This window comes from Rutidosis leptorrhynchoides, chromosome 4 (assembly GCF_046630445.1).
Source record: "Rutidosis leptorrhynchoides isolate AG116_Rl617_1_P2 chromosome 4, CSIRO_AGI_Rlap_v1, whole genome shotgun sequence".
In the NCBI taxonomy this organism is placed as follows: Eukaryota; Viridiplantae; Streptophyta; class Magnoliopsida; order Asterales; family Asteraceae; genus Rutidosis; species Rutidosis leptorrhynchoides.
The window spans coordinates 93,651,493-93,712,440 of record NC_092336.1 but is presented as its reverse complement, the minus strand read 5'-3'; the positions used below and the strand labels follow the sequence as shown (position 1 = coordinate 93,712,440).

The 60,948-nt window shown below is 33.7% G+C and overlaps 3 protein-coding genes across 4 annotated transcripts; all 3 read right to left on the bottom strand.

The window, feature by feature from the left end:
* Window positions 1-1,095: 1,095 nt before the first annotated feature.
* On the bottom strand, window positions 1,096-3,666 carry LOC139839942 (uncharacterized). Of its 2 annotated transcripts, XR_011757163.1 has the most exons (7): window positions 3,515-3,666; window positions 3,337-3,429; window positions 2,770-3,019; window positions 2,280-2,376; window positions 2,063-2,128; window positions 1,344-1,624; window positions 1,096-1,307 (listed from the first exon to the last, which is right to left on the bottom strand). XR_011757163.1 is itself a non-coding variant. In XM_071830157.1 (6 exons), exons 1-6 carry the CDS (start codon window positions 3,663-3,665, stop codon window positions 1,424-1,426), a joined length of 858 nt encoding a protein of 285 aa, XP_071686258.1. In that variant the 5' UTR covers window position 3,666; the 3' UTR covers window positions 1,339-1,423. The 2 variants fall into 2 exon arrangements, 1 of the variants encoding a protein (XP_071686258.1); XM_071830157.1 differs by lacking the exon at window positions 1,096-1,307 and having other exon boundaries at window positions 1,339-1,624.
* Window positions 3,667-7,206: 3,540 nt separating this feature from the next.
* LOC139839943 (uncharacterized) lies at window positions 7,207-10,355 on the bottom strand. Its single transcript, XM_071830158.1, has 6 exons — window positions 10,208-10,355; window positions 10,030-10,122; window positions 9,348-9,597; window positions 8,765-8,861; window positions 8,587-8,652; window positions 7,207-7,407 (listed from the first exon to the last, which is right to left on the bottom strand). The coding sequence occupies exons 1-6, from the start codon at window positions 10,353-10,355 to the stop codon at window positions 7,207-7,209; spliced, it is 855 nt and encodes a 284-aa protein (XP_071686259.1).
* A 1,301-nt stretch (window positions 10,356-11,656) lies between these two features.
* Window positions 11,657-15,049, bottom strand: LOC139839941 (peptide methionine sulfoxide reductase-like). The gene is made up of 2 exons (XM_071830156.1): window positions 14,486-15,049; window positions 11,657-11,923 (listed from the first exon to the last, which is right to left on the bottom strand). The coding sequence occupies exons 1-2, from the start codon at window positions 15,011-15,013 to the stop codon at window positions 11,672-11,674; spliced, it is 780 nt and encodes a 259-aa protein (XP_071686257.1). The 5' UTR covers window positions 15,014-15,049; the 3' UTR covers window positions 11,657-11,671.
* Window positions 15,050-60,948: the final 45,899 nt, after the last annotated feature.

The window sequence follows — 60,948 nt, the reverse complement described above, 5'->3', positions numbered from 1 at the left end:
GAATCAACACACCATAAAAATACATTACTTGAATTATTCGTATGACACGTAGATTTAATATACTCCGTAATATTCAGGGAAAATTTCTTAGAAACCATAAATACGAAGTTTGATAGTAATAATTTAGTAATACTTAACAATCAGTTTTGCAGCAAGGCTTGCTGTGGAACTGGTGCTGTAATGTAGGGAGCGGTTATTTTTCTCAATAAAAGCAGAGTAATTTTTCAATACGAAGCAGAGCGGTTATTTTTAAACCCGTTTACTTCATGATGGAAATTTGTGTTTTAGCCCTAACTGGTCGAGTAATAAATAGCTAAAAGAATTATTTATTGACCAGGAATATATTTTTATATACTTTTCGGTGTATATTTACTCATATAACCTCCTAAATCACTAATAGATTTATTTATGTTGTAATGCAGTGAAATGACCCGTGGACCACGGGTTTGTTTAAACGAAACCATTTAATTATATATTTTAGGTATTAAATGAACGCAAATGCTAAAGTTATTTAGTTTAATGACCCGTGGAATCACAGAGTCCGACTAAGAAACTCGTCAGCTGAACATTTCATCAAACACCTAAAATGCATATTAAACAATCCACATCCAATCATAAGAGATAATATTGGTTGTCATTTTATTTTAAAAGCGTAAATTAAAATATAAATTTAGAATTGGTTTCCTTGTGCTTAGCTTTTATACCTTCTTATACTCAATTCAAAATAATTAATTAAAATAATTCAAAATTATTTAATTTTAATAATTAAAATAATTATTAATAAGATTTAATAATAATAATTAATTAATAAGATTTAATTTTAATTCAAAATTATTTAGATTAATTACATCACCCACAATGCTTAGATTTTTTTCTTTTTCTTTTTTATTATTTCTTATCAAAGGAATTAACCTAATAATGACATCATCATTATAGGATTTTAATATTAACTATAGATATCGTTTTTGTAACCATAAAACTATTGCAATAAATATTTAACGAAAATAAGAAAAACTGGATATAGGATGATCAAATGAACTGAATATACTACCACTAGTAAATGCGAACTTTCATGATAGAGATCAAATTTAGCTTAAAATAAAGCGGAAAATGGTTGTTCTTCATGTTAATCTATACATCAATGAAATGGATAACCCTAATAACTCTTCCTAACTCCTAAGAGGTATCAGGTGGGTACATTCCCAAAAGTACCTACTAAATATATCCATCATTATATAAAAAATGCATCAAATACTATATGCAACAAAACCTAATAAATCTCATTGTCGAAATATAATATATATATATATATATATATATATATATATATATATATAGATATAGATGCTAATGTTACATGGAGGAGAAATTTTTTTTAAAACTGCACATGGTTCTCAAGATATGTGCATTATAAGTTAAGTGTTCATTGTCCTGGAGATCCACATATATTATAAGTTTTATTGCCAATTTTACATACGATGTTACCGAATCTGCAGGTAAACATACTTCTGGTTGACGATCCTCCAACATTAACATATTTCTTCATTTCTCCTTCAACTACTCTCTTTAAAGATTGGCTGATGTCACCTACTGCCCAGGCTATAGATATATGAGGTCGAGGATCCTGTTACATAATTTCTTTTATTTATAAATAAACTAGGAAACACAATAATGAATTATAAGGTCAAACTTATTCACAGTAGAATTAATCCATCTTTAAGCTAGAAACTAATCGCTTTGACATTAACAAATAGAGGTGGCAAAATGGGTGAGTCGAGTAACATGCCATTTTATATGCACTGAAATGAGCCGGGTAAATTGGGTTGACCCATAATTATCATTCTACCATTTTTAGTTTATTTGAAAAAATAGTTAACGCAATAATTATGTGGCTCTGCAGTTTGAGATAACAAACAACCCAAATTAATGCATGTATAGGAGAAATGGGTCAAAAATACCACCTGTTGAAAATATTAATGTTATGTTTCTGACACATGGAATAAGTAAGAAACTTAACAAGCATTCAGCTAGCATCAAACCACGATTCTCTAGGAACACTAACCTTGTAGAATTCAGGAAGATTGTGCAACTTATAAACATCATTGACTGATTGAATCTGTTTCGTTATCTGAATACAACAGTGCATTGCGAGTAAGGGTCACATCTTCTTACTACAGCAGTTAGGTTCTAGTGTAGATAATAGTATCAAACAATGACAAAAAAAAAAAAAAAAAAAAAAAAAAAAGAAGAAGAAGAAGAAGAAGAAGGAAACAGCATACCTCAACTAAGCCTACTGTTAAATTTTCGATTGAAAGAAATGTGCGTGTCAGATCATCATTCACAAAAACCTCCCATTTATTAAAATCAATCAGAAACCTGTATCCATCAGCATCAAATACAAATTCGAAAGATTGGGTGATGAACAAAATCCAAATCAGAGGGTTAAAGAAGATCAAATGCAGAGGAGGCATTTTTAAGTAAAGTCTTAAACTCTATTTAAAACTAATACAACCTCCTAAATACACCGACAGTCTACTTAAAACTAATAGAACCTCCTAAATACATCTCATTGCAGTAAGAAGCATTGGTTTTGTTATTCTGATTAACACATAAATTTAAAATAGGAAAATCAAATATTTGTGGGTCAACCCGACCACGCCAAGAGCATTTAAATTTTGACTCGTATGAACTGTTAGCTAACCTGCCCATATTACCAACTCAAGTTAACATTGCTTTGTATGAAACAGTTAATAAAGGGTATGTTCAAACCGTTTCTGAAACTGAAGCCTCTGACGTAGCATCGCAACCACCGAGTCTATTTGATGCACACGTATGGGTACAGTTCTTCCAAGACTCATGTGAAATTCCCTCCCGAGTGCAGCTTGTATTAGCTTCTCTTCATCTTTTACCAGCACGTGTAATGGAACATCGATATCCACAACATGAAGACCTGGTACAAGGGACGTAGCTTTTTTCAAAAACTGAGCCAGCTCCTTCTTTCTTTCAGATGGTATAATGACTGTCACATCCACAGAATAATTATTTAAATTAAAAAACCAAAATGTGATACTCTAACAGATTATCAAACAGTTAAATTTTTTAACTTAAAATCTAGAAACAAACTGAGTTCAATTTAGCATTTAAAGTGACACCATATAATAGTTAAAAGACACATTCAAAAGCAATGTAGTCCTATATGTTTTAAAAGTATCAGTTATCAAATTACGCATTTCAAACAATGCAAAATTAGTACCAAGAAATGTATGAGCACAAACAAAAGAAGCAAATGAAAAATATTGCAAGCAGAAAACAGAGATAAACAAATAGAAATTAAACCTGGAATGTAAACATGTAAAGCGTAATTGCCATGAATATGAGGGAAGCTTCGAATTCTACTAGCTGTATTACACTCCAAGTAATCAACTGTTGCTGTGTAGATTAATAAAATATCAATTACTAAATGTGTATCTATGTATGAAAGTATGTTACTTGTTAGGGTTTATATGGGAGTTACCGAGTGAATTGGGAGGATTGAGAAGATCGATCGGCGGTGGAGGAAGAACGGCTGCCGGAAATGATTGGACGTTGTCGTTGCTAACCGGCTGTTGAGAATCTGATTCCGAATCGGAGGAAGTATCACCGTACGACGCCATTAGTGCATCCATTCTCCACTGTTTTCAAGGCTCGTTTGGGTGCTTTTCCTTTGTAGTTTTAGAAAGTTTTAGAAATGGTGAATTTTTTTAACAGCGGTTAGGGTTTTTTCACGAACCAAACCACGCACGTGTTTATTCCGTCAGGTGCATAAATAAACTGCTCCTAACTGTTGTCCGTAAGGAAACCCGATCCAATTCGAGAGTATGGTCAGTAAAACCTTCTGCCCGGAAGGAAACTCAGTCTAATTCAAAGGTATGACAAGTAAAACCTTCTACCCACTGCCTCCGCCAAGCGATGTGCAGAATTTGGCGGAATTTGGCGATGGATCTGCTAACGTGTTATCTTATAAGATTGAGAATCGATCCGGGAAAAACTCGTTGAAAGAGACGGTCAATGGAAAATTGAAAAAGGCGGGTCCTCGAGGTTGATTGTTATGGTCTGTCTTTGTGTTTCTTCGGTGGGTTTTGTTCCGTGTATTTTTCGTCTATGTTTCGGTTTTTGTTTAGTTAACATGTTTGTAATGTTTGTTCGAGATGTTAGGGAGAGGCGCGCTTTTAGATAGTTTGTTTGTTTAGTTGGTTACTTTTTAGGCACACACGAGCCCTCTTGTTTTACCCGAGTCCTTTTGTATTCTCCTGTTGAAAAAGTTTTACTTTGGAAAACGACCTCGTTTTATATATGAGTATTCGTTTTTTCGTCAAAAAAAAAAAATAAAATAAAATAAAAAATAAAAAAATTTACTAAGACATCAAATAACTGATAGTAACTATGCTACTGTACTAAACCAAACTACACGAATGAAAAGTAAATACATGATGTGAACATGGAGTGATGCATACGTGCCGCAATTAGGATCATGGGTGGCATGCTAAGACACGAACATTTCATATTTATTATTATTGCAACTACTACTAGCTAATTAATTTGATAACTAAAATGGTTAACTGTTTGTGGGACGTGTGCATGAACTCTTCAAACTCAAACCGTATCATACGTAGATTTAATATACTCTTAGAAACCATATATACGAAGTTCGATAATAATGAGTAATACTTGACAATCAGTTTTGCAGCAAGGCTTGCTGTGGAACTGGTGCTATAATTAAAGGAGCTGTGATTTTCTCAATTAAAGCAGAGTAATTTTTTCAAGGTGAAGGTAGAGGAGACAATTTTAACCCCGTTCAGTGGCGGATCCAGGATTTCACATCACTGGGGGCAAATTCTTTTAAGAAAAACGACAATAAAATAGCAGATTTATAGCAATTCTTAACTATTTACATAAATATAATGGTTGTTCAAGTATTCAAAATAATCGGTTAACTTCAAGCCTATTCAAGTATTTAAAGAACGGTTCGATTAAACATGTATCAATGAACAAACAATTAAACATAATCTTATTCAAATATAAACAATTATAAATTATAGGTAACATAAAGTCTCTTCAAATTTATATAAAATTACAAATACAAGATTAAACACATATGTTGATTCAAATGTAAAGGCGTATAGAACAAGCCTAAAAAGTAAAAGAAGTGAAGATCCACTTTTAACTTTTAAAGCACGTAGTATTTAAGTGATTGATTTTGGACTGGGGGCAACCAATATAATTTTGGGCTTATATTAGAAAAATAATAATAAATTGCTAGCTGGGCTTGAATTTGGACTGGGGTCATCTGATACCCCATTTGCATCACTTTGGCTCCGCCCGTGACCCCGTTACTTCATGATGGAACTATGTGTTTTATCGATAACTGGTCAAGTAAAAAACAGTAAAAAATAGCTAAAAGAATTTACTATTGACCAGGAATATATTTTTGACTTAATTACACGAATGATCACTGTGGTTTGTCAAATCTTGCAAGTTTAGTCACTATGATTTTTTTCTTGCACAAATAGTCACCATGGTTTCAAAATTTTACACTTTTAGTCACCCATGCTGACAGACGTTAGTTTAATCCGTTTGAATTGGTCATGTGCTGCTCACTTGATGGGTAATTTCGTCATTTTATCTTCTTCTTCACCACCATCTACATACTTTTTTTTTCTTCACCTACTTCTTTTTTACAAAACCTTTCTTTTTTACTTCATAAACAAAAATTGGAAGATAATATCTCAAACTTATTCAAATCCACTCAAAACTTAACATCACTCCCACGTAATTCTTTATAGCTCATATATGACATTTGTATACAGATCCATAGAACTTTAATCTTACATTCACCATAGAAACTTCTTCGTCTCTTTTAACCCGTAAAATATTTCAAAACCCTCGAATTTTCAGATCCAAAATCCTAGGATTTCGATTTCAGATCTTGTACGTAGCAGTTCGGTTAACAATATCTGGAAGAGGAGTTACCAACATAGATGTTTTAGCCTTAGTCGCTACCTTCTTTTATCTCCGCACAACCGCATTTGCCGCCGCCGTTGCCGTGAGTCTGAATCGCACAACCACCCTCGTCGCTACCTTGTTTATTCGTCAATGCTAGGGTTAATTGTTGATGTTTTTTAATTTGATTTTGGTTTTTAAGGTTTAAGTATGTTTTGATATTGGGAAGATGAAATAGCCAAATAGGTGTTTATCAGAAGAGAGAAGAGGGAGAACTAGTAAATCTGCAATTTGCATATGTGTTTTTTTTTTCTCTTTTTTTTTTGGGTGTTTTTGAGTTTAGATCCAAACCCACCAATATGATTTTGAGAATATAGATGGTGAAAAACCCATTGATAATAAACAAGACCCAAAGATAAGTCCATCGTTGATACACTAACTGTGTTGTTGTGGTGATGGCAACTAACACAAAAATTTGATTAAACTAGAAAGGGTAAAATGAATAAGTTAAAGGACCAAAATACCCTCACATGCTGCCCACGTGATTGCAATTTAACGAACTAAACTAACGTCTGTTAGCATTAGTGACTAAACGTGTAAGAATTTGAAACTACAGTGACTATTTTTGCAAGAAAAAAATTATAGTGACTAAAGTTGCAAGATTTGACAATCCACAGTGACCATCCGTGTAATTAAGTCTATATTTTTATATACTTTTCAGTGTATATTTACTCATATAACCTCCTAAATCACTAATAGATTTATGTGGTAATGGAACTAATATTGTTTTTGTAACCATAACTAAACTATTGCAATAAATATTTAACGAAAATAAGAAAAACTGGATATAGGATGATCAAATGAACTGAATACTACCACTGGTAAATGCGAACTTTCATGATAGAGATCAAATTTAGCTTAAAATTAAGTGAAAAATGGTTGTTCTTGATGTTAATCTATACATCAATGAAATGGATAACCCTAATAACTCTTCCTAACTCCTAAGAGGTATCAGGTGGGTAGATTCCCAATAGTACCTACTAAATATATCCATCATTATCAAAAAATGCATCAAATACTATATGCTGCAAAACCAAATAAATCTCATTGTCGAAATATAATACATTTATATAGATATATATAGATAGATGCTAATATTACATGGAGGAGAAATTTTTTTTACCACTCCACTTGGTTCTCAAGTTATGTGCATTATAATTTAAGTGTTCATTGTCCTGGAGATCCACATATATTATAAGTTTTATTGCCAATTTTACATACGATGTTACCGAATCTGCAGGTAAACATACTTCTGGTTGACGATCCTCCAACATTAACATATTTCTTCATTTCTCCTCCAACTGCTCTCTTTAAAGATTGGTTGATGTCACCTACCGCCCAGGCTATAGATATATGAGGTCGTGGATCCTGTTACATAATTTCCTTTTTATTGATAAATAACGTGCGAAAGACTGTATGAGAAGCAGATTTCATTTACCTCTAAAAGTGAAACAAAAATAAATTATAAATTCAAACTTATTCAAAGTAGAATTAATCAAGTTAGAAGCTAGAACTAGTTGCTTTGACATTAAGCATTAGAAGTGGTAATTGTGTATCCTATTGTTTACACGAATAAAATCATCATTTATATACGAAGGAAACACTTAAAACATAGGAAAATATTATTAAGATCATTTTTAATATTTATCCGCTTAGCGTTTTCCGTCAAGAATAACAAATAAGTCATACAACAGGCCGCCCAACGTTTTGTGTAAGCCCTGAAGCCAACTTTCTATGCTTAAGCCCTAAAATGAGCACGTGAGCAGCACACATGCCACGTCATTAATTAGCATAAAGTCGGTTAAGCAATCTTCGCATAAAATTAATCAATAGCAACATAACACGTGTCTCCGAATATTAGGGAGCACTCATGCCTATAAATAGGCCGCTTGGGACATCACTTTAAAAACAACTGGACTTGTGAAAGAGAACACACTTTCTCTCTCACATAGTTCTTTCTCTCTCTAGAACGTCAATACTTAGCCGCAGAGCGCTAGACGGACCAACTCGTAGTTTGGCTCCACGAGATTGATAAAGCCACCCCACAGCATTCTGGCCGTGAACCGGGTCTGCAGGGATCCGTCCCCAAGGTAAATATCAATTGGCAATCCACCCCATCACGATAAGTAGTTCTAGTGTTGTACTGGTACTCGTTTGCCGCTAGACGGAAATAGGTACCAAGTAGTGGCAAGAAGGGTGAGTCGACTAACAGACCATTTTATATGCACTGAAATGAGACGGGTCGGTTGGGTTGACCCGTAATTATCTTTTGAACATTTTTATTTTATTCGAAAAAATAGTTAAAGCGATGATTATCATTACGGATGAATTATATATACACAAAAATAATCTAAATCTTTTAATAATTAATAATTTGGAGGTTATGCGGTTCTGAAGTTTTAATTAACAAACAACCCAAATCGATGCATTTATCTTGGAAATTAGTTAAAATTACCACCTGTTGTATGAATTAATGTTACGTTTCTGACGCGGGGAATAAGTAAGAAGCTTAACAAGCATACAGCTAGCATCAAACTGAACACTAACCTTGTAGAATTCAGGAAGATTGTGCAGCTTATAAACATCATTGACTGATTGAATCTGTTTCGTTATCTGAATACAACAGTGCATTGCGAGTAAGGGTCACATCTTCTTACTACACCAGTTAGGTTCTAGTGTAGATAATAGTATCAAACAATGACAAAAAAAGAAGGAAACAACATACCTCAACTAAGCCTCCCGTTAAATTTTCGATTGAAAGAAATGTGCGTGTCTGATCATCATTCACAAAAACCTCCCACTTATTAAAGTCGATCAGAAACCTGTTTCCATCGATATCAAATACGAAATTGAAAGATGGAGTGATGAACAAAATCCAAAACAGAGGTTTAAAGAAGATCAAATGTATAGGAGGCAATTTTAACTCACTTATGAATGTGTCTGTATAGGTTATGTCTTATTTCATGCGTGAACTTTTTTTTTAATAAAAACTAGCATAATGTCAAATGGGTCCTAACGGGTTGAAAGCCACCTAAAGTCCCAAACTCTATTAAATCTATTTATAACTAATACAACCTATTAAAATCATCGTCATTGCAGTAAGAAACATTGGTTTTGTTTAAGTTATTAACATATTAATTTACAAAAGGAAAACCAAATGTTTGTGGGTCAACCTGACCACGCGAAGACAATTTTAATTTTGACCCATAATAACTATTATGAACTGTTAGCTAACATGCCCATCTAAGTTAAATGATCTAACTACCTCAAGTTAATATTGTTTTGTATGATAAGGGGTATGTTCAAACCGTTTCTGAAATTGAAGCCTCTGACGTAGCATTGCAACCACCGAGTCTATTTGATGCACACGTATGGGTACAGTTCTTCCAAGACTTATGTGAAATTCCCTACCGAGTGCAGCTTGTATTAGCTTCTCTTCATCTTTTACCAGTGCATGTAACGGAACATCGATATCCACAACATGAAGACCTGGTACAAGCGCCGTGGCTTTTTTCAAAAACTGAGCCAGCTCCTTCTTTCTTTCAGATGGTATAATGACTGTCACATCCACAAATTAAGATTACTGAAACAATCAGTTCTATCAAAATTACAGATATAAAATCTGAAACAAGCAAAAACAACACAAATAGTGTAGCAATACAACACATATAGTGTGGCAAAAAAAAAAAAAAAAAAAAAAAAAATAGCGTAGCAAACAAGTAATATCCCACTGGCGAAAATACATTCAGACAGCCACCTATCAAACAGTTGAATTATTCAACTTAAAGGTTAGAAACAAAACTGAGTTCAATTAAAAGACAGATTCAAAAGTAATGTAGTCTTATATATTTTATAATGATCAGTTATCACATTACACATTTCAAACAACGCAGAATTAGTACCAAAAAATGTAAGAGCACGAACAAATGAAGCAAATGAAAAATAGTGCAAGCAGATAACAGAGATAAAAAATATATATACGAATTAAACCTGGAATGTAAACATGTAAAGCGTAATTGCCATGAATATGAGGGAAGCTTCGAATTCTACTAGCTGTATTACACTCCAAGTAATCAACTGTTGCTGTGTAGATTAATAAAATATCAATTACTAAATGTGTATCTATGTATGAAAGTATGTTACTTGTTAGGGTTTATATGGGAGTTACCGAGTGAATTGGGAGGATTGAGAAGATCGATCGGCGGTGGAGGAAGAACGGCTGCCGGAAATGATTGGACGTTGTCGCTAACCGGCTGTTGAGAATCTGATTCCGAATCGGAGGAAGTATCACCGTATGAAGCCATTAGTGCATCCATTCTCCACTGTTTTCAAGGCTCGTTTAAGTGCTTTTCCTTTTCAGTAAATGATGTTTTCTTTTAACAGCAGTTTGATTTTCTCATGAACTAAATCCCTCACACGTTGATCTTCGACAATTGCATAAATTGTCATCAACTGTTGCCCAAGAGTAAATCCTGTCAAATCTGAAACCATGGACAGTAAAACCTCATCCCCACTGCCCCGCAACGCGATGTGTAGAAGATAACTTTAGATGGAATTCAAGGGTTAAGGGTTAGAAATGGTGATGTTGACGAGAGTAGATAAATGTTTTATTTCTTTCTTATGCGGCTGGCTTGTTTTAACTTTAGGTCTGAGGAAGGTCGATGAGGAGTGTCGGAGGTGATGTAGCAAAATATAATTAGAATTTGGGTTTAAAAAGTGGTTAAATAATATGAAAAAAAATTAAAATTAAAATTAAAATTAAAAAACGATCATGATTTTCTCCGTTGTCTTTGACAAATGCTCAAAAAAAATTCCAACAAACATCTCACTACAGACGTTTGTCATGCCACATAGGCGTGGATAAAGGCACAAAAGTTAGTGTAATCCATGGTCTAAGTGGTGTGATGACATGATTTTTCATTGTAAATTTGAAAGTCGTAATTAGACTGTGAAATTATGAATGAATTAATTTTAGTGTCCATTTTTAATATCTTTTATTTCTAATATATTGTATATTCGTTGTTGATTGATATCCTGCCACTTGACTAACTCGAACTGTAGTATCGTCATCGGAACACTTGAATTTGTTCTTGCCCTTTTTATTCTTTTCACTTCGGAAGATAACATTAAAGACGTGGCTAGCGTATTTGGCAAGGTTATGCACGAGGCGAACTGGCAATTTTTTATTTTAATTTTTTGAGACGGCTATTCCAGGTTGTATTCATGGCTGTGGAAGCTACAACAGATGACACGGTTAACAAGTGTTTTTTGGGCTTCGGTTGAGGAGTTAAAAGGGTCTACTTTCTTTAGAGTGGTTATTGATGACGGTTTCCCCTCGGAGATGATAGCACATGTGAATCGGGTTGTGCTTCTCATCTCGGAGTCGATTAAACCTTTTGATGGTGTTTATTTAGTGCATGTTGATGATGATGCTACCAACTCCACCTTGGCTGTCTTGGGTCAATCGAGGCCTTTGGGTGATGCGGGTGTCGATTCATCTTTTACGAAAGGTCTTGCAGAGCAAATTATATAAACTAATAAAGCTCTTAACATACAACCCACAAAGCAATTACACATAAGAAAACCATTATACATTATTATGACTGAAGTATACGGGTACAAATACACAAACTTAGCCGTAGCAACGAATAGGGTCATTGCAACCTTTCTCGGCAGATTGTTTATACCCAGATCGACCGCCTTTTGCAAGATACTGCTGATGGTACTCTTCCGCCCTATAGAACTTCTTTGCAGGAAGAATCTCTGTTACGATTGTTCGGTTCAATTTTTTCTGGTGTCTCTCCTTTGACTCTAAAGCTGCTTTCTCTTGTTCAGGTGTGTAGAAATATATCCCAGATCGGTATTGTGTTCCTACATCATTCCCCTGCACATATAAATATCAAAATTTTAGAATGTCACCGTACCCAAAATACATATTCTACTGAACAAAGATCTCGTAAGTATCCACTAGATTACTAGTGTTAAAATAACCCAAGTGTGTGTTTTATACAGTGGAATATAAACTCCAAATCAAGGTTGCAACAATCTCTACTCGGGCCGAGTAGAACTCGGTCAAGAATTTTTAGGTAGTACTCAGCAACTCGGGGAGTACTCAAGACTCAAGAGTACTCGGATGTTGACCAAGTTTGACTTTGACCAAGTTTTAACAATTTTCGAGTAATCACGAGTTTTGGCCCAGTTTGACCGAGTACTCGCCGAGTTGAAAAAACCGAGTACTTGCCGAGTAATTCCGAGTTCTACAACACTGCTCCAGATTCGTTTGAGTTTAAGACTTTAGTCTTTCCAAATATATCATAAAATTAAGCACAACTGGACAAGCAACTCTGTGTTGTTTGTTTTTTAAGATGTTTTTGTCTGAGGATCTTCGGACCATGCTTATTTTTATGTCTGCAAAATAACTTAATCTTAACACTTGAAGCACATAAGTCTGCGAGATTGCAGACAGAATATTAGTTTATCTTAAGTCTTCAGAAAAACAAACAATCTGCAGTATAAGTGTAAAACGTCTCGCGGGCATAAGACATAATAAGGTCTGCAGACCGAGAAACAAACGAAACCTAAGTTATGTGTATACGCAACTTTGCATAAATGTCAAATGTAGTAATAATTCTAGAGAGTGTAGAGACTGTGGATCGAAATTCTGTTAGAAATTGTTAACAAAAGTTTATAAAATTTATATATATCCGTATACGACGTTTACTTCTCAAATCAAGGTAGTCTTGTGTCAGGAAAGCGCTCACTAAATCCTATTCATAATGTGGGACAACCATTGGTTTGATTGTTCACGATGAGCCTTGAAATAGAGCATCCAGAAACAGAGATGCTTCAAATAATAATAACAAACCTTCTACCCAATTTACATTTATCGACATCGACGTTTACTAACATGATTCTATCTCCCAAAAACCCAAAAAATTACGGATACGGGTAAAAAGAATAATTTTAACAATCGCCGAGCAAAGAGTATATCTAAACTATCTACAGAGACTCAAAGAATGCGTATATGTGTTCACTTTGGATGGTTTTGTAAATATTGGTGACAATACTAGAATAACTGGTTGCATGAATCATAATTCCATATCATCAAGTAATCGTTAATTTAGCACATAATATTAAGAAAATGATGTAATTTATACAGTGACGACAAACTTGATGCCGGTACATACATTGTAATTCTCTTAAGATTATATCAAGTCTAATAATGAAAATGAATCTAACTATCGGTCATTAGGTCCTACTTCAAACAGATTACCCTGTAAAAAGGAGAATTTAAAATCAGCAAGAAGAAAATGTTTATGATTTTTATGTTATTAAGACAATTTTCTATGCTTAGTTTAAGCTACGAAATAACAAGATCAGATCCAGATACAATGTTTGCAAATATAAGTGTAACAACTAACAAGTATCCATAAGCAAGGTTGCAAAATTCGCTATTCGGAGATTAATCGGTCGGGACTTTCGAAAGATTAATCGGCAATTCGGGGATTAATCGGATTGTAGTTTATACATTGAAATATTAAATTTAAAAAACTATATGTGTAAATTTAGAAAATAAAATTATAAATATAAAAATAAACTTTAACATAATTGTATAAAATTGTTCATTTTGCTCCAAAATTATAAAGTTCTAGTTTAAATTCATGTTAAAATGGTAACCATTTTTGACTTCGACCGACTTTGGTTATTAAATTCGATTTTGACCCATCAATTGACGTTGACCGTTTAATTAAACGGATTTTTGAAAATCAGAACGGATTGCTCTTAAAAGTGATTAATCGGAGATTAATCGTCGAGTAATCGGCTTTTTTACAACACTGCCATAAGATTTATAGACAGTTTAGTAGCAGCAATAAAAGTAAGCTTCTTTAAGTGTTCACATGATTCAACAGCCTTGAAATATAGCTTCCTAATATATAGATTATAGACGCATAGTAACTTTTTTATGCAGAACCTCAAAAATCAATTTCATAGTCCAACAAGTGATACTTACCACAACTACTAGTGTTGTAAGATGGCAAAAGAGAAAAGTAAAATGACAATTCTCGCACTCAAATTTACAATTAAGCAAGCTAAGCCAACCAATAAATCAACAGTAAAATCTACAAAAACGTTAAAAAAGTTCCTATAAACTTACTTTTATTCGCACGTTAAAAGGACCATAAGTTCAATAATACTCTTTAAAGTAAGTTCTTATGGTTATGTACATGGAGCTTTTCATTGTATGTTACCATTTTACGAACAAATTTAAATAATCAGTCCTTTTAAATGAAACTTATGTTACCCTATTGTGAGTTTTTTGAGACTTTCAATACCTTTTTCCCTAATTTGGTCATAAATTAAACAACCCATAAATTTTTTTTTTTTTTTACTAAAGTTCAATAGTTGAACCTAATTTACCCAATTTCAATATAAATAAATAACTAACCTGACGGTTAAGTGTAGTAGGATCGTGTCTGTCCCAAAAACAATCAAGCAAACTCTCAAAGCTACAATTTTTCGGGTCATACTGAACCCGAACAACCTCCGAATGATTAGTAGTCCCAGAACAAACATCATTATAACTCGGATTATCCGAAAACCCTTGAGTATAACCAACTTCAGTTTTAGTAACACCCGGAACTCTTTGAAACGCCAATTCAACACCCCAAAAACACCCAGCACCAAATTGCGCAAACTGTTGGCCGGGTGCAGGAACATCATCGTCAGGTCCTTGTGCGATTGGTGATTGGTTTGATGGTGAATCGGTGGGGGTGCGTGTACCGAATCCGAACCGGGTTAACCAAGACATGGTTTTGGGGGTGGATTGATGACGTACGATGAGGGGTTTTGTAGGGAAGGTGAAGGGAGTGGGTTGGGGTTTTAGGTGGGAGGATATGGTGAGGAGAGGGAGAGATACTGCGGCGACGGCAGTGGTTGTAGCGGCGGTGATGGTGGTTGTTTTGAGGAGGAGCATTTTTGAGTTTATTTATTATAGTGTGGGATAGGACGTGACGTGTTGGTTTGATGGCCTTTTTTTTTTGTTGTTTGTTTACATTCTAGAAGTTTCCAATGAATGAATGAACCAATCTTGGAGGACAAGTCACGCGAAAACACTAGGTCAAATCGAGTAATCTCGTCAACACCCAACTCCCAATTTTTGATTCTTAGCGAGTTGCGATTTGTTTCTTGCATTTTGAAATAGTGTAATTAACCAATTTTTTCTTTACAAGCAGCCATAACATACCCTTTCAAATCGCAAGAAACAAATTGCATCTCGCAAGAGTTAAATGGTGAGTTGTGTGTCGCCGAAATTACCGAAATTACCGATTATTTATGTAATTCAATGTATCTATTCTTCTTTCTAAAAAGTCAACTCACACAAAACATGGCACGATATTCCTTCCAGAAATGTTATCTGCAACATGATCATAATTAGTATTGATTATGGGGATTACCTTGCAATATTGTATGTACCAAATGATGAGCGGAATCAATGTTGAGCAATTGATGGTCTATTCATATAGTTTGACGTTCTAAGCTATTATAGTGTTTTTTTCAACTTTTTACCTTTTTTCTTAACAAAAAAAAAAAAAAAAAAAAAAAATATTTAATTCGTAAATAAAGTTTATATGCAATTGACTTCAAGTATCAAATGGGACTGGATAATATGTTACACCGTAACATGTAAATATGTAAAGAGGCATAAGAATAATTGAATTGGTGGAAGGAGAAAAAAAAAAGGTTAACACGTGTACATGGGACTATGGGAGATGGGGATGGTCAAAATCGTATGAAGTGTGAAGATAAGTTGCGAGACGTGTTGCATGTAGTTTCCGAGTAATCTTCTTCTTATCCCCTCAGTCAACTAATGCGCTAATTTATCCAAGAAACATATACTAGTATATACTATACTAGTAGTATTAACCCCAATGGGTTGGCTTGGTGGTAGGATGCTTGGAAAGTTCCAAAGGGACCCAAGTTCAATCCTCACTTGCTACACTTTGGGGGGCTTGCCTTTCAAAAAAAAAAAAAAAAAAAAAAAAAAAAAAAAAACTATACTAGTAGTATTATATATGTTGAAATTATCGTTTGTTTTCCTAGACATTGCTAAATTTGATTAAACTAATCTCAAAGAAACATGGCCACTAACACAAAGATTATATCGTTTTTTTTACTGCGATAATGTAAGGGATAGTTTGATGATTAACGACCTAAACTTTGATATTACTTTCATGTGTATTTTTACCTGAAACAACAATTTTAAACAAATATTCTTCTACAATCAATATTAGGAGTTGACCAAAAAAGTTGCATCTATGTTCCGATTCTATTTAATAGCCAGCGACTAGAAGAATATGACCCATTATGGGACAGAAAATGCATTACATACGTTTGAGTTCCCGGTGGTTCATTAATTTGACCATAAACTAGAGCCACTTTTGATTATAGGATGTTACAAATTATCTGTTCAATTCCATAAGTAGATAAGAATAATATGTTTTATGCTTTTACATTATACATGTAAGAAAAAAGATAGATGAAAAGTAAGGATTAAACTAAAACGTTAATAAAAGTATATGATATATGTGACAATCATTTTTTAAATGTATACGAGTACTATTTTTTATTTTTTTATTTTTTTTGGGAAAGACAAGGCTCCCAAAGTTTAATTAAACCTTGGGTTCCTTTAGAGATTTCTAAGCACCTAACCACTAAGTCATCCCTTGGGTTACTATTTTTTATCTTTAAACAATATATTTGAGACCAATGAGTATAGATTTTAAAGTTAGATAGTGTGCCTGTTGATGGAAAATCGTGTGTACTTTTATCAAAACAAATTAACGCAGCGGATAGTTAAAATAATAATCTTTTATTATTTTATGAACAAAATTTAACAAGATTAAATTTTCACTTATTTAATGAAACATGCGCACGATTAATCTTTCCCAATGATTCAGTTACACCATAATAATTGTCATGAATATAAAACAACAAAGGAGGAGTTGACGATATACCTTTCTTGGAGAAATTGATGAGACGGAGAGAAACTTACGATCAAAAGTATGACCGTCTCTTTGGATAGTCCACACTACACTTCAAAAAACCGTCAATGGATGCTAGTCCAAACCCAAGTAATATTAATCAACCTTTGGTTAATATTATGAAATCAAAATTTTTAGTTCATCGAAAGAAGAATGAGAGATAAATTACTCCGTAATATGGTACAATATATATAGATATTTTATTTTAATATTTCGCCCGTGAATCTTTTAAAATAACCCGTGAATCTATATTTCTCAAATACTTCAGGGGTATGTTATGTAACTTATAATTAATAATTTCTATAATGTCGCTTTCATGTGAATAGTAAATTAATTAATTTGGATTCATTTACTATTCATATGAATAGTAAATTAATTAATTTCGATTTACTATTTTGTTACTTGAATAATATATATACATCATATATATATTTTATTTGACGTCTCGGTGTATATGTGTGTGACCCCGAAAGCTCAAATGATGTTGGCCATATAGTTATATGTTGTACCTTGCACATTAATCCTACAGACTCCCACTTGTGCATGGCACAACACCAAGTAACTATACAAACAATGGTAAGCGTCTAGCAACACGTCATTGTCCCCAAATTCACGTGAGGGTAGTTTCTCGAAACTGTTTATGGTAAGTGTTAAATGTCATTCGTCCTTTTGTTTCAGATACTTTAGTTAAACTTGAGATACTGATCATCGGTCATTCTCATTTGTTTAACAATTTTGTTTCTCGATCTTAAAACTGAATTAGATCACCAAATTAATTAAGTATCATCTTAATTACATCTGGGTGCGGCCATACAAATATCTTATTCATTCATCGAGGAGCTCAAAAGTATCTAACTCCAAACATTTTAGAGGAACAAATCCTATATTGCATACACGTGTCTATCACGATCTTTACATTATACCCAATAATGGCCTTTATAACAGCCTTATTCAGGACAGCGTTTAACCATATCAAAGTACAATGCTACACTCATCAAGACGGGTGTGCATCTCAAGTCTAAGGACACAAAGACATAATCACTAAAAGATTCACTACTGACTACGATCCATGTAGTGACATCTCATGGTTGGGTCATTCCAATATTCATCATCAATGAATACATATGAATTTTGGTCTCAACAAGTTAACTATTCATCATCAATGAATATAACCAAAATTTCACATTAATCTTAATTCCATAACGTGACCGATTATGGAGATTTTGAATAATCAACAATTATTCATGGATTAAACATGCTAATATAGAACACAGTGATATAAATGAAAACGATCATACAAACTATATATCAATTCATTAATATAAAACTGCTTAATGTTCCAAAAATATCCAAATACTAAATTACAAATTAAAAAGATCAGCAGCATAACGAAGTCCAATACTACTAGCATGATCATCATGCTTGTTGTGTGTCATGGGCTTCGTGAACGGGTCAGCCACATTATCATCTGTATGAACCTTAAGAATACTAATATCATTCCTCTCAACGACTTCTTGAATGTAGTCAAACTTTCGAAGAATGTGTCTGCTACCTTTACGTACACGTGATTCTTTTGCAAGTATAATAGCACTTGAATTATCACAGTACATTTCCATAGGGGATTCAATGCTGGGAACTACTCCGAGTTCAGCAATAAACTTCCTAATCCAGACAGCTTCTTGAGCAGCTTCTGAGGCGGCAATGTATTCTGCTTCCGTTGTAGACTGTGCAACTGTGCTCTGCTTTGAGCTTCTCCAATCAACTGCTCCGCCATTCATGACAAAGACATACCCTGACTGGGATCAAGAATTATCTCGATCAGTTTGGAAACTAGCATCTGTATAACATCTAATACTCAACTCTTCTTCCAAACCACCGTAAACCAAGAACATATCTTTAGTTCTCCGCAAATATTTAAGAATGCTCTTAATAGCAATCCAATGTTCTTCACCTGGATTCTGTTGATAACGACTCGCCAAACTCAAAGCTAACGAGACATCAGGTCTAGTACATAACATGACATACATAATGGATCCTATAGCCGATCATACGGAACACATTTCATTCGTCTTATCTCATCAGGTGTGATAAGACTTTGAGACTTGCTTAAGGTTATGCCCTTTTGCATGGGCAATGCTCCGCGCTTGGAATTTTGCATGTTAAATCTTCGCAAGATTTTGTCAATGTATGTACTTTAACTCAAACCAATAAGCCTTTTGGATTTATTTCTATAGATCCTGATTCCTAGAATATACTTAGCTTCTCCAAGATCTTTCATGGCAAAACATTTTCCAAGCCAAGATTTGACATCTTGCAAAGTTGGAATGTCATTTCCAATAAGTAGTATGTCATCAACATACAAGATCAAAAAGACAACTTTGCTCCCACTAGCTCTAATGTAAACACAAGGCTCATATTGGTTTTGAGAAATACCAAACTCTTTGATTTTCTGATCAAACTTAAGATTCCAGCTCCTGGATACTTGCTTTAATCCATAAATGGATTTTAGAAGCTTGCATACTTTAGTAGGATGCTTAGGATTCACAAACCCTTCCGGCTGAACCATATATACGTCCTCGCTTAGGTCGCCATTTAGGAAAGCGGTTTTGACATCCATTTTCCATATTTCATAATCATGAAAAGCAGCTATGGCAATAAGTATCCTAATTGATTTAATGCTCGCGACCGGTGAAAAAGTTTCCTCATAATCAATTCCTTGAGTTTGAGTATAACCTTTTGCCACCAACCTAAAATGTCCCGTTCATATTGATTATAAATGTTCCATATTAATTGATTTCGTCGCGAGGTTTTGACCTCTATATGAGACATTTTTCAAAGACTGCATTCATTTTTAAAACAACCATAACCTTTATTTTATCGATAAAGGTTTAAAAAGCATTACGTAGATTATCAAGTAATGATAATCTAAAAAATACCGTTTACACACGACTATTACATAATGGTTTACAATAAGAATATATTACATCAAAAATAAGTTTCTTGAATGCAGTTTTAACATAATATCATACAAGCATGGACTCCAAATCTTGTCCTTATTTTAGTATGCAACAGCGGAAGCTCTTAATAATCACCTGAGAATAAACATGCTTAAAACGCCAGCAAAAATGTTGGTGAGTTATAGGTTTAACCTATATATTATCAAATCATAATAATAGACCACAAGATTTCATATTTCAATATACATCCCATACATAGAGATAAAATTCATTCATATGGTGAACACCTGGTAACCGACATTAACAAGATGCATATAAGAATATCCTCTATCATTCCGGGAAATCCTTCGGACATGATAAAAACGAATTCGAAGTACTAAAGCATCTGGTACTTTGGATGGGGTTCGTTAGGCCCAATAGATCTATCTTTAGGATTCGCGTCAATTAGTAGATCGGTTTACTAATTCTTAGGTTACCAAGCAAAAGGGGCATATTCGGCTTCGATCATTCACCCATATAATGTAGTTTCAATTACTTGTGTCTATTTCGTAAAACATTTATAAAACTGCATGTATTCTCATCCCAAAATATTAGATTTTAAAAGTGGGACTATAACTCACTTTCACAGATTTTTACTTCGTCGGGAAGTAAGACTTGACCACTGGTCGATTCAAGAACCTATAACAAATATGTACATATATATCAAAACATGTTCAAAATATATTTACAACACTTTTAATACATTTTGATGTTTTAAGTTTATTAAGTCAGTTGTCCTCGTTAGTAACCTACAACTAGTTGTCCATAGTTAGATGTACAGAAATAAATTGATATATATTATCTTGAATCAATCCACGACCCAGTGTATACACGTCTCAGGCTAGATCACAACTCAAAGTATATATATTTTTGGAATCAACCTCAACCCTGTATAGCTAACTCCAACATTACTGCATATAGAGTGTCTATGTTTGTTCCAAATAATATATATAGATGGGTCGATATGATATGTCAAAACATTTGCATACGTGTCTATGGTATCCCAAGATTACATAATATATTAGAATACATGTATAATACAATATAAGTTAGCTAGGATATGATTAATATAAATTTGTTACCAATTTTCACGTAGCTACAACAAGTAAAAATATCCAATCTTGTTTTACCCATAACTTCTTCGTTTTAAATCCGTTTTGAGTGTTTCAAGTTGCTATGGTTTCATATTGAACTTAAGTTTATGAATATAAACATAAAAAGTATAAGTTTATAGTCAGAAATAAAGGTTACAAGTCGTTTTTGTAAAGGTAGTCATTTCAGTCGAAAGAACGACGTTTAAATGACCATTTTGGAAAACATACTTCCACTTTGAGTTTAACCATGATTTTTGGATATAGTTTCATGTTCATAAGAAAAATCATTTTCCCAGAAGAACAACTTTTAAATCAAGGTTTATCATAGTTTTTAATTAACTAACCCAAAACAGCCCGCGGTGTTACTACGACGGCGTATATCCGGTTTTTCGTGTTTTTCGGTTTTAAATCATTAAGTTAGCATATCATATAGATATAGAACATGTGTTTAGTTGATTTTAAAAGTCAAGTTAGAAGGATTAACTTTTGTTTGTGAACAAGTTTAGAATTAACTAAACTACGTTCTAGTGATTTCAAGTTTAAACCTTCGAATAAGGTAGTTTTATATATATATGAATCGAATGATGTTATGAACATCATTACTACCTCAGGTTTTGTGGATAAACCTACTGGAAATGAGAAAAATAGATCTAGCTTCAAAGGATCCTTGGATGGCTTGAAAGTTCTTGAAGCAGAATCATGACACGAAAACAAGTTCAAGTAAGATTTCCACTCGAAATAAGATTGTTATAGTTATAGAAATTGAATCAAAGTTTGAATATGAGTATTATGTTGTATTAGAAAGATATCTTACTGTAAATAAGAAAGATTTTTTGAGGTTGGATGATTACTTTACAAGATTGGAAGTAAGCTAGCAAACTTGGAAGTATTTTTGATTTTATGAATCTAGAACTTATAGAATTTATGAAGAACACTTAGAACTTGAAGATAGAAATTGAGAGAGATTAATTAGATGAAGAAAATTGAAGAATGAAAGTGTTTGTAGGTGTTTTTGGTCGTTGGTATATGGATTAGATATAAAGGATGTGTAGTTTTGTTTACTTGTAAATAAGTCATGAATGATTACTAATATTTTTGTAATTTTATGAGATATTTCATGCTAGTTGCCAAATGATGGTTCCCACATGTTTTAGGTGACTCACATGGGCTACTAAGAGCTGATCAATGGAGTGTATATACCAATAGTACATACATCTAAAAGATGTGTATTGTACGAGTACGAATACGAGTGCATACGAGTAGATGTGTTGATGAAACTGAACGAGGATGTAATTGTAAGCATTTTTGTTAAGTAGAAGTATTTTGATAAGTGTCTTGAAGTCTTTCAAAAGTGTATGAATACATATTAAAACACTACATGTATATACATTTTAACTGAGTCGTTAAGTCATCGTTAGTCGTTACATGTAAATGTTGATTTGAAACCTTTAAGTTAACGATCTTGTTAAATGTTGTTAACCCAATGTTTATTATATCTAATGAGATGTTAAATTATTGTATTATCATGATATTATGATATATTAATATATCTTAATATGATATATATACATTTAAATGTCGTTACAACGATAATCGTTACATATATGTCTCGTTTCGAAATCCTAAAGTTAGTGGTCTAGTTTTTATGTGACGATTGCTCTAAATCTATATGGACGAACACGCCATTCATCAATTTCATTGCGAGGTATTTGACCTCTATATGATATGTTTTGTAAACATTGCATTCTTTTGAAAAGGCACACCATAAATGAATATTTAAATCAAAGATTTTCGACATCTGATGATTTCTACATATAGACAATCACCGTAATATAATAGTTTACAATGATACTTCCGTTGACAATGCAGTCAAAATAAGATACATGGTGATGATTTGGTGAATGCAACGTTTCCTTGATAAATATGTCATGTAAGACTCTATGCACATAGCTTGTCTAACATATAAGCAAACAGTGGAAGACTTCTAGAAACCTGAGAATAAACATGCTAACAAGTGTCAACACAAAGGTTGGTGAGTTCATAGTTTTAGTGTTTCACATAATCTGTATATAATGGTGGACCACAAGATTTCAGTTGTTTCATCCAGAAACGTTTATCAAAATATTCTACAAGATTGAGCACCCTGGTAACTAAACTTAACGTATATATAATTTGTACCCTTTGTATAATCATCTTAATAATACACGGAAACCAACGTGTACGCTTCTCAAATAGCATACTTCCGTTAAAAGGCTAGCGCTCTAGCTCGGACGGGGATATCAAGCCCTATGGATCCATATACTACTACTCGCGCCCACCAGTTCTTATAACTGGCAGTTACTAGTTACCAAAGCTAAGGGATTATCGGTTCAAACTCAGTGTAGAATTTAGTATGTACTTGTATCCATTGCGTTTAAAATAAAATGCATGTATTCTCAGCCCAAAAATATATATTGCAAAAGCAATTAAAAGGGGAGAAAATGAAACTCACCTTAGCAGCACATAAAGTTGTTCATCGTAATGTGACCGAAACTCGGATTACCAAATAATCGTAGATCTCAACGTATCAATATTGAGATTCAATATTGCAGGAAAGTACGTAGACGCAACAGAGATGATAAACACTAGGTTTGACTTGCGAACAAAACCCTCGAACAATACCCATAACCTCCTTAGTAATAACCCATATTTTCCTTAGCTCTATCCCGCTCGAAAACTCATTTTGAAATTTTTTGGCCATAACCTCGTCGTAATATTTTATGTAAAATACTAATAATAACGGTAACGATATCTGATAATACTAATAATAATAAGATTAATATTATTAATCTTAATAATAATAATAATAATAATAATAATAATAATAATAATAATAATAATAATAATAATAATAATACAGAGATAGATAGAAAAGGAAATGAAAAACTGAAACGAACTCGTGCGAATTTATAGATGTGGCCAGATTTCAGACCCCATGCGATCGCATGGTTTCTGTGTGTAATGGCCATGCGATCGCATGGCCTAGGATTCTAGCTCACATTTTCTTAACTTTTTGCTTGTCGACATGTTTTTATATAATAGATATAATATATTTAATTTAAATAATTAATTATATATTATATTAAATTCATGTGCATAGTTGATTAATAATTTTAGTTCCGATAAGTCGTACGTCATCACTCGACTTATGTCCCGGTTCCTCGAACGCATTTTCGTACGCTTAGAAAACTTGCATTTTACGTTTCGTGTCACGTACCTTTGTCAAAATATAGCCTTAAATTATCCCTAAATTATATCACTCGAAGTATATCTTAAACTTTCGAGTATTTTGGTCATTTACTTTTATAAATCATCGTCTCGTTATATACATGTACATATATACATTTTCATTTAAAAATAGTGTTTTTACTGTAGCAAAGTTACTGTAGCAAAGTTTTTTTACTGTAGCAAATAGTGATTTTCGAAAACACTGTAGCTTTTCGGGTACTGTAGCAATTCGAAAATACTGTAGCAAATTAGTGTTTTACTGGTTCATCTTAAACGTTTTAGTTAACTTATCGAAATATCAATCAGATAATCAAACCAATAAGGTTAATGCACAGTATCATTTTCATAACATTTTGTTACTTTTCAAGTTATAGTATATATATGTATCTATTTACATATAATTGTTCGCGAATCGTTGAGAAAAATCGAAGGGTATTTGAATAGTTTAAAATTTTGAGATTCAACTTCATAGACTTTGCTTATCGTGTCGGAAACGTTAAAGATTAAGTTTAAGTTTGGTCAAAAATTTCTGGGTCATCATAGTACCTCCCCGTTAAAGAAATTTCGACCCGAAATTTAAGTGAGGTCATCATGGCTAACAATAAAAATGTTTTCATGACGAATATGTGTTGATAAATAGAATTTTTATCACCGTTGAATAATATGGATAAAACAATCCAATTACTCAAAGCGTATGAGGGAAGTTATCGTAATAGAGTGAAATGGAGAATAGAGATGCGTCTTATCTCTTGACGTAGTAACGATTGATTTCCGGAATTTAAGGAATAGAGAATCTTCATTATCTAAATAAGATTTGATTCTTCAGAATTTGCGGAAATTAGGATTTTCTTTGATTAAATGTGTAATCTGCCTCGATTGCTATGTCTGATATTTCGCTATAAATTGACCTCTTCCGTTTCATTTATTTTCACCACTCCTATTATCTTTTCCCTTATTTTATACTTCCAAAAGATTGTGAAATGCTTCATCCAGTTCTGATTCTTGATATACTCCTAACTTTCATATCTGTCATTCTTCTTTTTCATCTACCACCAGAGGAAGTTATTTTCTTCTATCACTACCTTGGGGTTATAGTGTTTTTCATTCTCCCATGTCTTTATATTGCTATACGCATTGATATACACGGTTTGTAAATTTATGTGTTTTTATCGGGCTTTTTATTCTCCGTTATATTTCGAAGCTTCATGCTTTCGTTCTCTCTTCCCGCCTTCAAGTCAAGCGAATAATGGTCCAGAATTCGTAGGTATGGATTTTGAAATGAACATAGTTAATGTTCTAAGAAGGGAATTGTAAAGGCACGATCTTGATTTGTAAAATTACTAGAATATCCGGAAAAGACCGAATCATCAAAAAATATATTTTCTTGATATATTTAGAGATTATATAGAATGAAAGAGCTATGTAACATGGTTCATGATGAGGGTGGGATCTGTGAACCTTTATCACGTTCTATTAGAAACTCAGCATGACTTACTGTAATATAATCACGTTGATCAAGTGTCATTATATTATACTAATTCATGCTTCAGTTCCCAACACTACTTCAAAACATTCATATTTTAAACTTGAAGGTTTCAGAATTTAGAAACTAAAATAGTTTCTTTTATGATGTAATACAGATAGCACGAAGAGGTAATGATTTCAGATAAGAATGGTTTAGAAAAAATATCTTCAGAAATATGGAGGATATTTATAATGGAAGATACGATAATATCTTAGAATATTTAAGATAAGTTGACAATGAAGAATATTGTCCGCAAAGGTTTTAGAGTAAGGAGCAAGGTATTCGTTAATGACTTCAGCAGACACTGAATCATTTGGATTCTTTGAAGGCAGGTTCAGTCTTTGTGATTTATCCACAACCTCCTTCATACTTTGCTCAATCCGTTTTCCAGTTCCAAACCTTCTCTTTTTCTCAGCTTTACCACCATACTATTCTTTATCATCAAACTTTTGACTGTTAAGGTCGTTTACAGTTTTTGCTGCTTCATCAGCATTGTTCTAATTTCAGAGAACTAGTTCATAGTTTGGGATGTTTTTCAGAAACTTCACATTCGAAGTATGTAAGTCTAGAAGATAGACATTATATGTATATATATAACTGTTGGCGTAGAATTGCTACGAAATTCGAAATACTGATTGCTAATTCCCGATAATTGATATGGCAATTATCGTTAGAAGATGTAGACGAGTATATGATAGGGTTTTAATGATTATAATGATTTTTCGGAGGGTCAAGGATCAATGAAGTTGTTGGTAAATTTACTGCTAATGTGGTGGAACATAAAAGGTTCCCCAGTAACAAAAACGTATATGTCAAAGTTACAATAAGGTTAATCTTGAAAATTCGAAGTTAACTGGTTGGAAGTGTGATAAAACTGAATACTTTGAAAAGGGATTGCAAGATTATTTTCGTTAAAAACAATGTTGAAGGATCTTGCACAGTTTTGAAGTCAAAGTATTGCTTTGAAAGATGTAAGGATCTAAGAATGATGTCACCGGTTCAGAGTTATGACTTGGATTCTAATCTGTCAATATCAGAATATGTAATTGAATTTGTATGAAAAAGATTGTATATCGTTGTGAGCTTTGTTAAAAAATTTTGAATCAAAGTTGTACAGTGTAGCATATTAATTGCGAACTTAAATATTTCTCGGGTATTACCTACCCGTTAAAGATTTCACAAGTAATATTTTATACCAAAGAATTTTTCATTACAGTCTTTATGAAAATATATGAATGTATATTTTCTTCAGATGTAATACAGATTTAATGAGTTAATATTATATTAAGCTCATTTGATTTTCGGCTTGACTTAGAAATAAATAATCTCTAAAATATTAGAGATTACATAATCTTTGCGGAGTATTTCGCTAATGTAATCAATACTTCATTATTTATTCTTATTGATATTCCTCGGTGAAGGATGTTGGTACTCGTGGAATTTTTTTTGTGAACCTTACAAGGCACAGATGACGTTTTCTGGAAAGTTTCGAGTACATAAAAAATGAAAATGTAAAATCAATTATGTAATTGAATAATACACTTGGTTTATTATAAAATGGAATTCATTAAGTTGAAATAGAGATTGTAGTTAACGAAGGTTAAGTTGTTAACAAAGGATGTACATCATAGCATGTTAGTAATATGAATTTAACGAGCAATATTTACCCTTTTTTTCAATTCATACATAATTGCTTAGTACGAAATAATTTATGATAGTTTTAAAATTTATATATATAAGATATACATATAAATTCTTTAGAGGAATTGAGTTAATACTTCATAACTCATTGATACAATATACTCGTTGTTGACTCGTATTGATGTCCACGGTACTTTCTTGAACTGGCAGAGCTTGTGATGTGAGAGGCGATGTTGACAGCACTGACTGTGCTGGTGAGGCTAAGGGTACTGTTGATGTTGTTGGTAAAACAAGTCTAGCTTGTACCTTACGCACCATTCTTGTCAGGGTTTCTACTCTTCTTTCTATCATTTTGGTTCACTCATCTGATTTATGGTTAGGGCTAGAATAGATAATCTCTAAGATTATAGATTATGTAATCGCCGTAAGATATTTATCCGATGAAGTTATGAATCAATACTTCATCATTTATTGTTATTGGTACTCCTTGGTACCTATGGTGAGTATGATGTCGATATCCGAAGTACAGTTTTTTTTTTTTAGATGTGATATTGAGGTGTGAGATGCGGATGTGGTTGTTGGTGGTGGTAATGATACTGTTGGTGTTGATGATGGTGGTACTGGTTATGCTGCTGGTGCTGCTACTGGTGTTTGTAATCCTTGCACCATATTCTCCAAAGCCACTACCCGAGCGCGAAGCTCGTTGACTTCTTTTATTATACTGGGATGATTGGCGGTTCGAACAAGCGGATGAATAAGATTTAGAATATTGGATATTACGTAGTCGTTGCGAGCTGTTCTGGAAATGAGGGTGAAAATGGTGTTACGAACGGGTTCGCCGGTAAGTGCTTCAGGTTCTTCGCCAAGAGGTGAATGTGGTGGATGGAAGGGATCGCCTTCTTCTTGTCTCCAATAATTAAGTAGATTACGAACCCATCCCCAATTCAACCAAAATAGATGATGGCTAATTGGTTGATCCATTCCGGTTACGCTGCTTTCGGAGCTCGAATGGAAATCCATATCGGAATAGCTGTCGGAATCTAAGGAATTTGAACTAGATACAGGATCCATTTTGTGTAATCAAAGAAAAGATTTTTGGAATGAAATAGATTATAGGACTAATTTGGTACTCCTCAATACATAGTTTACATATGTATTTATAATACCAGATTCCCATAAGTTAAGGAGGATTTTACGGAAGATGTCAGGCAAAGTTTATTGTAATAGATATACCAAGATATGAATTTTGTCTATACTATCTATGCAATCAATGCAATAAGACGCGTTTAGACTTAAGATGATAGACAGGTAATTTCCGACAAGAAATGATAAGCAAAACTTTTGACATGCAGACACGGTCGAAGTCCAGACTTACGAATGTATCCTAACAACTATCAGTTAGACACACTAATGCAAGACCTGGTTCACTAGGACCAACGCTCTGATACCAACTGTGACTATCGCTCTAAATCCATATGGACGAACACGTCATTCATCGATTTCATTGCGAGGTATTTGACCTCTATATGATATGTTTTGTAAAATTGCATTCTTTTGAAAAGGCACACCATAAATGAATATTTAAATCAAAGGTTTTCGACATCTAATGATTTCTACATATAGACAATCACCGTAATATAATAGTTTACAATGATACTTCCGTTGAAAATGCAGTCAAAATAAGATACATGGTGATGATTTGGTGAATGCAACGTTTCCTTGATAAATATGTCATGTAAGACTCCATGCACATAGCTTGTCTAACATATAAGCAAACAGCGGAAGACTTCTAGAAACCTGAGAATAAACATGCTAATAAGTGTCAACACAAAGGTTGGTGAGTTCATAGTTTTAGTGTTTCACATAATCTGTATATAAAGGTGGACCACAAGATTTTAGTTGTTTCATCCAGAAACGTTTATCAAAATATTCTACAAGATTGAGCACCCTGGTAACTAAACTTAACATATATATAATTTGTACCCTTTGTATAATCATCTTAATAATACACGCAAACAAACGTGTACGCTTCTCAAATAGCATACGTCCGTTAAAAGGCTAGCGCTCTAGCTCGGACGGGGATATCAAGCCCTATGGATCCATATACTACTACTCGCGCCCACCAGTTCTTATAACTGGCAGTTACTAGTTACCAAAGCTAAGGGATTTTCGGTTCAAACTCAGTGTAGAATTTAGTATGTACTTGTATCCATTGCGTTTAAAATAAAATGCATGTATTCTCAGCCCAAAAATATATATTGCAAAAGCAATTAAAAAGGGAGCAAATGAAACTCACCTTAGCAGCACATAAAGTTGTTCATCGTAATGTGACCGAAACTCGGATTACCAAATAATCGTAGATCTCAACGTATCAATATTGAGATTCAATATTGCAGGAAAGTACATAGACGCAACAGAGATGATAAACACTAGGTTTGACTTGCGAACAAAACTCTCGAACAATACCCATAACCTCCTTAGTAATAACCCATATTTTCCTTAGCTCTATCCCGCTCGAAAACTCATTTTGAAATTGTTTGGCCATAACCTCGTCGTAATATTTTATGTAAAATACTAATAATAACGGTAACGATATCTGATAATACTAATAATAATAAGATTAATATTATTAATCTTAATTATAATAATAATAATAATAATAATAAAAATAATAATAATAATAATAATAATAATAATAATAATAATAATAATATAAATAATAATAATAATAATAATACAGAGATAGATAGAAAAGGAAATGAAAAACTGAAACGAACTCGTGCGAATTTATAGATGTGGCCAGATTTCAGACCCCATGCGATCGCATGGTTTCTGTGTGTAATGGCCATGCGATCGCATGGCCTAGGATTCTAGCTCACATTTTCTTAACTTTTTGCTTGTCGACATGCTTTTATATAATATATATAATATATTTAATTTAAATAATTAATTATATATTATATTAAATTCATGTGCATAGTTGATTAATAATTTTAGTTCCGATAAGTCGTACGTCATCACTCGACTTATGTCCCGGTTCCTCGAACGCATTTTTGTACGCTTAGAAAACTTGCATTTTACGTTTCATGTCACGTACCTTTGTCAAAATATAGCCTTAAACTATCCCTAAATTATATCACTCGAAGTATATCTTAAACTTTCGAGTATTTTGGTCATTTACTTCTATAAATCATCATCTCGTTATATACATATACATATATACATTTTCATTTTAAAATAGTGTTTTACTGTAGAAAAGTTTTTTACTGTAGCAAATAGTGATTTTCGAAAACACTGTAGCTTTTCGGGTACTGTAGCAATTCGAAAATACTGTAGCAAATTAGTGTTTTACTGGTTCATCTTAAACGTTTTAGTTAACTTATCTAAATATCAATCAGATAATCAAACCAATAAGGTTAATGCACAGTATCATTTTCATAACACTTTGTTACGTTTTCAAGTTATAGTATATATATTTATCTATTTACATATAATTGTTCGCGAATCGTTGAGAAAAATCGAAGGGTATTTGAATAGTTTAAAATTTTGAGATTCAACTTCATAGACTTTGCTTATCGTGTCGGAAACGTTAAAGATTAAGTTTAAATTTGGTCAGAAATTTCCGGGTCATCACAGTACCTCCCCGTTAAAGAAATTTCGTCCCGAAATTTGAGTGAGGTCGTCATGGCTAACAATAAAAATGTTTTCATGACGAATATGTGTTGATAAATAGAATTTTTATCACCGTTGAATAATATGGATAAAACATTCCAATTACTCAAAGCGTATGAGGGAAGTTATCGTAATAGAGTGAAATGGAGAATAGAGATGCGTCTTATCTCTTGACATAGTAACGATTGATTTCCGGAATTTAAGGAATAGAGAATCTTCATTATCTAAATAAGATTTGATTCTTCAGAATTTGCGGAAATTAGGATTTTCTTTGATTAAATGTGTAATCTGCCTTGATTACATATGTAGTTCATTGTTAATATACATAATGACATGTTTACTTATCATTTATCATGATTAAACATAGTGTAACAATATGTTAATATGATTCATATGTAGTTAGTAAGACGTTGTTATAACGATGATCGTTATATATATCGTTTCAAGTTTCTTAATTCAATAACTCAATTTTATGTATATAACTCATTGTTAAAATACCTAATGAGATACTTACTTATCATAGTATCATGTTAACTATATATATAATCATATATATGTCATCATATAGTTTTTACAAGTTTTAACGTTCGTGAATCACCGGTCAACTTGGGTGGTCAATTGTCTATATGAAACCTATTTCAATTAATCAAGTCTTAACAAATTTGATTGCTTAACATGTTGGAAACACTTAATCATGTAAATATCAATTTCATTTAATATATATAAACATGGAAAAGTTCGGGTCACTACAGTACCTACCCGTTAAATAAATTTCGTCCCAAAATTTTAAGAAGTTGGAGGTGTTGACGTATCTTCTGGAAATAAGTGCGGGTATTTCTTCTTCATCTAATCTTCTCATTCCCAGGTGAACTCGGGTCCTCTACGAGCATTCCATCGAACCTTAATAATTGGTATCTTGTTTTGTTTAAGTCTTTTAACCTCACGATCCATTATTTCGACGGGTTCTTCGATGAATTGAAGTTTTTCGTTGATTTGGATTTTGTCTAACGGAATAGTGAGATCTTCTTTAGCAAAACATTTCTTCAAATTCGAGACGTGGAAAGTGTTATGTACAGCCGCGAGTTATTGAGGTAACTCAAGTGGTAAGTTACTGGTCCGACACGATCAATAATCTTGAATGGTCCAATATACCTTGGATTTAATTTCCCTCGTTTACCAAATCGAACAACGCCTTTCCAAGGTGCAACCTTAACCATGACCATCTCTCCAATTTCAAATTCTATATCTTTTCTTTTAATGTCGGCGCAGCTCTTTTGTCGACTTTGGGCGGTTTTCAACCGTTGTTGAATTTGGATGATCTTCTCTATAGTTTCTTGTATTATCTCCGGACCCGTAATCTGTCTATCCCCCACTTCACTCCAACAAATCGGAGACCTACACTTTCTAATATAAAGTGCTTCAAACGGCGCCATCTCAATGCTTGAACGGTAGCTGTTGTTGTAGGAAAATTCTGCTAATGGTAGATGTCAATCCCAACTGTTTCCGAAATCAATAACACATGCTCGTAGCATGTCTTCAAGCGTTTGTATCGTCCTTTCGCTCTGCCCATCTGTTTGTGGATGATAAGCAGTACTCATGTCTAGACGAGTTCCTAATGCTTGCTGTAATGTCTGCCAGAATCTTGAAATAAATCTGCCATCCCTATCAGAGATAATAGAGATTGGTATTCCATGTCTGGAGATGACTTCCTTAAAATACAGTCGTGCTAACTTCTCCATCTTGTCATCTTCTCTTATTGGCAGGAAGTGTGCTGATTTGGTGAGACGATCAACTATTACCCAAATAGTATCAAAACCACTTGCAGTCCTTGGCAATTTAGTGATGAAATCCATGGTAATATTTTCCCATTTCCATTCCGAGATTTCGGGTTATTGAAGTAGACCTGATGGTTTCTGATGCTCCGCTTTAACCTTAGAACACGTCAAACATTCTCCTACATATTTAGCAACATCGACTTTCATACCTGGCCACCAAAAATGTTTCTTGAGATCCTTGTACATCTTCCCCGTTCCAGGATGTATTGAGTATCTGGTTTTATGAGCTTCTCTAAGTACCATTTCTCTCATATCTCTAAATTTTGGTACCCAAATTCTTTTAGCCCTACACCGGGTTCTGTCTTCCCGAATATTAAGATGCTTCTCCGATCCTTTGGGTATTTCATCCTTTAAATTTTTCTCTTTTAAAACTCCTTGTTGCGCCTCCTTTATTTGAGTAGTAAGGTTAGTGTAAATCATTATATTCATAGCTTTTACTCGAATGGGTTCTCTGTCCTTTCTACTCAAGGCGTCGGCTACCACATTTGCCTTCCCCGGGTGGTAACGAATCTCAAAGTCGTAATCATTCAACAATTCAATCCACCTACGCTACCTCATATTCAGTTGTTTCTGATTAAATATGTGTTGAAGACTTTTGTGGTTGGTATATATAATACTTTTGACCCCATATAAGTAGTGCCTCCAAGTCTTTAATGCAAAAACAACCGCGCCTAATTCCAAATCATGTGTCGTATAATTCTGTTCGTGAATCTTCAATTGTCTAGATGCATAAGCAATTACTTTTGTTCGTTGCATTAATACACAACCGAGACCTTGCTTTGAGGCGTCACAATATATCACAAAATCATCATTCTCTTCAGGTAATGACAATATAGGTGCCGTAGTTAACTTTTTCTTTAACAATTGAAATGCTTTCTCTTGTTCATCTTTCCATTCAAATTTCTTCCCTTTATGCGTTAATGCAGTGAAGGATTTTGCTATTCTGGAAAAGTCTTGGATGAACCTTCTGTAGTAACCAGCTAGTTCTAAAAACTGGCGTATGTGTTTCGGAGTTTTCGGGATTTCCCACTTTTCAACGGTTTCAATCTTTGCTGGATCCACCTGAATACCTTCTTTGTTCACTATGTGACCGAGGAATTGAACTTCTTCCAACCAAAATGCACACTTTGAAAACTTAGCTTACAGTTTTTCTTTTCTCAGCAACTCTAGCACTTTTCTCAAACGTTCTTCGTGCTCTTGATCATTCTTCGAGTAAATAAGTATGTCATCGATAAAAACAATGACAAACTTGTCAAGATATGGCCCACACACTTGGTTCATGAGGTCCATGAACACAGCTGGTGCATTATTCAATCCAAACGGCATAACCATAAACTCGTAATGACCGTAACGCGTCCTAAAAGTAGTCTTTGGAATATTATCCTCCTTCACTCGCATTTGGTGATATCCAGAACGTAAATCGATCTTCGAATAAATAGACGAGCCTTGTAGTTGATCAAATAAGTCATCGATTCTCGGTAGTGGGTAGCGGTTCTTGATGGTAAGTTTGTTCAACTCTCGGTAGTCGATACACAACCTGGATGTACCATCTTTCTTCTTGACAAACAAAACAGGATCTCCCCATGGTGATGTGCTTGGTCGAATGAAACCATGCTCTAAAAGTTCCTGTAACTGACTTTGTAATTCTTTCATTTTGCCGGGTGCGAGTCTGTATAGATCACGAGCTATTGGTGCAGCTCCTGGTACAAGGTCTATTTGAAATTCAACGGATCGATGTGGAGGTAATCCCGGTAATTCTTTCGAAAATACATCGGGAAATTATTTTGCGACGGGAAAATCACTGATGTTCTTTTCTTCAGGTTTAACTTCCTCGATGTGTGCTAAAATGATGTAACAACCTTTTCTTATTAGTTTTTGCGCCTTCAAACTACTAATAAGATTTAATTTCGCGTTGTTCTTTTCTCCGCACACCATTAAAGGTTTTCCTTTTTCACGCATAATGCGAATGGCATTTTTGTAACAAACAACCTATGCTCTCACCTTTTTCAACCAGTTCATGCCAATTATTACATCAAAACTCCCTAACTCGACTGGTATTAAATCAATTTTAAACGTTTCATCCCCCAGTTTAATTTCTCTCTCCCGACATGTATTATCTGCTGAAATTAATTTACCGTTTGCTAATTCGAGTAAAAATTTACTATCCAAAGGCGTCAATGGGCAACTTAATTTAGCACAAAATTCTCTACTCATATAGCTTCTATCTGAACCCGAATCAAATAAAACATAAGCAGATTTATCGTCAATAAGAAACGTACCTGTAACAAGCTCCGGGTCTTCCTGTGCTTCTGCCGCATTAATATTGAAAACTCTTTCACGGCCCTGCCCATTAGTATTCCCCTGATTCGGGCAATTTCTAATAATGTGGCTCGGTTTTCCACATTTATAACAAACAGCGTTGGTATTACTTGCTCCGACACTATTCATTTCGGCATTACTTGTTCCGACATTATGTGTTCCTTTAGTTCTGTTAAACTTTGGTCCATAGACCTCACACTTTGTCGCGCTATGACCATTTATTTTACACATGTTGCAAAATGTCGTGCAAAACCCCTGATGATTTTCTTCACACCTATGACATGGCTGTTTTTGGTTTTTGTTGTCGTTGTTGTTATTGAGGTTGTTGTTGGGATTGTTATTGTTGTTGAAACGGTTGTTGTAGTTGTTGTTGTTGGGATGTTTGTTGTAGTTATTGTTAGGATTGCGGTTATTATTGCGATTGTTGTTGCGGTTGTTGGGATAGTTGTTGCGATTGTGGTTGTAATTGTTGTTGTTGTTGTACTGGTGACTCTTGTCACCGTTTTCCTCCCACTTCCTCTTGAGTTATTTCGTGTTGGCTTCTTCGGCCGCCTGCTCTTTAATTCTTCCCTCAATCTGATTTATGAGTTTATGAGCCATTCGACTTGCCTTCTGTATAGAAGCGGGCTCATGTGAACTCACATCTTCTTGAATCCTTACTGGTAACCCTTTTACAAATGCGTCGATCTTCTCTTCTTCATCTTCGAATGCTCCCGGACACAATAGGCACAACTCTGTGAATCGTCGTTCATATGTGGTAATGTCGAACCCTTGTGTTTGTAACTCTCTAAGTTATGCCTTGAGTTTATTGACTTCGTTTCTAGGACGGTACTGTTCGTTCATCAATTGCTTGAATGCCGACCACGGTAGTGCGTAAGCAGCATTTTGTCCTACCTGTTCAAGATAGGTGTTCCACCACGTTAACGTAGTACCTGTGAAGGTATGCGTAGCGTACTTAACTTTTTCCTCTTCAGTACACTTACTTATGGCAAACACTGATTCGACTTTCTCGGTCCACCGTTTCAATCCAATTGGTCCTTCGGTTCCATCAAATTCTAAAGGTTTGCAGGCAGTGAATTCTTTGTAGGAGCATCCTACACGATTTCTTGCTTCGTTAGCTGCATTGCTAGATTCAGAGTTATTGTTGGTATGTAGCGCAGTCTGTACTGCGGTTATGTTTGCAGCAAGAAAGGTACGAAATTCCTCTTCGCTCATATTCATGGTGTGTCGAGTAGTCAGTGCCATTTCCTTCAAAATAGCCAACTGAATCGAGTTAATCATACAGAATATTAAGATTAGTCAATAGTATTTCGTAGCATAATATGAACTCATTTATAAAAGCTTTTTCTTCATATTAGCGTTTTATAAGTTTAAATTCGGGTACTACCTACCCGTTAAGTTCATACTTAGTAGCTAATATACAATTCAACTACTACAATTCCATATGGAAAATTGATTATAATAATATATCACATATAAATATTCTTCAAACTTACAACTTCGCTATATTACATATAACATGAAATATAGTACACTTTGATACAGGACAGTTTTGAAGATAAACCTAGTTAATACGCAAGTTGTTCAGCAAAGGAAATAAAGACACGTAATTCATAAGTCCAGAAATAAGCCATGCATTCTGGTTTTACTAAGACGAATTCCCATCCTTGGTCTTGTGGAAAATAACCATTATGACCATTGGCTAGGCAGCATGTTGTAATGTCGTCAAAAGGACGAGGGTTTCGTAATGTCCAACAGCCCCGTAATAATCTAAAAACCTTGTTTCTCACCCCAACTACTGAATCCGTCACTTGTGGGAAGGTTTTATTTAAAAGTTTCAATCCGATGTTTTTTTTCTCACTTTGGTAAGAAGCGAACATCACTAACCCGTAAGCATAACATGCTTCTTTATGTTGCATGTTAGAAGCTCTTTCTAATTCACGAAATCCTATGTTGGGATATGTTGAGTCAAAATAGGTTCTTAACCCGTAGTGTAAAATTGCATTTGGGTTCCTCGCATTTAACGCTTTAAAGAAAACACGACGTAACTTACGGTCTCCCCAATGTGATATACCACACCTTTCAAAGGCAAGCCTTTTATAAACTAAGGCATTTCTGGAAAGTCTTTCAAATGTTTGACAAGTTAATTTTGCCATAATTAATTGTGCTGATGAATTCTGACCGACTCTAGATAAGGTTTCCTCAATCATATCCTCTGGTAGATCTTCTAAAATATTCGGTTGTCTACCCTTAACGTCCATTTTATTTTTATACTGTAAAATAGACAAGGATTAGATTCGTAAAATATAATTAACAAACAATACAAGCAATTTTTACATAGAACATAAAAGTACAAGCACACTACAATACATATAATACACAACATGATTACAACCCTCTAATCTGAATCACTGGTTTCTTATTCTTCGGACTTGGTTCTTTTTCCTAATTTTCTAGGAATATATGGTGTTCCTCTAATACGAGCCGTCGTTTTCCATAATGGTTTAGAAAAACCTGGTGGTTTAGAGGTTCCCGGGTCATTGTTACATTTTAGGAAATACGGATGTTGCCGATACATATAAGGTTCATCGGGGTTGGAATCGGGTTTCTTTATTTTTATACCTTTTCCCTTATTATTTTCTTTCGCTTTATTAAATTGGGTCGAGGTAATTTCTATAACATCATCGGAATCCTCATCGGGATCCGATTCATCGGAAAATTGGTAATCTTCCCAATATTTTGCTTCCTCGGCGGAAACACCATTGACCATTATTAACTTTGGTCCGTTGGTTGAGGATTTTCTTTTATTTAATCGATTTACTATAGGTATCAATATTTCTTCCTCCAGAACCTCTTCTTCTTCTGGTTCCTCCTCTTCCGATTCCTCCTCTTCTGGTTCCTCTTCTTCCGGTTCCTCCTCTTCCGATTCCTCTTCTTCCGGTTCCTCTTCGGGAATTTGTGAATCTTTCCAAAATATATTCGACTCTTCATTATTATTAGGTGAATCAATGAGATTTGTACTAGAGGTAGACATCTATCACACAATATCAAACACGTTAAGAGATTAATATATCACATAATATTTACATGTTAATAATATATAGTTTCCAACAACAAAAATGTTAAGCAATCGTTTTTGAAGAAAAACAAGGTCGAAGTCCAGACTCACTAATGCATCCTAACAAACTCGGTAAGACACACTAATGCAATTTTCTGGTTCTCTAAGACCAACGCTCGGATACCAACTGAAATGTCCCGTTCATATTGATTATAAACGTTCCATATTAATTGATTTCGTCGCGAGGTTTTGACCTCTATATGAGACGTTTTTCAAAGACTGCATTCATTTTTAAAAAAACCATAACCTTTATTTTATCGATAAAGGTTTAAAAAGCATTACGTAGATTATCAAGTAATGATAATCTAAAATATACCGTTTACACACGACCATTACATAATGGTTTACAATAAGAATATATTACATCAAAAATAAGTTTCTTGAATGCAGTTTTTACATAATATCATACAAGCATGGACTTCAAATCTTGTCCTTATTTTAGTATGCAATAGCGGAAGCTCTTAATAATCACCTGAGAATAAACATGCTTAAAACGTCAACAAAAATGTTGGTGAGTTATAGGTTTAACCTATATATTATCAAATCATAATAATAGACCACAAGATTTCATATTTCAATATACATCCCATACATAGAGATAAAATTCATTCATATGGTGAACACCTGGTAACCGACATTAACAAGATGCATATAAGAATATCCCCTATCATTCCGGGAAATCCTTCGGACATGATAAAAATGAATTCGAAGTACTAAAGCATCAGGTACTTTGGATGGGGTTCGTTAGGCCCAATAGATCTATCTTTAGGATTCGCGTCAATTAGTAGATCAGTTTACTAATTCTTAGGTTACCAAGCAAAAGGGGCATATTCGGCTTCGATCATTCACCCATATAATGTAGTTTCAATTACTTGTGTCTATTTCGTAAAACATTTATAAAACTGCATGTATTCTCATCTCAAAATATTAGATTTTAAAAGTGGGACTATAACTCACTTTCACAGTTTTTTACTTCGTCGGGAAGTAAGACTTGGCCACTGGTCGATTCAAGAACCTATAACAAATATGTACATATATATCAAAACATGTTCAAAATATATTTACAACACTTTTAATACATTTTGATGTTTTAAGTTTATTAAGTCAGCTGTCCTTGTTAGTAACCTACAACTAGTTGTCCATAGTTAGATGTACAGAAATAAATTGATATATATTATCTTGAATCAATCCACGACCCAGTGTATAAACATCTCATGCTAGATCACAACTCAAAGTATATATATTTTTGAAATCAACCTCAACCATGTATAGCTAACTCCAACATTACTGCATATAGAGTGTCTATGGTTGTTCCAAATAATATATAGATGGGTTGATATGATATGTCAAAACATTTGCATACGTGTCTATGGTATCCCAAGATTACATAATATATTAGAATACATGTATAATACAATATAAGTTAGCTAGGATATGATTAATATAAATTTGTTACCAATTTTCACGTAGCTACAACAAGCAAAAATATCCAATCTTGTTTTACCCATAACTTCTTCGTTTTAAATCCGTTTTGAGTGTTTCAAGTTGCTATAGTTTCATATTGAACTTAAGTTTATGAATATAAATAGAAAAAGTATAAGTTTATAGTCGAAAATACAGGTTACAAGTCGTTTTTGTAAAGGTAGTCATTTCAGTCGCAAGAACGACGTCTAAATGACCATTTTGGAAAACATACTTCCACTTTGAGTTTAACCATGATTTTTGGATATAGTTTCATGTTCATAAGAAAAATAATTTTCCCAGAAGAACAACTTTTAAATCAGAGTTTATCATAGTTTTTAATTAACTAACCCAAAACAGCCCGCGGTGTTACTACGACGGCGTATATCCGGTTTTTCGTGTTTTCCGGTTTTAAATCATTAAGTTAGCATATCATATAGATATAGAACATGTGTTTAGTTGATTTTAAAAGTCAAGTTAGAAGGATTAACTTTTGTTTGCGAACAAGTTTAGAATTAACTAAACTACGTTCTAGTGATTTCAAGTTTAAACCTTCGAATAAGGTAGTTTTATATATATATGAATCGAATGATGTTATGAACATCATTACTACCTCAGGTTTTGTGGATAAACCTACTGGAAATGAGAAAAATAGATCTAGCTTCAAAGGATCCTTGGATGGCTTGAAAGTTCTTGAAGCAGAATTATGACACGAAAACAAGTTCAAGTAAGATTTTCACTTTAAATAAGATTGTTATAGTTATAGAAATTGAATCAAAGTATGAATATGAGTATTACCTTGTATTAGAAAGATATCTTACTATAAATAAGAAAGATTTCTTGAGGTTGGATGATCACTTTACAAGATTGGAAGTAAGCTAGCAAACTTGGAAGTATTCTTGATTTTATGAAACTAGAACTTATAGAATTTATGAAGAACACTTAGAACTTGAAGATAGAACTTGAGAGAGATCAATTAGATGAATAAAATTGAAGAATAAAAGTGTTTGTAGGTGTTTTTGGTCGTTGGTATATGGATTAGATATAAAGGATGTGTAATTTTGTTTACTTGTAAATAAGTCATGAATGATTACTAATATTTTTGTAATTTTATGAGATATTTCATGCTAGTTGCCAAATGATGGTTCTCACATGTGTTAGGTGCCTCACATGGGCTGCTAAGAGCTAATCATTGGATTGTATATACCAATAGTACATACATCTAAAAGCTGTGTATTGTACGAGTACGAATACGGGTGCATACGAGTAGAATTGTTGATGAAACTGAACGAGGATGTAATTGTAAGCATTTTTGTTAAGTAGAAGTATTTTGATAAGTGTCTTGAAGTCTTTAAAAAGTGTATGAATACATATTAAAACACTACATGTATATACATTTTAACTGAGTCGTTATGTCATCGTTAGTCGTTACATGTAAATGTTGATTTGAAACCTTTAAGTTAACGATCTTGTTAAATGTTGTTAACCCAATGTTTATTATATCTAATGAGATGTTAAATTATTGTATTATCATGATATTATGATATATTAATATATCTTAATATGATATATATACATTTAAATGTCGTTACAACGATAATCGTTACATATATGTCTCGTTTCGAAATCCTTAAGTTAGTGGTCTTGTTTTTACATATGTAGTTCATTGTTAATATACATAATGACATGTTTACTTATCATTTATCATGATTAAACATAGTGTAATAATATCTTAATATGATTCATATGTAGTTAGTAAGACGTTGTTATAACGATAATCGTTATATATATCGTTTCGAGTTTCTTAATTCAATAACTCAATTTTATGTATATAGCTCATTGTTAAAATACCTAATGAGATACTTACCTAATGACCCATTTACACCCCACTTTCTTGCAATTGGGTGGAAGATCAATCAAGTCCCGTACTTGATTATCTTTCATGGACTGCATCTCTGCCTTCATAGCATCTCCCCATTTGTCAGATTGTGGATCTGACATGGCTTCACCATAGCTAGAGGATTCATCATAATCCCCTAGATGAGGTTCATTTGAATTAATCAGAAGATTTAACCTCTCAGGTTGATGAAGAGTTCTACTAGATCTACGAAGTATAGGTGCAACACGTTCTGGCTCACCAACAGTGTGTTCAGCTTCAACGTGCAGTTGGCTAATGCCTTCAAAAGGTATGTTACTTTGTGATTCTTGAATTTCTTCAAGATCTACTTTACTCCCACTGACTTCTTGTAAGAGAAGATCTCTTTCAAAGAATTCAGCAAACCGAGCAGTAAACACTTTGTTTTCAGCTTGGTAGTAAAAGTAGTAACCCATTGTTTCCTTTGGGTATCCCACAAAGTGACATTTGATACCTCTGAGTTCTAACTTGTTTGAAGTGTCACGTTTCACATACGCTTCACAACCCCATACTTTCAAATAAGACAACTTAGGACTCTTTCCATACCATAATTCATATGGTGTCTTTTCTACCTTCTTGGTTGGAACCATATTGAGTATGCGTGCAGCAGACTCTAATGCATAACCCCAAAAAGACATCGGCAGAGTAGTTAGACTCATCATAGATTGAACCATATCAAGTAAAGTTCGATTCCTCCGCTCCGACACACCATTGTATTGTGGTGTGTAAGGTGGCATGAACTGTGAGACAATCCCACGATTCTTCAGGTGGTCCAAAAACTCTTGACTCATATATTCCCCTCCCCGATCAGAGCGAAGGGCTTTAATGGTCTTTCCAAGTTGATTCTCTACTTCAGTTTGGAAGATTTTGAATGTTTCAAAAACTTCATGTTTATGTTTCAGCAAGTAAACATAATCATATCTACTATAATCATCAGTAAATGTAATGAAGTATGATTCACCATTTCTAGACATAGTTCTAAAAGGGCCACATACATCAGTATGTATTAGTCCTAAAAGATCTTTAGCTCTTTCACCTAAACCGGAGAAAGGAGCCTTTGTCATCTTTCCACATAAACATGACTCGCATACATCAAATGACTCAGAGCCAGTTGATTCTAAAAGCCCATCAGATTGGAGTTTTGAAATGCGTTGTTTGTTTATATGACCAAGACGACAATGCCATAGATAGGTATTATTCAAGTCTTTCTTGACTCGTTTGGCAGTACATGTATATACAGAATTATTATTTGAAATTACACCATGCATATCAATTTCAAAAATACCATCACGTGAAATAGCATTAAAATAAAATACATTATTCTTAGAAACTGAGATACCAAAGTGCGGAAATGTAAGTTCAAGACCAACATTTTTCAAAAGAGAAACTGAAATTACATTGCTCGTAATACTAGGAGCATAATGACATTGTTCCAACAAAACAATAAGACCACTAGGTAGAGTAAGCTCATAGGTGCCAATAGCTTCGACAGCAGCTCGAGCCCCATTCCCCACTCTTAAGTCTAGTGCGTTGTTCTTCAGTCTCTTACTTCTTCTCATTCCCTGCATATTGTTACAGATGTGAGTACCACAACCAGTATCAAAAATCCAGGAATCACTAGAAAAGTATATAATTGTATATGAAATATACCTGATTTGCTGGTCTGGCCAGCTTTGCCTTTTCTCAACTCAGATAGGTAAGAAGGACAGTTCCTCCTCCAGTGGCCAACTTTTCCACAGTGGAAACATTCGGCGTCTTTCGCTGGTTTTTCTTTCTTGGGAGGTGGTGGAATCTTTTTCTTAGCAATTGACTTGCCTTTTCCTTTTCTCCAAGTTTTCGGCTTATTCTTTCTCACCTTACCATCCCTAATCATCAAGATACCTAGATTGGAAACTTTATATGGAATATCCTGTTCAGCAGTTTTGAGCATCGAGTGCACCTCTGCCAGAGATTTCTCCCAACCTTGCATATTGTAATTCATTACAAATTGGTGATACGATTTTGGTAGTGAAACTAAAACCGTGTTCACAACCAAGTTAGGCGGCAAGGTAGTTCCAAGTTTTTCCAATCGGTCAATGTAACTTTTCATTTTCAAGACATGAGAGCTCACTGATTGACCCTCCTCCATTTTGCATGTTTGAAGAAGCTTATAAGTTTCATATAACTCTTGACTAGCCTATTTTTGAAACATATTTTTCAGCTCAGTCATCATATCATATGCTGTACGATCTTCCATTTTCTTTTGGAGGTCAGAAGTCATACTAGCAAGCATGATTAAAGCTATCTTCTCTTGTTCATCAAACAACTTCTGATAAGCATTCTTTTGAGCAGCAGTAGCTGTCTCAGGAGGAGCTTCGGGTAAGGGTTCTTCAATTTTGTTCAACTTCCCTTCATATTTGAGAACAATTCTCAGGTTGCGGTACCAATCGAGGAAGTTTGAACCATTGAGTTTCTCCTTCTCCAACAAAGAACGGAGGGTGTTTTGATTTATGTTTTGATTGTTTGACATCTACAAAAGAACAAGGTTCAATTTTAGTATTTTCGATATAATACTTTAATAAATTAATTACCCAAGTTTTAATATACTTAAAAATAATTAATTTACGAAAGCCTAAGATCCACATAGAGGTTCCATAACTGCATCTGTTGATCAGCTAGCAGTTATAGAGTCTACTGGTAGGTATCGAGTACCAATTGCATCACATGTGCAACTCTTAGATCTTTATGGGACCTTGAGATATGTGTAGTCTAACAAACCACTATTATCTATTGGCATGTTTGTCCCATCCTTGCCTCGAACTCAGGTCTCACCGTGAATACGATTAAGTCGTCCAATTTGGAAACAGTGGAAATTCAGCCTAGTCTCACTCGTAACTGAAAATTCACCTCGTGGCTATAATTTGATTAGGTCTCATCGTAATCAAAAAATAACGAGGAGTGTTTGCAAGCTCATTGGATGGCATGACTTAAATTTGATGGGTATTTTGAAAATGTTTGTGTTAACGAATAATGCATGCACACAAGATTCGCTACACTATTTGTTAAAAAATTATTTTAACCAATTTTATATATGTCGATCGTGTTTATGCGTCTAGTTTGTTATTTTATTTTATATAAAAAAATAACAAATACATATTGTGTATCAATTTAAAACATTTTTAAAAGATGTCGCTCATATATATTATTTGAGTTTCAAAAAAAAAATATTTAACTTTAAACTCGTTAGAGTATAACTTTTTAAAATCATCAATTTTAACCTTTGAAACTCGTTATTAGTTTTATTTGATGTTTTTATCAAAAACATTTAGCATATATTATAATCAACAACAACAACAACAACAAAACCCAATACCACATGAGTTGTGTATGGGGGAGGTGAGATGTAGACAATCCTTCTCCTATCCGAGAATAAAAACAAGTCATTTCTCCACTCAGAGTGAAACACTCTCAAAAGTAGAGAAAGTCATCCCTCTTTCTATTCGACGGATAAAGAGATTGCTTCCGAATGGACCTCAGGCCAATAAGTAGGGAATTTAAAAAAAAAAAGTTAAATAAAATTGAGACGCCATGAAAATGATAGAATCAAATTTCCATGAGTTTTAAATCCTGCATGCAATTCAATTTAGGCTCTAAACGGCAGTCAAGACGCCAATAAATTGACGCTTGCTGTTGACTAAAAAATAGAGCCGATTAGCATATATTATAATCAACAATTAAATATAAATGCGTAAAAATAAAACACAACCATACCATGCATCACACACACATAACCTAGCCCAAAAAATCCTATGCTTGATCCCATGAGCCGACATGGGATCAAGAGGTCAAACTAAGGGTAATATCGTAGCTCCCACTTGATTCAACAATCAAGTGAAAACTTGACAAATGTCATCGTTGTCAACTTGACCTGTTCACCATCTTCTAAGCCAAAAGCACGTTGTATTTTATCTTCAATCTTCATCTTGTTACATTTATTTAAATTTGAAAATACAACTAAACTAGTACTTTTACAAATTGAAATAAATTTAAATACAATACTATGAAAATGAAAAATAAATATAATACAACTTTGGCTTCAAAATTGGCCTTTCTAATAATACAAAGAATCAACATGACATAATATTACCGTAATTAACAATCACAACAATCATACATATGTCGGGGCATTATGGGCTATGAGTGCAATCACAATTTTAATAACTACATTATTAATACTTAAATATGGCTTGTCCATGGTTACAATGCATGTGTATAACCATGGAATAAAACAATCAACAATTATAATAAATATTCAAGCCATAACAATTAAATCTACAATTTAAAATAGTGATATTCTTTCAATCATATTTGTGCGTCATGAGGTTAAGTTTAGATCAACCGAGTTGACTTTAAAAACCAAAAAGGTTTCGACTTTCACCAATATATCACAAAGCTAAATCTAAAGAATAGTCACAAGACAATTAAGATAATGTAAAAGCGGCTCGGATACCACTGATGGAAAATTGTGTGTACTTTTACCAAAACAGATTAACGCAGCGGATAGTTAAAATAATAATCTTTTATTATTTTATGAACAAAATTTAACAAGATTAAATTTTCACTTATTTAATGAAACATGCACACGATTAATCTTTTCCAATGATCCAGTTACACCATAATAATTGTCATGAATATAAACCAACAAAGGAGGAGTTGACGATATACCTTTCTTGGAGAAATTGATGAGACAGAGAGAAACTTACGATCAAAAGTATGACCGTCTCTTTAGATAGTCCACACTACACTTCAAAAAATCGTCAATGGATGCTAGTCCAAACCCAAGTAATATTAATCAACCTTTGGTTAATATTATGAAATCAAAATTTTTAGTTCATCGAAAGAAGAATGAGAGATAAATTACTCCGTAATATGGTATAATATATATAGATATTTTATTTTAATATTTCGCCCGTGAACCTTTTAAAAGAACCCGTGAATTCAATCATAAAGTCGTATTTCTCAAATACTTCAGGGGTATGTTATGTAACTTATAATTAATAATTTCTATCATGTCGCTTTCATGTGAATAGTAAATTAATTAATTTCGATTTACTATTTTGTTACTTGAGTAATATATATACATCATATATATATATTTTATTTGACGTCTCGGTGTATATGTGTGTGACCCCGAAGGCTCAAATGATGTTGGTCATATAGTTATATGTTGTACCTTGCACATTAATCCTGCACCTGTATTTGAGAATGAGAAACGAAATTAAAGAAGAAAACAAAAATTATAATTATAAACTCGTGTCTAAAAACACAAGGCATGAAATAGTACAACGACTCGGTTATGGAAATATATACAAATTGTTATGATAATTAAAATAATCATGCATATATGAATAGTCAAATTTGTACAAACTTTTAGTCAATTTTGTACCACTTGCATAGTATTTCTTAGTAGTATAAATACACCATGATGATATGCTTGTAAACTTGCACCATTTCATAGAACTATATGAAATACACACTTATTCTCTCTTTACTAATATTTCATAAACAAATATAATTATATTTGGTAGTTATAAGTTGAAAATTATAACACGTTATCAGCACGAAGTGCTCCGTATAATCAAGGTTTATCTAAGCAAGCACACGTCACTAATCAAGGTAAGAAATTGTTTAACTTTTATTAACTTCACTAACATTTATATTTATGTTATTTAAGTTATATATGGTAGGTTATACTGCCTGAATTATATTTATGTAATCTAACTTTTATTAACTTCACTAACATTTATATTTATGTTATTTAAGTTATATATGGTCGGTTATACCGCCTGAATTATATTTATGTAATCTAACTTTTATTAACTTCACTAACATTTATATTTATGTTATTTAAGTTATATATGGTCGGTTATACCGCCTGAATTATATTTATGTAATCTAACTTTTATTAACTTCACTAACATTTATATTTATGTTATTTAAGTTATATATAGTCGGTTATACCGCCTGAATTATATATCTGTAATCTAACTCTTATTAACTTCACTAACATTTATATTTATGTTATCTGATATTTATGATTACTTATGCAATTAATCATTATTTATTTCATGCATACTAATGTTTATTCTTAAAAATTTATTATTTATGCATAATATGTTTATTATCTTAATCTTCATATTTATACTAAACGTATTTATACTAAATATATTTATAGTAATCGTATTTGTACTAATAAAATTATTTTATTAAAATTATTATTAATACAACGAGTACATAACAGTCGTTAACGTCAACTAACGACGTTACGACGGTCATATATATATAACGGTTGTTGACGTCAACTGGCGACGTTACAATGACTATATTTTTCAAATATAAAATAAACATCTCCGTTCTCACATTTTCACAAATCAATCTTCATTTTCTCAGATTACTACCATCAATTTTTTTTTTAAAGATGATTCACACAAGGATGATTTTTCCTTTTGTATTGGTCATACTAACTATCATCATTGTTGCTAATATACCACCGGGTGAACCTATATTCTTTCCTGCTCTTGTGGTTTTATCATTTGTAATCATGCCATTATTCTGTTGTTTGCTACTTATGAATTTAAAATGATTCTAATTTCATTTTATTATTTGTCTATGATTAGAAATTGATTATGATTATGATTTATGTTGTTCATCTTTTTGATAATAGAAAATGTCAAATTTAAAAAGGCTTAAATTTGCTCCTTTAAAATCAAGTGGGAACAACTACTTAACATGGGTTATGAATGTAGAAAAATATCTCGAATCAATCGGTATTTTAGAAACCCTGAATGAAAATAACAATTGTTCCGAACAAGAGAAAGCAATAGCAAGTGTTTTTCTTAGCAAACATATTGACGAGTCCTTAGAATCTACATATTATATGATCGAAGATCCAAGTGTATTATGGAAAATACTCAAAGATAGATACGATATTAATTATCAAAAAATAACGGTGATCCATGAAAGAATAAAATTGAAGATGTTAGTAGACGCTCTTATAAGAATCCCGGAGATTCTTATTAATGATCTAGTAACATGGATCATCAGTCTAGTATTTCTTGAATACATGAACATCTTGTTTAGCTCTACAAATAAGTCCCAAAAGAAAAGAAAACGAGAGTGAATCTGTTGAAAAATCTTGATTAAATAAACCCTGAGCTACCTTGAGACTTGAATGGTTTAAATTTTCTAAGATGCCTAGCTTGTTATGTATCACTCATAAATAAATGGTTTTAGACCATAACGCATGTGTTTATTAAGTGTTATCTTTTATGTACTTCATATTGTAACTTGTTTGCAGGTAATATAATTTGATTATCTTGCTAAAATATAACTCAATATTTACTTATCTTATTTGAAGTTGTAGTATGAATCCTGCTGAAATACAACATCAATTAAATGGTAAAGACCTATGTATTGCAGATAGTAGTAACATACACACTATGATCAAATCTAAGAAATATTTCATTGATTTAAATCAAATGAAGGAATTATAAATACTATATCAGATCTTGCAAACTTGATATAAGGAACGAAAAAGGCAAAAATTTATATTACCAAATGGTACGAATTTTCTGATAAACAATGCTTTGTTTTCTCCCAAATCAAAGAGAAATTTGTTAAGTTTCTCTGATATATATCATAATGGATATGATTATCAGTCAATGATAACCGGAAATGAGAAATACCTATGTAGCACCGAAAAGCGTATATGATGAAAAGCGCAGCGCATATGATGAAAAGCGCATATGATAAAAAGCGCATATGATGAAAAGCGCAGCGCATATGATTAAAAGCGCATATGATAAAAAGCGCATATAATGAAAAGTGCATATGATGAAAAGCGCGCCGCATATGATTAAAAGCGCATATGATAAAAAGCACATATGATGAAAAGCGTAACGCATATGATGAAAAACGCATATGATAAAAATCGCATATGATGAAAAGCGCATATGATTAAAAGCGCAACGCATATGATTAAGAGCGCGTATGATGAAAAGTGCATATAATGAAAAGCACAGCGCATATGATTAAAAGCGGCGCGCATATGATTAAAAGCGCATATGATGAAAAATGCATATGATGAAAAGCGCAGCGCATATGATTAAAAGCGCATATGGTGAAAAGGATTTATGATGAAAAGCGCATATGGTGATTAATGAAAAAGCACATATGGTGATTAATGAAAAGCACATATGGTGATTAATGAAAAACACATATGGTAATTAATAAAAAGAATATTAAGAAAGAATCACCAATGTTTCTTGAAAGAATTCAAGATTATATATATGGACCAATTCATCCATCATGTGGACCAATTTGATATTTCATGATTCTAATAGATGCATCTAGCGGATGGTCTCATTTTTGTGTGTTATCAAGCCGTAATATGGCATTTGCAAAGTTTCTTGCACAAATTATTAAATTGAGAACACATTATTCTGATTACACCATTAAAAGGATGAGACTTGATAATGCTGGTGAGGTAACATCTCAAGCATTTAACGATTATTATATGTCTACAGGGATTGTTGTTGAACATCCAGTTGCTCATGTGCATACACAAAATTGGTTTAGCTAAATCAATAGATAAACGCTTGCAGCTAATAACTAGACAATTGGTAATGAGTACAAAACTCTCAATATTTATATGGGGACATGTAAATTTACATGATGCGACATTAATTCGCATTAAACCAAGTGCAAGTCATAAATATTCTCCATTACCAACTTAATTTTGATCGAGACCAAATATTTTCCATCTTAGAACATTTGGTTGTGCAGTGTATTTTTAATTGCACCACCACAACAAATGGTTCCTCAAATAAGGATTGAAATATATGTTGGATATGAAACATCTTCAATCATAAGATATATTGAATCCATGACGGATGATGTTTTTACAGCACATTTTGCTGATTGTCATTATAATGAAAATTTATTTCCTATATTAGGGGGAGAAATGAAAAATAAAGAAAAAGATGTTTCATGATGTGAACATAAATTAATGTATCTTGATCATCGCACAAAAGAATGCGAAAAGAAAGTTCAAAAATAATACATATGCAAGAACTTGCAAATAAATTACCTGATGTATTTACAGATACAAAAAGGAGTGACTAAGTCATATATACTAGCAGTAAATGCTTCAGCTAGAATTGAAATTCTAAAAGCTGGCAATAATATCACTCATGAGTCTTTGCCACGTCGGAAACGTGGAAGACCAATTGGTTCCAAAGATAAAATCCTCGAAAAGAAAATCAGCTGATAATGAGGTAAAAGAAAGTGTTCAAGAAGAACCACAAATCAATATTCCTTCTGCAGAGGATATTGATAAATGTAAATACATAAATTGCAATAAATTATGCAATAATATGGAACCGAAATGGAATGACAAAATATTGACGAGAATTTTTCATATAATCTTACAATGACATCATGAATAAAGATGATGATCTGGAACCAAAATCTGTCATTGCATGTCAAAATAGACATGATTGGACTCAATGGATGAAATGTCCCGTTCTTATTGATTAAAAACGTTCCATATTAATTGATTTCGTTGCGAGGTTTTGACCTCTATATGAGACGTTTTTCAAAGACTGCATTCATTTTTAAAACAAACCATAACCTTTATTTCATAAATAAAGGTTTAAAAAGCTTTACGTAGATTATCAAATAATGATAATCTAAAATATCCTGTTTACACACGACCATTACATAATGGTTTACAATACAAATATGTTACATCGAAATCAGTTTCTTGAATGCAGTTTTTACACAATATCATACAAATATGGACTCCAAATCTTGTCCTTATTTTAGTATGCAACAGCGGAAGCTCTTAATATTCACCTGAGAATAAACATGCTTTAAACGTCAACAAAAATGTTGGTGAGTTATAGGTTTAACCTATATATATCAAATCGTAACAATAGACCACAAGATTTCATATTTCAATACACATCCCATACATAGAGATAAAAATCATTCATATGGTGAACACCTGGTAACCGACATTAACAAGATGCATATATAAGAATATCCCCATCATTCCGGGACACCCTTCGGATATGATATAAATTTCGAAGTACTAAAGCATCCGGTACTTTGGATGGGGTTTGTTAGGCCCAATAGATCTATCTTTAGGATTCGCGTCAATTAGGGTGTCTGTTCCCTAATTCTTAGATTACCAGACTTAATAAAAAGGGGCATATTCGATTTCGATAATTCAACCATAGAATGTAGTTTCACGTACTTGTGTCTATTTTGTAAATTATTTATAAAACCTGCATGTATTCTCATCCCAAAAATATTAGATTTTAAAAGTGGGACTATAACTCACTTTCACAGATTTTTACTTCGTCGGGAAGTAAGACTTGGCCACTGGTTGATTCACGAACCTATAACAATATATACATATATATCAAAGTATGTTCAAAATATATTTACAACACTTTTAATATATTTTGATGTTTTAAGTTTATTAAGTCAGCTGTCCTCGTTAGTAACCTACAACTAGTTGTCCACAGTTAGATGTACAGAAATAAATCGATAAATATTATCTTGAATCAATCCACGACCCAGTGTATACGTATCTCAGTATTGATCACAACTCAAACTATATATATTTTGGAATCAACCTCAACCCTGTATAGCTAACTCCAACATTCACATATAGAGTGTCTATGGTTGTTCCGAAATATATATAGATGTGTCGACATGATAGGTCGAAACATTGTATACGTGTCTATGGTATCTCAAGATTACATAATATACAATACAAGTTGATTAAGTTATGGTTGGAATAGATTTGTTACCAATTTTCACGTAGCTAAAATGAGAAAAATTATCCAATCTTGTTTTACCCATAACTTCTTCATTTTAAATCCGTTTTGAGTGAATCAAATTGCTATGGTTTCATATTGAACTCTATTTTATGAATCTAAACAGAAAAGTATAGGTTTATAGTCGGAAAAATAAGTTACAAGTCGTTTTTGTAAAGGTAGTCATTTCAGTCGAAAGAACGACGTCTAGATGACCATTTTAGAAAACATACTTCCACTTTGAGTTTAATCATAATTTTTGGATATAGTTTCATGTTCATAATAAAAATCATTTTCTCAGAATAACAACTTTTAAATCAAAGTTTATCATAGTTTTTAATTAACTAACCCAAAACAGCCCGCGGTGTTACTACGACGGCGTAAATCTGGTTTTACGGTGTTTTTCGTGTTTCCAGGTTTTAAATCATTAAGTTAGCATATCATATAGATATAGAACATGTGTTTAGTTGATTTTAAAAGTCAAGTTAGAAGGATTAACTTTTGTTTGCGAACAAGTTTAGAATTAACTAAACTATGTTCTAGTGATTACAAGTTTAAACCTTCGAATAAGATAGCTTTATATGTATGAATCGAATGATGTTATGAACATCATTACTACCTTAATTTCCTTGGATAAACCTACTAGAAAAGAGAAAAATGGATCTAGCTTCAATGGATCCTTGGATGGCTCGAAGTTCTTGATGCAGAATCATGACACGAAAACAAGTTCAAGTAAGATCATCACTTGAAATAAGATTGTTATAGTTATAGAAATTGAACCAAAGTTTGAATATGATTATTACCTTGTATTAGAATGATAACCTACTGTAAGAAACAAAGATTTCTTGAGTTTGGATGATCACCTTACAAGATTGGAAGTGAGCTAGCAAACTTGAAAGTATTCTTGATTTTATGAAACTAGAACTTTTGGAATTTATGAAGAACACTTAGAACTTGAAGATAGAACTTGAGAGAGATCAATTAGATGAAGAAAATTGAAGAATGAAAGTGTTTGTAGGTGTTTTTGGTCGTTGGTGTATGGATTAGATATAAAGGATATGTAATTTTGTTTTCATGTAAATAAGTCATGAATGATTACTCATATTTTTGTAATTTTATGAGATATTTCATGCTAGTTGCCAAATGATGGTTCCCACATGTGTTAGGTGACTCACATGGGCTGCTAAGAGCTGATCATTGGAGTGTATATACTAATAGTACATACATCTAAAAGCTGTGTATTGTACGAGTACGAATACGGGTGCATACGAGTAGAATTGTTGATGAAACTGAACGAGGATGTAATTGTAAGCATTTTTGTTAAGTAGAAGTATTTTGATAAGTGTATTGAAGTCTTTCAAAAGTGTATAAATACATATTAAAACACTACATGTATATACATTTTAACTGAGTCGTTAAGTCATCGTTAGTCGTTACATGTAAGTGTTGTTTTGAAACCTTTAGGTTAACGATCTTGTTAAATGTTGTTAACCCAATGTTTATAATATCAAATGAGATTTTAAATTATTATATTATCATGATATTATCATGTATGAATATCTCTTAATATGATATATATACATTAAATGTCTTTACAACGATAATCGTTACATATATGTCTCGTTTAAAAATCATTAAGTTAGTAGTCTTATTTTTACATATGTAGTTCATTGTTAATATACTTTATGATATGTTTTCTTATCATAGTATTATGTTAACTATATATATATCCATATATATGTCATCATATAGTTTTTACAAGTTTTAACGTTCGTGAATCACCGATCAACTTGGGTGGTCAATTGTCTATATGAAACATATTTCAATTAATCAAGTCTTAACAAGTTTGATTGCTTAACATGTTGGAAACATTTAATCATGTAAATATCAATCTCAATTAATATATATAAACATGGAAAAGTTCGGGTCACTACAGTACCTACCCGTTAAATAAATTTCGTCCCGAAATTTTAAGCTGTTGAAGGTGTTGACGAATCTTCTGGAAATAGATGCGGGTATTTCTTCTTCATTTGATCTTCACGCTCCCAGGTGAACTCGGGTCCTCTACGAGCATTCCATCGAACCTTAACAATTGGTATCTTGTTTTGCTTAAATCTTTTAACCTCACGATCCATTATTTCGACGGGTTCTTCGATGAATTGAAGTTTTTCGTTGATTTGGATTTCATCTAATGGAATAGTGAGATCTTCTTTAGCAAAACATTTCTTTAAATTCGAGACGTGGAAAGTGTTATGTACAGCCGCGAGTTGTTGAGGTAACTCTAGTCGGTAAGCTACTGGTCCGACACGATCAATAATCTTGAATGGTCCAATATACCTTGGATTTAATTTCCCTCGTTTACCAAATCGAACAACGCCTTTCCAAGGTGCAACTTTAAGCATGACCATCTCTCCAATTTCAAATTCTATATCTTTTCTTTTAATGTCAGCGTAGCTCTTTTGTCGACTTTGGGCGGTTTTCAACCGTTGTTGAATTTGGATGATCTTCTCGGTAGTTTCTTGTATAATCTCCGGACCCGTAATCTGTCTATCCCCCACTTCACTCTAACAAATCAGAGACCTGCACTTTCTACCATAAAGTGCTTCAAACGGCGCCATCTCAATGCTTGAATGGTAGCTGTTGTTGTAGGAAAATTCTGCTAACGGTAGATGTCGATCCCAACTGTTTCCGAAATCAATAACACATGCTCGTAGCATGTCTTCAAGCGTTTGTATCGTCCTTTCGCTCTGCCCATCAGTTTGTGGATGATAGGCAGTACTCATGTCTAGACGAGTTCCTAATGCTTGCTGTAATGTCTTCCAGAATCTTGAAATAAATCTGCCATCCCTATCAGAGATAATAGAGATTGGTATTCCATGTCTGGAGATGACTTCCTTCAAATACAGTCGTGCTAACTTCTCCATCTTGTCATCTTCTCTTATTGGCAAGAAGTGTGCTGATTTGGTGAGACGGTCAACTATTACCCAAATAGTATCAAAACCACTTGCAGTCCTTGGTAATTTAGTGATGAAATCCATGGTAATGTTTTCCCATTTCCATTCCGGGATTTCGGGTTGTTGAAGTAGACCTGATGGTTTCTGATGCTCAGCTTTGACCTTAGAACACGTCAAACATTCTCCTACGTATTTAGCAACATCGGCTTTCATACCCGGCCACCAAAAATGTTTCTTGAGATCCTTGTACATCTTCCCCATTCCAGGATGTATTGAGTATCTGGTTTTATGAGCTTCTCTAAGTACCATTTCTCTCATATCTCCAAATTTTGGTACCCAAATCTTTTCAGCCCTATACCGGGTTCCGTCTTCCCGAATATTAAGATGCTTCTCCGATCCTTTGGGTATTTCATCCTTTAAATTTCCCTCTTTTAAAACTCCTTGTTGCGCCTCCTTTATTTGAGTAGTAATGTTATTATGAATCATTATATTCATAGATTTTACTCGAATGGGTTCTCTGTCCTTCCTGCTCAAGGCATCGGCTACCACATTTGCCTTCCCCGGGTGGTAACGAATCTCAAAGTCGTAATCATTCAATAATTCAATCCACCTACGCTGCCTCATATTCAGTTGTTTCTGATTAAATATGTGTTGAAGACTTTTGTGGTCGGTATATATAATACTTTTGACCCCATATAAGTAGTGCCTCCAAGTCTTTAATGCAAAAACAACCGCGCCTAATTCCAAATCATGCGTCGTATAATTTTGTTCGTGAATCTTCAATTGTCTAGACGCATAAGCAATCACCTTCGTTCGTTGCATTAATACACAACCGAGACCTTGCTTTGATGCATCACAATAAATCACAAAATCATCATTCCCTTCAGGCAATGACAATATAGGTGCCGTAGTTAGCTTTTTCTTCAATAACTGAAACGCTTTCTCTTGTTCATCATTCCATTCAAATTTCTTCCCTTTATGCGTTAATGCAGTCAAGGGTTTTGCTATTCTGGAAAAGTCTTGGATGAACCTTCTGTAGTAACCAGCTAGTCCTAAAAACTGGCGTATGTGTTTCGGAGTTTTCGGGGTTTCCCACTTTTCAACTGTTTCTATCTTTGCCGGATCCACCTTAATACCTTCTTTGTTCACTATGTGACCGAGGAATTGAACTTCTTCCAACCAAAATGCACACTTTGAAAACTTAGCGTACAATTCTTCCTTCCTCAATACTTCTAACACCTTTCTCAAATGTTCACCGTGTTCTTGGTCATTCTTTGAGTAAATAAGTATGTCATCAATGAAAACAATGACAAACTTGTCAAGGTATGGTCCACACACTCGGTTCATAAGGTCCATGAACACAGCTGGTGCATTAGTTAAACCAAACGGCATGACCATAAACTCGTAATGACCGTAACGTGTTCTGAAAGCAGTCTTTGGAATATCATCTTCTTTCACCCGCATTTGATGATACCCGGAACGTAAGTCAATCTTTGAATAAACAGACGAGCCTTGTAGTTGATCAAATAAGTCATCGATTCTCGGTAGTGGGTAGCGGTTCTTGATGGTAAGTTTGTTCAACTCTCGGTAGTCGATACACAACCTGAATGTACCATCTTTCTTCTTGACAAACAAAACAGGAGCTCCCCACGGTGATGTGCTTGGTCGAATGAAACCACGCTCTAAAAGTTCTTGTAATTGGCTTTGTAGTTCTTTCATCTCGCTGGGTGCGAGTCTGTAAGGAGCACGAGCTATTGGTGCAGCTCCTGGTACAAGATCTATTTGAAATTCAACGGATCGATGTGGGGGTAATCCCGGTAATTCTTTCGGAAATACATCAGGAAATTCTTTTGCGACGGGAACATCATTGATGCTCTTTTCTTCAGTTTGTACTTTCTCGACGTGTGCTAGAACAGCATAGCAACCTTTTCTTATTAGTTTTTGTGCCTTCAAATTACTAATAAGATGTAGCTTCGTGTTGCCCTTTTCTCCGTACACCATTAAGGGTTTTCCTTTTTCTCGTATAATGCGAATTGCATTTTTGTAACAAACGATCTCCGCTTTCACTTCTTTCAACCAGTCCATACCGATTATCACATCAAAACTCCCTAACTCTACTGGTATCAAATCAATCTTAAATGTTTCGCTAACCAGTTTAATTTCTCGATTCCGACATATATTATCTGCTGAAATTAATTTACCATTTGCTAATTCAAGTAAAAATTTACTATCCAAAGGCGTCAATGGACAACTTAATTTAGCACAAAAATCTCTACTCATATAGCTTCTATCCGCACCCGAATCAAATAAAACGTAAGCAGATTTATTGTCAATAAGAAACGTACCCGTAACAAGCTCCGGGTCTTCCTGTGCCTCTGCCGCATTAATATTGAAAACTCTTCCATGGCCTTGTCCATTCGTGTTCTCCTGGTTCGGGCAATTTCTAATAATGTGGCCTGGTTTTCCACATTTATAACAAACTACATTGGCATAACTTGCTCCGACACTACTTGCTCCGCCATTACTCGTTCCGACACCATTTGTTCCTTTCGTTCTATTAACCCCTGGTCCGTAGACCTCACACTTCGCCGCGCTATGACCATTTCTTTTACACTTGTTGCAAAATTTGGTGCAGAACCCCGAGTGATTCTTTTCACACCTTTGGCATAGCTGCTTCTGATTGTTGTTGTTGTTGCGGTTATTATTGTTGTTGGGATGATTGTTGTAGTTGTTGTTGTTGTTGTTGTTGTTGTTGTTGGGCCGTTTGTTGTAGTTGCGATTGATGTTGCGATTGTTGGGATAATTGTTGCGATTATTGTTGTAATTGTTGTTGTTGTTGTATTGGTGATTCTTATCACCGTTTTCCTCCCACTTTCTTTTGACTTGTTTCACATTGGCCTCTTCAGCAGTCTGTTCTTTAATTCTTTCTTCAATTTGGTTCACGAGTTTGTGAGCCATTCTACATGCCTGTTGTATGGAGGCGGGCTCGTGTGAACTTATATCTTCTTGGATTCTTTCCGGTAATCCTTTCACAAACGCGTCGATCTTCTCTTCCTCATCTTCGAATGCTCCCGGACACAATAGGCACAATTCTGTGAATCGTCTTTCGTACGTGGTAATATCAAATCCTTGGGTTCGTAACCCTCTAAGTTCTGTCTTGAGCTTATTGACCTCGGTTCTGGGACGGTACTTCTCGTTCATCAAGTGCTTGAATGCTGACCACGGTAGTGCGTACGCATCGTCTTGTCCCACTTGCTCTAGATAGGTATTCCACCATGTTAACGCAGAACCTGTGAAGGTATGCGTAGCGTACTTTACTTTGTCCTCTTTAGTACACTTACTTATGGCAAACACCGATTCGACCTTCTCGGTCCACCGTTTCAATCCGATCGGTCCTTCGGTTCCATCAAATTCCAAAGGTTTGCAGGCAGTGAATTCTTTGTAGGTGCATCCTACACGATTTCCTGTACTGCTAGATCCAAGGTTATTGTTGGTATGTAGCGCAGCCTGTACTGCGGCTATGTTTGAAGCTAGAAAAGTACGGAATTCCTCTTCATTCATATTCACGGTGTGTCGAGTAGTCGGTGCCATTTCCTTCAAAATAGTTAAATGGAACAAGTTAATCATACAGAATATTAAGAGTAGTTAATAGTATTTCGTAGCATAATATGAACTCATTTATAAAAGCTTTTTCTTCATATTAGCGTTTTATAAGTTTAAATTCGGGTAGTACCTACCCGTTAAGTTCATACTTAGTAGCTAATATACAATTCAACTACTACAATTCTATATGAAAAACTGATTATAATAATATTTCGCGTTCAAACTTTTATACAATATTTTACAAACTTACAATACCGCTTATTTTACATAAAGCATGAAATATAGCACACAATAACTTTGATACAAGATAGTTGTGAAGACAATTCTAGCTAGTACACAAGTCGTTCAGCAAAGGCAATAAAGACACGTAATTCATACGTCCAGAAACAAGTCATGCATTCTGGTTTTACTAGGACTACTTCCCATCCTTGGTCTTGTGCAACATAACCGTTATGGCCGTTGATAAGACAGCGTGTTGTAACGTCATCAAAGGGATGAGGGTTACGTAATGTCCAACAGTCCCGTAATAATCTAAAAACCTCATTTCTTACCCCAATTGCCGACTCCGTCACTTGTGGAAACGTTTTGTTTAATAGTTGTAGCCCGATGTTCTTGTTCTCACTTTGGTGAGAAGCGAACATTACTAATCCGTAAGCATAACATGCTTCTTTATGTTGCATGTTAGCCGCTTTTTCTAAATCACGAAGTCCAATATTCGGATATATTGAGTCAAAATAATTTCTTAACCCGTTGCGTAAAATAGCATTTGGGTTCCCCGCAATATATGCGTCAAAGTAAACACATCGTAACTTATGGGTTTCCCAATGTGATATCCCCCATCTTTCAAACGAAAGTCTCTTATAAACCAAGACATTCTTGGAACGTTCTTCGAATGTCTTACAAACTGATCTAGCCTTAAATAGTTGTGCCGAAGAATTCTGGCCGACTCTAGACAAGATTTCATCAATCATGTCTCCGGGTAGGTCTCTTAAAATATTGGGTTGTCTATCCATTTTGTGTTTTTAAACTGTAAAATAGACAAGAGTTAGATTCATAAAAAAATACTTATTAATACAAGCAATTTTTACATATATCATAAAGCATAAGAACACTATATTACATATATTACACCACACGAATACAACTATCTTATTCCGACTCGCTCGTTTCTTCTTCTTCGGTTTTGGTTCGTTTTGCCAAGTTTCTAGGGATATATGATGTTCCCCTAATACGAGCCGTCGTTGTCCACATTGATTTAGAAAAACCTGGTGGTTTAGAGGTTCCCGGGTCATTGTTACAACTTAAGGACTTCGGGCGTTGACGATACATATAAAGTTCATCGGGGTTGGAATTAGATTTCTCTATTTTTATGCCCTTTCCCTTATTATTTTCTTTTGCCTTTTTAAATTCAGTTGGGGTAATTTCTATAACATCATCGGAATTCTCGTCGGAATCCGATTCATCGGAGAATTGGTAATCCTCCCAATATTTTGCTTCCTTGGCGGAAACACCATTGACCATAATTAACCTTGGTCGGTTGGTTGAGGATTTTCTTTTACTTAACCGTTTTATTATTTCCCCCACCGGTTCTATTTCTTCATC

What these genes read in the sequence shown, in the direction of transcription:
- LOC139839942 (XM_071830157.1), bottom strand. Translation starts at nt 3,665, where the DNA reads ATGGATGCACTAATGGCGTCGTACGGTGATACTTCCTCCGATTCGGAA. An exon ending in CAATCCTCCCAATTCACTCG is followed by an intron (nt 3,430 to 3,514) that starts GTAACTCCCATA and finishes TAATCTACACAG; the next exon opens with CAACAGTTGATTACTTGGAG. An exon ending in TTTACATGTTTACATTCCAG is followed by an intron (nt 3,020 to 3,336) that starts GTTTAATTTCTA and finishes TGGATGTGACAG; the next exon opens with TCATTATACCATCTGAAAGA.
- LOC139839943 (XM_071830158.1), bottom strand. Translation starts at nt 10,355, where the DNA reads ATGGATGCACTAATGGCTTCATACGGTGATACTTCCTCCGATTCGGAA. An exon ending in CAATCCTCCCAATTCACTCG is followed by an intron (nt 10,123 to 10,207) that starts GTAACTCCCATA and finishes TAATCTACACAG; the next exon opens with CAACAGTTGATTACTTGGAG. An exon ending in TTTACATGTTTACATTCCAG is followed by an intron (nt 9,598 to 10,029) that starts GTTTAATTCGTA and finishes TGGATGTGACAG; the next exon opens with TCATTATACCATCTGAAAGA.
- LOC139839941 (XM_071830156.1), bottom strand. Translation starts at nt 15,013, where the DNA reads ATGCTCCTCCTCAAAACAACCACCATCACCGCCGCTACAACCACTGCC. An exon ending in CTACTACACTTAACCGTCAG is followed by an intron (nt 11,924 to 14,485) that starts GTTAGTTATTTA and finishes TTATATGTGCAG; the next exon opens with GGGAATGATGTAGGAACACA.